We start from the raw sequence: 72,089 nt of genomic DNA on the forward strand, positions 1-72,089 counted from the left end.
AATCTACACACATACGCCAGGTACCATTCTGCTTCTTGACAAGGACAACATTTGCTACCAAATCCGGGTAGTAGCATTGCCGAATGAACACAGCATCGAGGAGCTTTTTAACCTCGGCGGCTGCCGCCTGAGACCTCTCCTTGCCATGATCCCTCTTCTTTTGCCTAAATGGATTTATTTTGGGATCAACAACTAACTTGTGGACAGCTAGATCCGAGCTGACGCCTGACATCTCTTCCACTTCAAAGGCAAAAATGTCTTTGAATTCTCTCAAAAGTTGGAGAAGGTTTGCCCCCAACTTTTCAAAAGCTACCGTCCCAACCTTGATTGTTTTGTTAGGACGGCTGTTGTCCAGGACGACGTTAATGCTCTCACTAGCCGGCTAGGGTCGGGAGTCCTCCGGCCTTTTCCCGGCTAGTGATTGCTATTTTGTTTTTCTGGCGGGGGCCAATTGGTCCGCCTTTTGCTTTTTGCCGGCTGCCTTGGGGGCAGGAGCGGCTTTTGAGTCCACGAGGTCAGCAGGTTCCTCGTTATGACCAGCTGTAGTAACAGTCGGCCTGATGTCTGAGAGGTAACACTCCCTAGCCATCTTCTGGTCCCCGCTTAGGGCACCCACTGATCCGTCATCCCTTTGAAACTTGATCATCATAAGAGAGGGGATGATGAAAGCCTTGTACTCATTGAGGGTGGGGCGGCCCAGAATAAGATTGTAGGCGGTTAATTCTTCGACCACCAAAAATTTTACAACCATGTGCCGCCCTTGCCCTTTGTCTCCTAGCCGGATGGGTAGGTCAATCCTTCCCACCGGATGCACTACCCCTCCCCCAAAGCCAACTAGGGGGTGGGGAGCCTTGTGCATGCTGGTAGGCTTGTACTTGAGCTTTGTCAAGCACTGGTAGCTGATCAGGTCAGACGAGCTCCTGGTATCGATTAAGATCCGGCCAACTCGTTGGTTGGCAACTTTTCATTCGATGACGATGGGGTCATCATGGGGCCGCCTGACCATGCCCCTATCCTTCTCAGAGATGAAGACCTCAGGGAAGGTGTCTTTCGACGCCTGACCCTCATCCTCTTGGCTGGATAATTTTCGGATGTTATCCTAGGTGCCCTGGATGGTGGGACCTCTGCTTGCAAAGCCGCCTACTATGGTGAAGATATGCTCTTCACCAGATAGGACTCCAGAGCCCCCTCATCAGCCAGACGGTCCAACAGCCGCCTGAGACTATAGCAACCATTGGTGTCATGGCCAACGTCCTCATGGAACTGGCAATACTTGCTTTTGTCTCTGTTCTTGACAAAGCTTTTCATTGCAGCCGGTTTTTCAATTGTCAACCGGTCCTTTATGTCCATGAGGATGGAGGAGCAGTCTTTTTTGAACTCGTACTTGGAGACGTACGGTTCTAACTTCTTTTGCTTCTTCTGGGACGGCTGACCTGGGCGGTCTGCTGCCTAGACTTCTTTTCTTTTCTTTTCTTCTTTTCGGCCGACTGGGTAGGCCGGCTATCTCTCCTATCGGACTACTTGGGTTCCGACGGATGCTTGATGGTGCAGAGCTCAGTTTCCTGTATATAGGCCTCCGCCTCCATCAGCGCCTCTTGGAGGGTAGCTACCCTCTTGCGGACCAAGTCAAATTTGAAAGTTGACCCATCCTTCAGACCCTTGAAGAAGTCTGTGTATGCAACTTCGTCAGATAGCCCCTGAATCTGAATTCTCATCAGATTGAACCGCCTGACATAGGACCGAAGTCCCTCCTTGTCACCCTGCTGTATAGCCCCTAGGTCGAGACTAGTCTTTTTGGCAGGGATGTTCATGGAGAAGTTGGACGCAAACAGATATGCAAGCGTTTTGAAGTTGTTGATACACCCAGCCGGCAGGTTGCCGAACCATCGCTGGGCAATGCCCTTCAATGTAGCCGGGAAGCATCTGCACTAGGCGGCTTCCATCCAACCCCTGTAGGTACATGAGGTTGGTGTATGCCATAAGGTGGTCTTCCGGATTGGTGATGTCGTCGTAGGCACCAACCAACACATTTTTAACCTTGGCCGGCTGTGCCGCCTCGGTTAATTCTCGGGAGAAAGCCAAAGATTGTTCCCCAAGGTTTAGCAGCCGAAGCTGCCAGTCCTTAGGCTGGACCTGGTATGCCGCCTGACCCCCAAAGGGAGCCGACTGCATGAAGGGAGATCCATACGGGACGTATGGTTGTTGGGGCACATACAAAGCCTGCTGGATCACATGAGGACCAGTACATGCGGACACGCCGCGTGACTGGCTACCTTGCTGCGTCTCCGAGTGCTTCATTGATGCATTACGAAAACTGTCTGGGTAGGTCAACGTCGAAGCCGACTGAGACATGCTCTGACTTCTCTTCTCCTAGATGAACATCCGGGCGTCAGAGAAAGTCTTCTTTGACCCATCCGGCTATGTATGCCGGATGGCCTTCCTTTGCCCTGATTCAGGGAAACGAAGTTTGGAGAGGTCGATCGAGGGCCCATCCGTCCCCTTGGGTTTGGGATGCATAGTAGGCACCTGGTCTTTGATTTGCATCTTCCTGAAGGGAGAAGGCTTCTTTGCCGACTGACCCTTGTTTGAGCCAGTTGACTTCTTGAGACAATCTTTGTCTTGGCCCTGTTCCTTCTTTTCCTTGGAACGGGTGCGCCTAAAGCGGAATGACCCGTTTGGGGCCATGTAGGTTTCGACATTGTAGTCGTCACCACTGCCACTTTCATGGTCCGTATGGACCTCAGGGTCAGCCGTAGGCCGGCTGCCCTCTGCATTCGGTACAGCATCAGATGACATCTCTGTAGTACTCTCCCCATAGACGGCGCCAAATGTTTCGGGTGTTTTTAGTCCCTCGGGAGAGTTACAATACTGAGTATGAGCGCCTGACTTTTGTACCTGCAAAACCACGAAACTCTAGTTGGGTGGAGTTTTGCCTCCGAAGATCAAGTTAGTAGAATTCCGGATGAGTAAGCGTGCGGAAAGTAAAATGGGTATTTCTCTCTGATTCAGGGAGATTCCGCGATTAATATTGCTCGGTATTTATGAATGCCAATAAATGAGGATGATTACTCTATTTATAGCAGATGAGAATCTGCTCCCCCATTGAGGGTTCAATGCCACGTGGCATCCTCTCATTGGATCCCTTGGGTCCTGTATGAGGGTGACACGTGTCAGGCCCTCATTGGGCAACGTGGTAGGGGTAATTTTTACCCTAATCAAAACTGATCGAGTAACCCCTGTAATACTACGGAGTAATTGAGTAACCTCTAACACTGACTAAGTAACCCCTATAAAACTGATCGAGTAACCCCTGTAATACTACGGAGTAATTGAGTAACCTCTAACACTGACTAAGTAACCCCTATCTATAACACGGATTGAGTAACCACTATAACACTGACCAAGTAGCCACTATAACACTAACGAAGTTACTCTTGTAATAGTTGATGACACGGTTTAGCCAACTACATATAAAAGTTTGTGATTAAATATATTATAAATGGATCTTATTTTAAAGAACTTTTTAAAACGAATTTGTTGATGCAAATAGAATTGAGTTATAGGATATTTATAAATAAAAATTATGATTAATTTTGTATATATGAAATATTAGAATTTTATCGATAATAAAACTCAATACAACAATTTTATCTCAAAACATCTATCTAAAAAGCGCTTAGATAGCACACATGTGTCACAATAATACCTATTTATCTCCTACGTGGCGCAACACTTGGCGAAAAATTGGAATGCCAAGTGTCGCTATGTCGTGGCCTGGTTGCGAGACCGGCTTTATTTATTAGTGATATGATATTAGATTTGTAAAAAATTATCATAATGTTGGTTCCCTTAATCACCCAAATAAATTATTTAATTTTATTCATGATAACTTTTTGTCGCTCTGATAATTTTATAGTTTTTTTTTATTATAATCCTACGTAGCGTTTTTTTTTAAAAAAAAAAAAAATTCGTGGCATAATCGTATTGTAGAGTTTTAAAAATATTAATTCGACGTGGCGCTTTTTTATTAAAATCCTACGTAGCGCTTTAAAAAAACTAATCTTACCTGGCATAATCCTATTGTAGCATTTTGAAAATACTAATCCTATGTGGCGCTCTAATAATTTTTTAAAATTAAAATCGTATGTGGCACTCTAAAATCTCGGGAAAAAAATTATGCTTTATATATATACTAGTTTTATGCCCGGGCGATGCCCAGATGGTTAATAAAAGATTAGGGTAAACTTTTTGGATTGAATGTTAAATACGATCATATAACCCCTTTTGATAATACAGGATATTTAGACATTCTGAATTGAAATTATATTTTATTGAACTAAAATTATTTTTACGGAACTGAAAGTATTTTTACCAAAACTAAAATAATTTTTCCTGATTAAAACTTATTTTCACTTATTATCAATTATTTTTGTAAATAAATAAAATATATTATAAATGAAACTTATTTTAAATAACTTTTTAAAATGAATTTTATGATGGAAGTAGTACCGAGTTATAAGATATTTATTGTTATGATTAATTTTGTATATATAAAATATTAGAAGTATATTAATATTAAAACTCTATACAAAATTTTTATCTTTAAAATTATATCTAAACTTAAGACCTATTTATTGCCTACGTGGCGTGACACTTGGCGAAAAACTGGAATGCCAAGTGTCGTCGTCTTGTGGCCTGACTGCAAGACCGGTTTTATATATTAGTGATATGATATGATGGCGATGCCCAGGTGGATGATAAAATTTTAGAATATATAAACTTTTTGGCTTGAATGTTATTCAGAAGCGGCTGCAATGAAGAAACGGGCTGCAAGCTTTGGGATTCATAAGGGGGAACTTTTCAAGAAAGGCTACCTACAGCCGTTATTGAAATGTGTCACCCCGAAAAAGGGGAACGAAGTTCTACAGGATTTGCCCTCAGGCTTTTGTGCATCACATATAGGCGGCAGGACTCTAGCAAAAAGGGTCAGGCGGCAAGGCTACTTTTGGCCCACCCTTGAGGCAGATGCCATGGAAATGGTGAAGAAGTCTGACAAGTGTCAAAAATTCGGCAAACTCATACACCGTCCAGCTACCGATCTGACGGCTATTTATAGCCTAGTGCCATTCGCCAAATGGGGCATGGACATTCTAGGTCCATATAAGCCTGCTACAAGCAAACGGAGGTATATCTTGGTTGCTGTTGATTACTTCACCAAATGGGTGGAAGCAGAGGCGGTCAAAGGCATAAAGACAAAGGATGTCATCTCCTTCATTTTGAGTAATATTATCACCCGGTTTGGGGTACCTATGTCTATAGTCTTCGATAATGGCCCCTAGTTTGAAACTCCTACCCTCAAAGATTGGTTGGGAGATCAAGGTATCTGACATTGCTTTGCATCAGTCGGCCGGCCCCAAGCAAACGGCCAGGTTGAAGCCTTCAACAAGTTAATCTCAGACGGCATAAAGAAGAAAGTAGGAAGTGTTGGCGGTCTATGGGCAGATTAGTTGCCTCATGTCTTATGGGCCATCAGAACAACTAAAAAAGGGGCAACCGGTGAAACCCCCTTTCTCATGACATACGGTACAGAAGTCGTCCTTCCTATTGAGCATTATGAACCAACTCTTAGAATCATGCTCTATGATGAAGAGGCAAATTGGGAGGCCATGCGGCTAGAATTGGACTCACTCCCTGAGCGCAGGGGCAATGCCGCCTTGCGTCATGAGATTTATCGTCTGAAAATGATAAGAGCCTACAAAAAAAAGTACACAAACGACCCTTAAAAGTAGGGGACTTTGTGCTACGAAAAATGGAGGCAAGTGGTAGGGCCAATGAGCAGGGGAAGTTGACTCCCAATTAGGAAGGGCCCTACCAGATGAAGAAGTAAGAGGCGGCACCTACCGCTTGGAAACTCCAGGCGGCAGGCAGCTAGCAAGAACTTGGAACGTAGACAACTTAAAAAAAATACTACTTCTAAGACTTGTAAATTTTTTGTTGTAAATATAGTTTATCAATAAAAAGGTGCTTTATTTTTACATACTTATTGCTTTTTGCACCGCCTTTATAATGTACAAACGGACCTGTAAAATTTTACGTCTACTCCAACATGAGTGGATGTAATCTAAGTCCAAAAACTTAGCAGCTATTTATGAGGCCAATGGCCAGATAACCTTAAAACCAAGTCCTACTCCAACATGAGCTGGCAACCGGCAACACCCATTCGGATGAATTCGTTGAAGAGAGCATCTCCCATTTGGGTGGTACAGTGTTCTATAAACTTAAAAACATTTGAGACCCGGATAACCTAGAATACCGCCTATTTTATACCAGACGGTATCTGGAATCTTGGTTGGATTATATCTGTCATTGCTCCATAGCATTACAGACGTTTTTAGTTGAAGAACTAAGCTAAGCTAAGGCGTTAACAGCTAAAGCGTTTTTCACTTAAAACAACCACACACGGCCAAAGGCCGCCTGTTACTCAATGGTTAACAATGGCTAAGTATTCCAAGGATAATTACCAACCGATTGACTTGAATGAACTAAATTGGAATTCGGACGCCTGTCTTTCCAACTTAGGATTAAATCCTGAAAATTGATGCAGATGCGGTCAATGACCGTTTGACGTTTAAACCGGATGCCTAGTGGACGACTGCCCGCTTGGGTCGGGATCAACACCAAGTGCACATTTGTCCAGGGGCAAATTAGCCTGATGCAACCGGTTAGCCGCACGCATTGTTAATTGAAGCAAAATTTGACAAATACCGACAAAGTCAGTAGAACATATCATTAAAAAACCGACCAAGAGGCGGGGAGAGTAATTGTTAATCGGATCCACATCCAGTGAAAAGAGACATAAAAATACACAGCACGCAGGCCGGAAATACAAGCAGCTGAATTACTGAGCCGGGGGTGAAGGCGCATCCTTTGCAGACGGGACTCGGGCAGAGGTCTCCTGGACTTCCTCAAGATCCTCCTCTTCTCCTTTAGAGTCCGCCTCCTCCTTGACGGCTGCGGTTTCCTTCTTGACCTAGTCCTAGAATGCCTCTAATTGGTTTTCCTCCTTTGCCAAGATAGCAAGAGCTACATATTTGTAGGCAAGCTCCCAGGTGTTGTAATCCGCTTCTGGACTCAGGAGGGACCAGGCCATCCTCATGCGGTTCTCGCAGTCGTGCTCATTCTCCTCAATGAGCTGGCTCTGCTCAGCCTCCAGCGTGGCCCTGACGAAAATTTTCTCAGAGGTGGTGATGTATGAGTTTTATACCATGATTTATCCCGGTTTTACAATGTATATTTGCATGGTTTTAGGCTCTTTGGAACCATTTCCCGCTAACGATCTCTTCTCTAATGTGTTCGATGTATTTTTATTGAGTTTTATAGGAATACGGAGTTTCTTGTACGAATCCGACGTGTTTTGGATGATTATAGAAGAGGTTGGTGTATGAAGATGAAGGTCTCCCCCATGCCCTATTGACCCTAGCTTGCCCGATCAGACAGGGCAAAGAAGGATGAGCTAGCAACGAACTATATGATGTAGATCCTATGTGCCCGGTTGGGCATGGCTTGCCCGGTGAGACCGGGCACTAAAGAACAAGCAGTCAAGCATTGAAGAACAAGTAGGCTGCAATAGAAATGTAGAACGCCTTGCGCGCCCAATCGGGCGTGACCTGCCCGGTGGCACCGGGCGCAAGGAGGAAGTAGAATAACGAAGAAGAAGAGGCGCCGTATCCCAGCCGCTCGATCGGGCACTTCTCGCCCGGTTGGACCGGGGACTACTTTGCGGAAGCCGATTTGCTTATTTTCGCAATTCTATCTTTTTGGTATAAATACCCTTTGTAATCACAATTAAAACACACATTATTATATCCTCTAATTTTAGTTTTCTCTAAGAACCCTAGTTTTACTTTATTTAAGCATTTTAATTCCTCTCTTAGTTTGATTATGTTCATCAACAACTGAAGTTCTTTCAATTGAAGCAATTTTGGTATTCATCTATTTCACTTCTCTTTCATTTATTATTGTTTATTGATTATGTTTTCTCTATTAATTCTTGTTATTGGTTTTGCTATTATGTGTGAGTAGTTTCATAATCCGGGATCTTACAAAGCCCGGATATGATTAATGCTTAGATTTAATCTTTAAATTCTCCAATAATATTTTCCAATTGCCATGCTTAATTGATTGTGTTTATGCCAATACTAGATTAGGAATAATTGGTATTGTTATCATCCCTTTGTTTTTATTGCAACGGAAGTTGAATATTAACGGGATTTGGGTATTTCAATTAAGGGTTTTAAGGTCATCACGGAAGTAGATGATTGAATGATTAGGAAGTTAAGTATTGTGTTTAATGTCCCTTATTTGCTTGATTCCATGGAAATAGGCTTGATAGTTTATTTGGGAAACCATTGATAACTCGGGAGAGACCTTTGGTATTGATTAGGGAATGCTTTTCCTCTTGTCGATTGAATTATTATTGGGGGTAGATTTATTTATGCATTAATTATATTCGTGGTAATGCTTGATCTTGGATGCTTTAGTTCATTGATTTATCACATTCTTTAGGTTAATTGAGTCCTTTATTTATTGGTTCTTAGAATTTCATCACCATTGATGTGTTACTTGCTTAGTGATTACTTGAGTCTATTTAATTAAGTGAACCTTAGTCTCTTGGGATTCGATCCTTACTTGCCCGTCTACATAGTAGTGGTCTCGTTTGGTTTATTTTTGTTGGGTACGTGACACGCCTATCAGGTGGGCCTTTCTTTCAACAGGCGGTCATTGTCTGATTTCAAAGAGGCGTTTTCCTTGTTGGTGTCCTCTAAGGACTTGAGAGCATCCTCTTTCTTTTTGAGCTCGAGCTCACAATTCTCGACTGTCGCCTGTAGATTGAAGATTTTTGTGTTGGCCTCATTGAGGGATTTTTGAAGCCGCTTGATAGATTCCGCCTGTTGCAAAAGCTCAGACTTAGTCTCGAGGTCATGAATAATCATTTGGTACTAAGCAACATCACACATGTCAAGAGCGGCTCTTCTTTCCCGCCATACCTCTTCCTGTTTCCGGGCATACGGCTTTTTCAGCCCCTCCACCCGCAGCATCGTCTGTGCATTAAAAGTGTTAGATTGCAACCGACAAGTACTAAGAAGTTAGTAAAACTAGAAGTGAAACACTCATACCTCAAACAACATGGCCAGGATGCGGTTAACATTGAACGCATGTATCCCCGGGATGGCCTCCTTGTCTTCCTTGGAGACGGCCTTCAGCATGGCCCGGGAAAATTGTTATACATCCTGTAACACCCCCAATTTACTAGCTAATAATAAATAATAAATAAAGAAAAAATAAACAACCTTTGAATAAAAACTGAGGAAGCATACGCCTAAATCGGAGGTATTACCGCCACACTCAACAACTTGTCAAGTGCTAAGGCTTACAAAATCCCAATAATTACAACCTAATTAGGGGATTTCCCCCGCCCAATCAGTGTACGCCACGTGGACCAATGTGCCAAGTGTCCCCCATTTGGATCTATCAGGGTCTGCCACGTGGCACACATCCATTTGTCCACCATGGACCAGTCATGTCACGCCATGTGGCCTACTGAACGCCAACTTGGAAGGAGGCCACCTAGGCCCACTTCCCGAGAAAAGCCTAGTCAGATCTAGGGTTTACCAAAAACCTTAGAATTAGGCACGCATCCCTAGGCTATAAATATAGTAAGTAATTAAGCCTCCATTTAAGACTATTCAGAAATAATTACTCTCACCTAGAGAAGCCAAAAAACACATGCTTTCGGATTGCTAGACTTGACTTAGCAATTAATTGCACTTCCAGATCACCCTCTTTACTTTCCGCACCTTTTTACTCCACATACAAGTACTAACTTGATCGTCGGAGGCGGAGCTCCCACCACCCGGAGTCTCCGTTGTTTTACAGGTATAGGCGCAAGGATACCAGTCCCGGAATTGTAACTCTCCCGCAGGACATCAAAAAACCCCGAAACATTTTGGCGCCGTCTGTGGGGAGAGTACTTTCGAGATGGAATCACAGTCTGTACCAAATCAAAATGAGAAGCGTCCCATGGACGACCCTCAGGTCTACTCAGACCAGGATACGGACAATGAAACTGAGGTCGAGACTCGCATGGCCCCTGACGGGACCCTCAGAGCTCGACGCACTCATCCCACCGAAAGGAGGGAACGAGAGGACTGCCTGGCTGGATCTAGTCAACTAGCCGGCCAGCTGCTTGATCAACAACAGGCGATCGAGGGATCTGCCCCCATCACTAGAAGCGAACTCATGACCTTCATGAATAGCTTCAAAGGGGAGATCTAGGAGCTTATCAACAAGAGGACGACTGTTCCACCAAAGCAACAGTTGGCCCAAAGACCCTCCCAGTATCGGAGGAAGAAGCCTGTAAAAGGTCGGGAGGCGACTCCTTACCCTAAGCCTAGGGAGTAGGAGCCACCAATGATCAATCTAACTAAGTACCGCTTCCCCTCTCCGGGGAAGAGAAAGCCCATCCGTCATGTTCAGCCGGACGGGTCGAAGAAAACGTATTATGATGCCCGAATGTTGCTAGAGCAAAAGAAGAATGACCGACTATCAGAGTCGGCCACTACGTCTTAATTTCAAGACAGTCTCCATACTACCTCCTTGAGGTATTCAAAATCAAATTATGAGAGCCAGACAGGCGGTACCTCCTACCAGTCCGGCTCCCAGAAAAATCAAGCGGCCCCGTATGAGCCACCCCAGCCATACGTACCGCAACCTCAATATTTTATGCAGCCTACTCTGTTTGGAGGACAGGCGGCAAAAAATGTCCAACCTTTGGATTGGCAACTTAGGTTGCTTAGACTTGGAGAACAGCCATCCGCCTTCTCCAAGGAGATAATTGAGGCCACCTAGCCGGCCAAAGTGAAGAATGTGTTGGTAGGAGCCTATGATGGCACTACCAACCCTAAAGATCATCTGATGGCGTTCACCAACCTAATGTATCTTCAAGGGTTGGATGATCTCACATGGTGTAAATGTTTCCCAGCCACATTGAAGGGCGTTGCCCAACAATGGTTCGGCAACTTGCCGACCGGTTGTGTTAACAATTTCAAGACTCTCGCTTACTTGTTCACCTCAAATTTTGCGATGAACATCCCTGCTAAGAAGACCAACCTTGATCTAGGGACTATACAGCAGGGAGAGAAGGAGGGGTTGCGTTCCTACATCAAGCGGTTTAACCTGATGAGGATTCAAATACAGGGGTTGCAAGATGAGGTAGCCTACACTGATTTTTTCAGAGGAATTAAGGACGGGTCGAACTTCAAATTCGACCTTGTCAGGAAGAGGGTCACCATCCTCCAAGAAGCCATGTTGGAGGCGGATGCCTATATTCAGGCAACCGACCTCTGTAATGTTGGAAAGCAGTCGGACGGCAAGAGGTACGACAAAAGAGAGAGCCGACCAAAGCAGTTGGCAAATAAAGAAGATAAAAAGAGAAAAGAAATCTGGGTGGCCGACTCCTCTGAATAGCCGTCCCCAGAAAAAGAAGAAGGAATATAAACCATACTTCCCCAAGTATGATTTCAACAAGGATATCCATGCTATCCTTAATGAAATCAAGGGCCGGATCACAATTGAGAAGCCGGCCGCCATGAAGGGTTCTGTCAGCAATCGGAACCAAATTAAATACTGCCATTATCATGAGGACATTGGTCACGTAACCAATGAATGTATCAGTCTCAAACGCCTTCTGGACCGCCTGGCAGACAAAGGGGATCTTGACTCCTATGTCAAGAAGTCCAAGGGGAATGCACCCCCAAACAGAAAAAGGCGGCTAAGAAGAAGAACCAGTCGGCAGACAGTTCTGACACTGATGACGCCGTCGTCTATACCATAGCAGGCGGCTTTGCAGGAGGCGGCCCCACAATTAGGGGAAATAAAGACAACATCAGGCGGTTAGAGGTTAATTCCGTCAAACAAGGACGGACCTCCAAGAGTTCATTCCCAGAAATTGTCATCACAGAAGAAGATTTTGGAGGAGTTAGGGGACCGCATGACGACCCCATTGTAATTGAATGCAAAGTGGCCAACCAGAGAGTTGGCCGGATCCTCATAGATACCGGCAGTTCCTCTGATCTAATCAGCAACAAGTGCTTGGCTAAGCTTAAGTACAAACCTGACAGCATACATCCGGTATCTCACCCATTAGTGGGATTTGGAGGAAGCGTCGTACACCCAGTGGGTCGGGTGGATCAGCCTGTCCGCCTCGGCAAGAAGGGTGAGGGCCGTCACATGGTGGTCCGGTTCTTAGTAGTTGAGGAGATCTCGGCCTACAACATGATCTTGGGGCGACCCACCCTGAACAATTCCAAAGCTGTCATCATTCCATCTCTCATGCTACTCAAGTTCGAGAAGGATGATGGAATAGTCAGCTCCCTAAGGGGAGACCAGAAGATGGCAAGAGAGTGTTATCTCTCATATATCAAATCCACTGTGGCGACTGCTGGTCCCAGTGGAGAGAAAAATGACCATGAGAAAATCAAGGTTGAGGCGCTTGCTCAACTAGTAGGCGACAAGAAGAGAAAGGCCGCCCAACTGGGGCCGAAAGAAAAGAAAAATGATAGCAATCACTGGCCGAGGAGCGGTCAGACGAGTTCCGCCCTCAGGCAGCTGGTGAGCATGTGGACATCGTCCTTGACGACTCACGTCCTGACCGAATAGTTAAGGTTGGGACGACTGCTCTTGCTTTGCTTAGTGATGACTTTCACCAACTATTGAAGGAATTCAAGGATATCTTCGCATTTGAAGTACATGAGATGCCAGGTATAAGTTCAAACTTGGTAGTGCATAAGTTAGCTGTGGATCCGAAAAAGAAGCCGGTCAGGCAAAAGAAGCGGAACCATGGCGAAGAAAGAAGTCAGGCGGTCACCGCCGAGGTTAAAAAACTACTTGATGTAGGGTTCATTCGGAAGTGTTATTTCCCTGACTGGGTTGCAAACGTTGTACTTGTGAAAAAGCCGAATGGTACCTGGCGCATGTGTGTGGACTACGCAGACTTGAATAAGGCGTGCCCCAAAAATAGTTATCCATTGCCCAAGATCGACAGTTTAGTCGACTCTACAGTCGGCCACGCCTTAATGAGCTTTATGGACGCATACTCTTGCTTCCATCAGATTCCCCTGTGGAAGAAAGATCAGGAGAAGACGGCCTTCGTCACTGATCAAGGGTTGTATTGTTACAGAGTCATGCCGTTTGGTTTGAAGAACGCCCCGGCAACCTTCCAGAGAATGATAAACACTGTTTTCTCTGACCGAATTGGGAGGAACGTCGAGGCATACATAGATGATATGATTGTGAAGCCTAAACTCAAGACGGACCATTTGGTCGACCTCCGAGAAACATTCACCACACTCAGGCGGCACCATGTCATGCTTAATCCCAAGAAGTGTGTTTTTGGAGTTGAGTCTGGGAAGTTTCTCGAATTTCTTATCAATCAAAGGGGCATAGAGGCTAACCCCGAAAAAGTGCAGGCGGTCATAGACATGCAGTCGCCCCGCACTGTCCGAGAGGTCCAGAGGTTAACAGGTTATCTGGCGGCTCTATGGAGATTTCTCAGTCGGGCAGGCAACAAATGCCTCTACTTCTTTCAGGCAATCCAAAAGAAATCTATGTTTGAGTGGGGGCCAGATGCTGAGGTGGCCTTCCAAAAGCTGAAAGAACATTTGCACTCCTTACCACGGCTGGTCAGCCCTTTGTCAAAAGAAGTACTCTATATGTATCTAGCAATGTCTGACCATGCTCTAAGTGTTGTCCTCCTTTTGAGAGGGACGGCTGCCAGCTCCCGGTCTATTTTGTCAGTCACGTTTTGAAGAATGCCGAGTTAAGATACCCCCTGGTTGAAAATTTTGGCCTTGCCCTCTTCATGGCAGTTAGAAAGTTGAAGCCCTATTTTTTGGCGCATCCGGTCATGGTATATACAGACCAGCCGGTCAAGCGGCCCTTGACAACCATGGAGTTGTCAGGCCGAATGATAAAATGGGCGATAGAGATACAGAGCCTTGAAATCACATTCGAGCCAAAAAAAGTAGTGAAGGGGCAAGCATTTGCTGACTTCATAGTAGAAATGACTCGGCCTTCTGATTCTACAATTCCAGACAAAGTCTGAAAGGTCTATGTGGACGGGAGCTCCACTATAAATGGATGTGGTGCAGGCGTCATATGCTAGTCGCCTGAAGGTGACAGGTATGAGTATGCACTACGATTCAACTTCCAAGCCTCGAACAACGAGGCAGAATATGAAGTCCTACTGGCCGGTATCCGCATGTGCAAGGCGGCCGGGGCAAGGAAAATAGACGTCTGTTCAGACTCACAGTTGATAGTGAGCCAAAACAATGGTGATTATGAAGCCACCCATCCGGCCATGATTAAATATTTACAAGCGGTAAGACAGGCGGCTGGGTCACTTGAGGAATTTCATCTAACTCAAGTACCCAGGTCCGAGAATAATCAGGCGGACGCCCTCCCTAAACTAGCATCCTCGGCCTCCTGTTACACACCAAGGACCGTTTTCTGGGAAATTATGGAGAAACGAAGCATTGAGGAAGAACCTATTGGAATCCTTGATAGAAGCTTAACTTGGATGGATGACATCCGAGCCTATTTAACCGCCGGCACTTTGCCGAGTGATTACTCCCAGGCGGCCTTACTGAAAAAACAGGCGTCCAACTTTGAGATGTGTAAAGGGGAACTTTTCAAGAAAGGGTATCTTCAGCCCCTCCTGAAATGTGTTACCCCAGAAAAAGGACGAGAGGTCTTAAAAGATCTACATTCAGGGTACTGCGCTTCTCACGTAGGCGGCAGTTCGCTTGCTCAAAGAACCAGGCGGCAAGGTTACTTCTGGCTTACCTTGGAAGCTGATGCCATGGAAATGGTTAAGAAATGTGACAAGTGCCAAAGGTTTGGCAAGCTAATCCATCGTCCGCCCACAGACCTCATGGCCATCCATAGTCCTATACCATTCGCAAAGTGGGGCATGGATATCCTAGGTCCCTATACGCCTGCAACAGGCGGCAGGCGGTACATACTAGTTGCAGTCGACTATTTCACTAAGTGGGTGGAGGCATAAGCAGTTAAGGGTATCAAGACTAAAGACGTGATCTCCTTCATATGGAAAAATGTCATCACTTGATTTGGGGCACCCATGTCCATGGTTTTTGATAACGGTCCCCAATTTGAGACGCATGTTCTCAAAAGATGGTTGGGAGACCAAGGTATCTCTCACTGCTATGCATCAGTCGACCAACCACAAGCAAACGGCCAAGTGGAAGCTTTCAATAAAGTCATCTCAAACGGTATCAAAAAGAAGATTGAACGAGCAGGCGGCCTATGGGAAGACGAACTACCACATGTTCTCTGGGACATAAGTTAGGACAAACTCCATTCCTCCTAACTAATGGGGCAGAAGTTGTTCTACCAATTGAACACTACGAGCCGACTCTTCGTATAATGTTGTATGACGAAGAAACAAATTGGGAGTCCATGCGCCTGGCATTGGATTCACTCCCAGAACGTAGGGGCAATGCAGCCCTACGCCATAAAATCTACCGCCTGACAATGACAAGGGCATATAACAAAAGGGTACACAGGCGTCCACTCAAAGTGGGAGACTTGTACTACGAAAGATGGAAGCAGTCGGTAGAGCCAATGAGTTGGGCATATTAACTCCCAACTGGGAAGGACCCTACCAAATCTATGAAGAGGTCAGGGACGGCACCTACCGCCTGGAAACACCAGACGGCCAACCCTTGCCTCGAACCTGAATGTAGATAATCTAAAGAAGTATTATTTTTGAATGATGTAAATAGCCGAGAGCTACTAATAAAACTTGTTATTCTTCTTCATTTATATTTGTAAACAGAGGGGCATACCGCTTGCTTCATTAGCAGTCGGCTACTCTCCATTTTCATCAATTGAGGGGCATGCCAACTGGTAACACAGTCGGCTACTCTCCGTCTTTCTCCAATTTGTACTGAATAAAGAAGGGCACGCCGCCTGTAACTATACAGCCGGCTACTCTCCATTAAATGTGATCGTTTGAACCAAAACAGACGACTACTCTTTTATACTTGAGGTCTAAGGCAACTTAGCACCTTTGTTCGCCATGAACTAAATAAGGCCTATGGCCGGATGATCAGTCCAGGCGCCAAGCCAACTAATCCAATCTTTAAACTAATACGACCTGTCCCAACATCATAGCAAGCGTCCGGTGACATCCCTCATGATGAGATTCGTCGCACAGAGCAGCTCCCTTTTGGGTGGAATATTGCTCTTTAAACTAAATACACGGCACCTAGACGACTGTCCCTAAGGGCAACCACGTAGCCGTTTTGAGACAAGGATAACTCTAACACTAACCAAACAAGTGCTAGCAGATAACATCCGCGTCGGATGACCGCCTGTATTACTTGGGATAAGTACAGGCGGTACCTTTTGAGTAAATAGCCAACCAAAATTGACAAATCAAGGGGATCAGTCGGCCTCCGCCGCCTGGTACCTCTACTACTCAAGCATGAAAATGACGAATGGGTAATCTCAAAGATAGCTCATAGTCACTCTCTCATACTTAGTGTGGATCCAAAAAGGTATGATAAGTCCGCCTGGCTAAAGGCAATCAAGAACTCTCGCACCACTACTCCTACTAGGTTGATATCATTTGAAACTAAACATATTTGTTAGTCTTTTGATCGAAAGTCAACTGTTTTTTGGCAGACAGCGGCTCAAGAACACTATTTCTACTTAACCAAACAGGCGGCCCGATTACAAGCGGCCTGTTCCCTTCTAACTTGAAAAAGTTAAACAGACCTAACGTGTTTCTTAAATGTGTTGGGGAACCGACTGGATACATGGCTGACAAGTCGCCAATCTGGAGCCAAGACAACAAGTCGTCCAGGGGCATAGGCAGTCGGTACTTGATAAACTTTTCTTGCAAAATTCTAAGCAAAATACTAAAATTGCAAAATTCTAAAAAACATACAAACCGAAACATTCAGTATATCATTCAAGCACATGTCAAGGACCCTCTATATCTGGCAAAAAAAAGCATAAACAAGATTTAGTGATCAAAAGACAACTAAAAAGTGGTCGCCAGGTTCTTATATAAAACAGCCGGCCATGAAGACCAGCAAAATATTCATAACCCCGACCCCTTGGTCGGGTAAAGATACAAGGAAACAAACGGCACGCAGGCCGGAGAAAAGTTTGAAAAATAAAAGCTTTAAGCATTGGGAGGGGCTTTGGAGTTAACTATCGCCTGATCGAGCTCAATTACGGGCGCCGGATCCTTCAAGGCATCCTCTTTGTTTGGCTCGTTTTCAGGGGCAGCATCCTTTGATGCATCCACCTCCGTTGGCTGGTCGACCATCTCCTCGTCCTCGCTTGAGCTGGAGCTGGCCGCCTCCTCCTCCCTATTTTCATCCTCTTCAGCCGCCTGCTGCATGATTCTGAAAGGAATGGTGTCCTTACAACAAGTGTATTCTTCTGATAGAGGGTTCAGAATTATTACAGAGCTCATTCTTTAGTAAGGTCAAGTGATCGGAATGCCTAGGTGGAGGCCGCTTCCGATCAGTAATATCGAGGTACAATTGATATTACAGCTTGATCTTAACTGAACCCTTTGGGTCGAACCCAATCGAATCACCGATCCGAGACGACAAATTAATCCGAAAGGATTTAATGAGTCGACAGAGTTTTACGAACACAAACGTCGGAAATCGAGCCTAGGGCGTCGAGACCGAGCGTCGCAAAATCACAAGCAACAAGTATGAGCGTAGCCGTAGCTAGGCTAGGCTAGCTCATCGCGAGCCTAGGTGAACCATGTGTGTGCTAGGCAGTATCGTAGCTTAGGCGTGCCCTGGCAACCCATCGCAAGCTAGCAGCATGCTAGCATGGGTGCCTGGGTGCGCATGGCAGCTATCGCAAGCCTCACAAGCACCAGGCAGCCCATCGCAGCTAGCAGCGTGCTAGCCTGGGTGCCTGGGTGCTCATGGGGACTATCGTCGCCCTATCGCACCAAGCACAGCACCCAAGTGCATGTGCGTAAGTGCGAGCACCATCGCAGCCCCCTAGCACCACGCACAACACCATCGTTGTGCTAGGCACATGCGTGTGTGCGTGTGCACCATAGCAAAGCAAGATGGTAAGGCAGTGCTGGCCTTGCGTGAGTGCTAGGCACCATCGCAGGCCACGCACCAAGCACAGCTAGCTGGCAGGCAGCGATGGCCTTGCGTGTGTGCTAGGCACCATCGCAGGCCACGCACCAAGCACAGCGCTAGTGCGTGCTAGCCTGGATGCACGTAGTTGTGCGAGCATGGGAGAGTAGTGCTGGCGTGCTAGGTGCCATGCGTATGCTGGTGCGTATGTGCGTGCCTTGACCAAGCATAGCAGTGCTAGGCACTAGCTGATGCGTGTGCGAGGGATGCATGGTGCGCAACGTGGATGGTGCGAAGGAAGGGGCCAGCATGCATGGCTCGCTAGCAGCACGCATGCTGGCTGTGCTAGCAATAGGATGCGAGAGAAATGCGTGTGCGTACGGTAGGCAGTGCTGGGAAGCCAGCAACACCAGCGCCTAGCACTGGCCAGTACTAGCGCCTAGCACAGCCTAACACCAGGCATGCGAGGCTGCTTAGCAGGCACATGCTAGCTGGCTGGGCTGGCCAGCACCATGCTAGCTGGCAGCAGCCCAGCACCCCTCTTAGGTGAGGCGGTTTTGTGAGGGTGGGGACCAAGTCAATGGTCCCCCCCCACCCCTCCATGGTTGTCACCTAACCTTATCTCTCCATTTGACACTTGTTGCATTGTGATTAAATTTATTTATTAATTTTTTTTAGAAATAAATTAATTAGAAATTATACATTCTCCCACATTGGTTGGGGAATGAAAATCAAGGGATCTTTTCCCTATAAATACCAATCTTGGTATTGGGAATTGAAACAACCTTGAGTGGAATTAAAAAGGTAACTCTAGAAAACAGTAAACCTTTGATTCGTAAAACTCATAGTTATTTTGTCTGGGTCTTGACTAACCTTCAAGACTTAGGACGCTCGGGTCGGGTCGAGGGTACGATCCGTCGGAGATCTCGTCTTTTCGGGATTTTGAAGTAAGAGCTCTTTGGGAGCGAAGCATGCGTCAAAGGTATAATTCTTGTCCTTAATCTTGTTTGATTAAGTTTATTATGCTTGTTTAATTGCTTTAATTAAGGGGCGGGTCTTGGTGGGTTTCCTTCTGCGTAGTGTCGGGTCACTATGAAACCCTACAGCGGTATCGGAGCCACGATCCTTTTAATTTTTACAATTATTTTTTAATTAAGTTGTTTTAAAAGAATTTATTTTCTGGTTCATGTTCATCTAATTAGATTAGATGCTCGTTTTAATTATTTTTTTAAAACTCGACTTTATTTTCGATTTGGCTGTCGAACCTAGATTTTGGCTTAAAATAGTGATTTTTGGGTGGAATCGACATTCTGGAACTGTTTCAACCCTTTAGGGTTTTCCAGAAACCCAATTTTTCTGGGGTTTTTCGTTTTTTAACGAAAATTTTAATTCTTTTTAAGCCTTGATTAATGCAAGCATTACAAGGTTAGATTAAATGCACATTTGCATCACTAATATACTGGTTTTAAAATATCCTTGAGCATAATAATGGAGTGTTTATTAGTGCTTAAGTTGATATACCAATTTATCACATAAACTTGTTTTTCACAAATTTGCAAATAAATTGCAATAAGGTGTGAAAACTTGTTGTGATTTTGTATTTTAAGTTCCTAAATAATGTTAAAGTTCTAATCTTTAAAGGTTTAAATGATTGGAACCCTAACCCTAAATTCCATGTTGAACAAAGTTTGGATTTTTTTCATGTTTTTGTTGATTAAAAGCCATTAAGTTCAATTACTTGTGAGTAAAATTTGATTAATCTTCATATTGGAAGATGTAATCTTGGTGTTTTACACAAGTATGCGAGTTGGAAAATTTTATCATTGGATGATTAATTTATTTTTCCAACTCCCTTTTGTCAAATCCATTATTAATTTGCATATTAGCAAGATTAATTTTGGACATAGCTCATTTTATTTTAAGCATAAAGTTTGACCTAATTTTGTTCAAAATGGACATTTTGGATAAATTTAGGCTTGTGCACCAATAAAATAAATTTGTTTAAGTTAGACTTAATTTTGTTTTATTTTATTTTCCCTCAAAATTAATTCTAAAATGTAATTTAGAATTGATTATTGTCACACACAAATCAGAATTAAATTCCGAGTAAAATGCACGCAAAACGATGAAAAACCGCAAGCGTCACCAAGGCTAGCCGGGCTGCCTAGCAGCCCACATGTAGGCTGCCTGTGGTGCGCATATGGTTGTGCATCGTTTGGTGCGTGGCTGTGTGGGAGGGAAGCTACGGCTGGGCTTGGGCAGTGGCCTTGGCTGCTGGATGCTTGGAGGCACTATTGGGCAGCGTGGTAGCAAGCACCAGCCAGCCCCCACTTGCTGCCAAGCGCCAGCAGGCGTGCAAGCATGCGTGGTGCTGGCCAGCGTAGTGTGATGTGCTGGGCGTAGCATGCTAGCACCAAGCGCCAGCCCAGCCATCCAAAGTTGTTGTTGCGTGTGTAGCATGAGCTGCTGGTTGGCTTGTGCTGCTGCTGGGCAGCGAGGCAGCAAGCCCCAGCCAGCACACACTGCCTTAGCAGCCATGGTGCGCCATGCATCATAGGCTAAGGCCATGATGCGCACCCACCAAGAGTTGTGTTGGGTGATTTTGCTTAATATTTGAGCTATAATTTTGCGATTATCCCGTTTTAAAATATTTTGGTAATTATTTTAACGAGGCTAAAAACCTCGATTTTTGATTTTGCAAAATTTTGACAAATTATGGGTTATGCCGACTTAATTAATCGGATTAATTAAGTACGGATGCGGAATTTAGTGGGAGCTTAATTAAGCGCGTAAGCATTTTGCGTTTAGAAATAATGGATTAAACCACTTTGACTAGTTTTAATTAGGCGCGTTAATTGGATTAACGACCTAAGTTAGTTACTAGTTTTGCGTGTTTAATTATGTATTTCGTAAAATTGCATGGGCCGTTCACAAATAGTGAACGGGTGAATGGAAGATTGCTTTCAAAACAGGTTCTTTTAAAACGGCAACTAGTGGGGCCCGACTAGGATAGAAAATATGGACTGCATTCCGTTATGTATTTTTGTAAATCTAAATACGGTCTGCGAACCATTAAGTATTTTTGTACTATTAGATTAACCTTAGTCGTTCTAGCTAGCTTCTTTTATTTCATTTTGGCCAAGATGTCTCAAGACGGCGTTTCGACGAAGACGAGCCAAGATGAAGACCCGTGGAAATTGAAGATTTCAAGGGGTCATGCTAGTTGCCAAATGCATCTATTTTATGCCTTATATATATTGTTATTATATATGATTTCTAGATGAATGTCTAGGATTTCTATTATGTTGCGACGATTAGTTAAGTTCACTTAAATCAACCAATATAGAAACCCTAGGTCCCTTAATAATATTGAGCTAAAATTTTCCGTTCCAAGAACAACACTTACCGAACTTATGCGCGTATGTGATGGATTACGCCAAAGCGAGGCATCACTACTTCCCTAGGAACGTAAGGTATACTAGGTTTACAAGTTGTCTTGGTTAAGCTCAACGATATCAGTAAGGAGTCCTTAGATGTCGTGGCAAAAGAGATAAAATGTCAAGTATGCATTAGATGCGACATTTTATCAAACCGAGAGTAGCTTGGAGCTATTAGCAATTGGATTGCTTACCTTAAGATATTTAATGGCTAAGACAAGCCAAAGCATGCTTAACCATTTCTTGATCTTTGGGATCTCGGAATCATTTTATTCTCTCCCATAAGGGACAATCTTAAAAATGCGTAGATAAAATGTTCAATAAGTTTGAATATGTGCATAAACACTTTAAATTTCAACTTATTGATGTATGAATGGTTTTTTCACTTCAAATTCTTTCAATTGTAGAAATCATGTCTGCAAGTAACTCAAACAACAACCAATTCTCTTTGCGCTCAATTCTCGACAAGGAGAAGTTGAGCGGGCCAAACTTTCTTGATTGGCAAAGAAATCTCCGCATTGTACTAATGCAGGAGCAAAAGGAATACGTCCTTGATTAGGAAATTCCCGACGCTCCCAATGAGGAGGTCACTCAGGCTGCCCTTAACCGATGGCAAAGTGTCAGTCGGGATGTCAAATGCATCTTGTTGGCTACAATGTCTCCAGATCTTCAAAATACTTTCTTTGAAAAGGAGACAGCTTTTGAGATCATTTCTGAGCTTTAGAATATGTTCCAAGAGCAGGCCCGAACTGAAAGGTTTGAAACCCACAGGCAGATCCTTGAGAGCAAGCTCAAGAAAGGAGAGCCAGTCAGCCCGCATGTTCTCAAAATGATTGGATTATTTGAAAACATGGAAAGGCTTGATGCTCGGTATTCAACCGAAATGGCAATTGACATCATTCTCCACTCCCTTCACAAAGGCTATGATCAGTTCAAGATGAACTATAACATGCATAGTATGGAGAAAACCCTCACCGAGCTTCATGGTATGTTGAAGCAAGCTGAGCAAACCCTCAAGGATGAGGGCAAGCATGACATGCTCATGGTGAGGAAGGGCAAGTCGTTCAAACGTGCGGGCAAAAAGAAGAGCTTTAAAGGGAAAAAGAAGAAATTCCCGCCTAAGTCAAAGTCTGCCAAGGGCAACAAGGACAAGAAGGCAGCTTCTTCTAAATCTGATTCTGAATGTTTCTGCTGCAAGAAGAAGGGACATTGGAAACGGGACTGCCTCAAATTCAAGGAAGATAAGAAGAATGGCAACGTTGCTTCTTCATCAGGTATTTTCGTTATAGACTTAAACTTCGCTAGCAAAACATCATGGGTATTAGATACCGGATGTGGCTCACACCTTTGTTCCAATGCTTAGGGACTAAGGATAAGTAGGAGGCTAGAGAAGGGAGAGGTCGAGCTTCGGGTCGGCAATAGAGCAAGGATGTCTGCCGTCTCTGTTGGAACTCTCAGTTTGTCTTTTCCCACTAGGCTTGTTCTAGAACTTGAAAACTGTTATCATGTTCCTAGAGTGACCAAAAACATTATTTCAATATCGGCGTTGGACGCCAAAGGATTCGAATTTCGAATCAAAAACAGTAGTTGTTTTATATATTTTGATAATGTTTTATATGGAAAGGCACATTCAGAAAATTGTCTTTATGTGCTGTCACTAGACAAACAGGTCTATAACATCGAGAATACTGCCAAAAGGGCTCAGACCATCGAGTCGAATCAAACTTACTTGTGGCATTGTCGTCTTGGCCACATTAACATCAAACGCATCAAGAAACTTCTTCAAGAAGGTGTTCTTGACTCATTCGACTTAGAGTCGTTTGAAAATTGCGAAGGATGCTTATTAGGCAAGATGATAAAACAGCCATTCTACAAGTTTGGAGAAAGGGCAAGTGACTTATTAGGTCTAATACACACGGATGTATGTGGACCCATGAGCATACCCGCAAGGCAAGGTTACCGATATTTTATCACTTTCACCGACGATTATAGTAGATATGGCTATATCTACTTAATGTCGAATAAATCTGAATCCTTTGAGAAATTCAAAGAATTTCAGAAAGAAGTTGAAAATCAACTTGGCAAGAAAATTAAAGCACTTCGATCGGATCGAGGTGGCGAATATTTGAGCCATGAATTCGACGATCACTTGAAAGAAAATGGCATTCTTTCATAGTTGACACCTCCCAGAACTCCTCAATGGAAAGGAGTGTCTAAACAGAGGAATCGGACCTTGTTAGACATGGTTCGATCAATGATGGGTCTTAGTGAACTCCCTATCTCGTTCTGGGAACATGCGCTACAAACAACAGCACTAACACTGAATAGAGCTCCGTTAAAAGCTGTTGAAAAGACTCCATATGAATTATGGACTAAGGAACCTCCTAGGTTGTCTTTTCTCAAGATTTGGGGATGCGAAGCATATGTCAAGCAATTAATTTCGGACAAACTTCACCCCAAATCGGATATGTGTTTCTTTGTGGGATATCCAAAAGAAACCAAAGGGTATTACTTCTACAATAAATCCGAGAACAAAGTGTTTGTTGCTCGCGATGGTGTCTTTTTGGAGAAGGATCACCTTTCCAAAATGACAAGTGGGAGGAAAATCGAACTCGGCGAAGTTCGAGAGGACGAGCAACAATGTCAACCTGACAAAACTGACAATCTAGATACTTTGGAAGCATCTAAGAAGATTGGTCAGAGTCAAACAGACAATGTAAAAGCTCAACCGATTACCCTACATAGGTCGCAACGGCAAAGATCTCAACCAGACAGATACCTCGGTATCGTCTTAACCGATGATCAGGACTCCTAGTCATGGATGATGATGAGCCGGCGACATACAAGCAAGCTATAACGAGCCCTGACTCTGCAAAATGGCAAGAGGCCATGAAATCCGAGATGGACTCCATGTCTGAAAATCAAGTCTGGGACTTGGTGAATTTGCCCGAGGGTTATACACCCATTGGTTACAAATGGATCTTCAAACTGAAGACATACAAGGATGGAAATGTATCGATATACAAAGCTAGACTGGTGGCAAAAGATTATAGACAAGTCCACGGGATTAACTATGACGAAACTTTTTCACCAGTTGCAATGCTAAAATCCGTCCGGATCATCATAGCGATTGCTGCATATTACGATTACGAAATATGGCAAATGGATGTCAAAACCGCCTTCCTTAATGGGATTTTGGAGGAAACTGTGTATATGACACAGACAGAAGGTTTTGTCGATCCAGGCAACGCTGGAAAGGTTTGCAAGCTGAAGAAGTCCATTTATGGACTAAAGCAAGCCAGCAGAAGTTGGAATCTGCGATTTGATGAAGCCATCAGCAAGTTTGGTTTTATCAAGAATCCAGATGAGTCTTGTGTATACAAGAAGGTCAGTGGGAGTGATATTGCATTCCTAGTCCTGTATGTCGATGACATACTTCTCATTGGAAATAGCACAAAATTATTGGAGTCCGTAAAGGGCTGGTTGGGAAAGTGCTTTTCAATGAAGGACTTAGGAGAGGCACAGTACATACTGGGCATCAAGATCTACAAGGATAGATCTAAGAGGATGATTGGATTAAGCTAGAGTACATACATTGATAAGGTACTGGCTCGATTCAACATGGAAAATGCCAAAAGAGGGCATTTACCCATGTCCCATGGCATAACTCTCAGCAAGAAACAGTGTCCACAGACACCTGTTGAGCGAGAAAGAATGAATTAGATCCCATATGCTTCGTTAATCGGATCGATCATGTATGCCATGATATGTACAAGGCCAGATGTATCGTATGCCCTAAGTGCAACGAGTCGATACCAATCGAACCCAGGAGAGGCGCATTGGACTGCGGCCAAGAACATCCTTAAGTACCTAAAAAGGAACAAGGATAAATTCCTGGTGTATGGAGGCCACAAAGAACTGGTTGTTGAAGGTTACACTGACGCTAGCTTCCAGACTGACAGAGACGACTTCAAGTCACAGTCGGGGTACATATTCTGTCTGAATGGAGGAGCGTTTAGATGGAAGAGTGCCAAGCAGAGCACCACTGCAGACTCTACAACTGAAGCCGAGTACTTGGCCGCTTCGGAAGCTGCCAAGGAAGATGTTTGGATTCGCAAGTTCATTAGCGAACTTGGTGTTGTACCCTCAATCAAGGGGCCGATAGACCTCTATTGTGATAACAACGGAGCTATCGCTCAGGCCAGGGAGCCGAGAGAACACCAGAAGGTCAAACACGTGCAAAGGCGATTTCACATGATAAGGGAATGGAAATCCGAAGGTGAAATCAGAATTTGTAAGATCGGCACGGATGATAATGTAGCCGATCCTTTGACTAAACCTTTGCCTCAAGTGAAACACAACAAGCACATTGAGGCAATGGGAATCAAGCATGTTGTATACTGGCTTTGAAATTCCCTGTACATGTGTTTTAATTAAATAGGATATTTAATGTAAAACACTGTATTAAAACCATTCATTAATGGAGTAATTAATTTTATGCAAAATTATCATTCACTCCATTACTATTTAATTGTGGTTTAGAATTAAATAATGAGTCCATTCGATTTATGGAAATATTTAAAACAGGGTATCAAGACCATGTCTTGGATAAAGAAACAACTGTTAAGTGAACATTGAATATTAAATCGAAAAGTGTCCCTAATCCAGGTCATCTAACAGATGGACGATTGATGACCGCCATAGATTAGTGTGTAGTATGATTTACAGCACTGTTTCTTATGCTGCGAGGACGTGACGGTCATAAATCATTTGCACAGGTATAGTTTGGAACTGTACTGTATAAGACCTATGAGAGTATTTTAAGAAAATTTAAATTTTGTCATAAGTACATTTCTCATTATGACTATCGGAACTTGTTTCCTCCGACCATGAGTACTGTGAAGTTTTCTTGTTTGAGTACTAGACTCTTTGATGTTTCCAAACGTCTGCCGTAACTGGGGATCATAACGGGAACACTCGGGAGACTATGTCCTCTTAGTAAGAAGAACTTACAATACAAGACTGGGATTTTCCCCCTATGAACAATAGGGAAAATGTTTTGTTGTTTACAAGGCCGCTCAAAGAGTGAGACTGTGAAAATGCATGGCCGTGCTCAGATGGATTTTAGAAATCATCTGCTTATTGACTGTCGAACTTGGAGATCGAGAAACACTTCTGAACGTAATAAGGATGACAAAGAATCTTACCTTATAGTTCACGAAGAAACATTAAGTGACATAGGAAATGAGCTATACACTGTATGCACACTTGTCCGGAAGGACAAGTGGGAGATTGAAAGGAATGGTGTCCTTCCAACAAGTGTATTCTTCCGATAGAGGGTTCAGAATTATTACAGAGCTAATTCTTCAGTAAGGTCAAGTGATCGGAATGCCTAGGCGGAGGCCGCTTCCGATCAGTAATATCGAGGTACAATTGATATTACAGCTTGATCTTAACTAAACCCTTCAGGTCGAACCCAATCGAATCACCGATCCGAGACAACGAATTAATCTGAAAGGATTTAATGAGTCGACATAGTTTTACGAATACAGACGTCGGAAATGAGCCTAGGGCGTCGAGACCGAGCGTCGCAAAATCACAAGAACAAGTATGAGCGTAACCGTAGCTAGGCTAGGCTAGCTCATCGCAAGCCTAGGTGCACCATGTGTGTGCTAGGCGCACCATGGTGTGCTAGTCACTATCGCAGCCTAGGCGTGCCCTGGCAACCCATCGCAAGCTAGCAGCATGCTAGCATGGGTGCCTAGGTGCGAATGGCAGCTATCGCAAGCCTCACAAGCACCAGGCAGCCCATCGCAGCTAGCAGCATGCTAGCCTGGGTGCCTGAGTGCTCAGTGGGACTATCGCCGCCCTATCGCACCAAGCACAGCACCCAAGTGCATGTGCGTAAGTGCGAGCACCATCGCAATCCCCTAGCACCACGCACAACACCATCGCTGTGCTAGGCACATGCGTGTGTGCGTGTGCACCATAGCAAAGCAAGCTGGCAAGGCAGTGCTGGCCTTGCGTGAGTGCTAGGCACCATCGCAGGCCACGCACCAAGCACAGATAGCTGGCAGGCAGCGATGGCCTTGCGTGTGTGCTAGGCACCATCGCAGGCCACGCATCAAGCACAGCGCTAGTGCGTGCTAGCCTGGATGCACGTAGATGTGCGAGCATGGGCGAGTAGTGCTGGCGTGCTAGGTGCCATGCGTATGCTGGTGTGTATGTGCGTGCCTCACACCAAGCATAGCAGTGCTAGGCCCTGGCTGATGCGTGTGCGAGGGATGCATGGTGCGCAGCGTGGATGGTGCGAAGGAAGGGGCCAGCGTGCGTGGCTCGCTAGCAGCACGCATGATGGTTGTGCTAGCAATAGGATGCGAGAGAGATGCGTGTGCGTGCGGTAGGCAGTGCTAGGCAGCCAGCAGCACCAGCGCCTAGCACAGGCCAGCACCAGCGCCTAGCACAGCCTAGCACCAAGCATGCGAGGCTGCTGGGCAGGCACATGCTAGGAGGCTGGGCTGGCAAGCACCATGCTAAATGGAGGCAGCCCAGCACCCCTCTTAGGTGAGGCGGGTTTGTGAGGGTGGGGACCAAGGCTTTAGGAAAGCCTTGGGGAGCAAGGCAATGGTCCCCCCCACCCCTCCATGGTCCTCACCTAACCTTATCTCTCCATTTAACACTTGTTGCATTGTGATTAAATTTATTTATTAATTTATTTTAGAAATAAATTATTTAGCAAATTATACATTCTCCCACATTGGTTGGGGAATGAAAATCAAGGGATCTTTTCCCTATAAATACCAAGCTTGGTATTGGGAATTGAAACAACCTTGAGTGGAATTAAAAAGGCAACTCTAGAAAACAGTAAACCTTTGATTCTTAAAACTCATAGTTATTTTGTCCGGGTCTTGACTAACCTTCAAGACTTAGGACGCTCTGGTCGGGTCGAGGGTACGATCTGTCGGAGATCTCGTCTTTTCAGGATTTTGAAGTAAGAGCTCTTTGGGAGCGAAGCACGCGTCAAAGGTATAATTCTTGTCCTTAATCTTGTTTGATTAAGTTTATTATGCTTGTTTAATTGCTTTAATTAAGGGGCGGGTCTTGGTGGGTTTCCTTCCGTGTAGTGTCGGGTCACTACGAAACCCTACAGATTCTTCTATTGTACTCTTCAGTACAGGCGGTGAACTTGGAATCCCATGCAGCATAGTCAGCTTTTGGGAAAAGGGTCGACCAGGTCATCTTCATTATATTGGCCGAATCTTCCATCATTGCCTGAGCTAAAGCCATCTTCTCGGTCTCAGCCTTAGCCTTGAGCTCTTTAGTGATGACCGCCTCCTGCTTCACCAAGCGGTCCTTGATAGCATCGAAAGACTTCTGAAGGCTCTGAGCATGATGGGCAATATGTTTAAGTGGCCGCAACTCGTCTTGGAGGCTTTTGACCGTCTTCTCCAGCTCTTGGTTCTTTTTATTGGCTGCCTCCCACTTATCTTTAATCTCCGATGTGGCAGCGGTCTGATAATAAAGAATATCAGTTGTCAAAGTTTCATTTTGGGCAATTTGACACATTGCCTTGTCAAAGTCAGAGGCGGCCATGGCTTTCGCAGCTTTTACCTCTTTGTTTTTGGCACTAATCGGCCTACGTAGGCCGTGTACACGGAGCATGGTCTGACAAAGAAGCATCAGGCGTCAGATTTGCAAAAACAGGCGGCAGGCAAAGTCATTCGATATTACAAAAATGCTAAGTATACCTCGGAGAGGAGACCCATGATTCCGTCGAGGTCAAGGGTGCCGACTCCCTTGACCGCATCCCTCTCCTCTAGAGGGATGGCTTTTACCATAGACTTGGCCATTTGGACCAAGTCTGGTTCTTGAGGGCCGCCTAAATTCAAAGACAGGTTATTAGAACAAGAGAAAGAATATCAAAGGAAGAAAAATTAAACAAGGGCCGAAGGAGCCGGTTATACCTCTTGGAGGCCGGTTGTCCCTAGGGACTTGTGTTTGTTTCCCCCCACTTTAGGGGGTGCGCGGCTGTTTTTCAGCCGGCTGTTTTCTGGCAGAGCCAGGCGTACTCCCAGCTATCTGTTTCCAAACCTTTGAGTCCGATTGCTAAGAGGAAGAGGGTTTAGACGAGCCCCCCTGCAAAGGCACAGAAAGTTAATACTGGCTAAAAGAGAATTTCAAAGGAAAACTCGAAAGATCAGAACTCACTTTGGGCATCTCCTTGGCAGGAGAATCAGATGATGGCCGCTTGAGGCTCATAATAGAGGTCCGAAGAAGGGCGGCCGCCTTCTTTGATGTAGAGATTTGATCCATAGCTTCGACTGAAAACAGGCGACAAAGAGTTGGTAAAACTTGAAAAAATAAATCAAATGATGCATATACAAGCATAAGAGGCTGGCTACCTCTAGAGGTCCGACAGCTCAGGCCACAGGCGGCCAAAAAATATTCATCATACAGCCATTGAAATTTGGGGACGCAATTCAAAGGCACCTGCTCCCGTAACCCAGTGGTAGAGTCGGCCCTAATCTCTACTTTGAAGAGTCCTCGGTCAAGGATCTCTTCCCTTGCCTGACGAGGAACAGGCGGCATGCTAGGGCCGCCTGCAAGAAGAGGCGGATCCCTATTCCACCTATTGTACCGCTTGTTTAGGAGCTTGTCAGGACTAGAGACTAGGAGGAAAGTATTTCTTCAATATTTCCACTTATTTTCTTTCCCCCTAGTCATCAAATAGCCTTTGTGGCTTGTTATTTGGTACCAGTCGGTACCTCTTTCTTTGGGGGTTCGTCTTAAATAGTTCATATGGGTGAACGCCTCAAAATTCGGCTCTACCCCATGCTTCTCACACCCGGCTACGTAGCCAAGGATGTTGAACCAAGAATTAGGGGCTAACTGCCATAGCCCCACCTCATACCCATCGAGGATTTGTTGAAATGCCGAATGCAGGAGAAATCGAAGGCCGGCCTTAATGGCCGCCTCGTAGCAGCCAAAACAAGCGTCCCTGTAACTAGACCCTGCGAGCCAGACGGGTGCATCTTCGGCATCCGGCACAAATAATTTAAAATCCGGACCCATCACATGGTTCGACAGAAAAGTCTCTATTCGCTCATTCATGGCCTTGATCCGGCCTTTTGGGACGTGACAGTAATAAGGGGTGTTCAACTCCCTATGGGAGGAGGATGGTTCTGACCAGTCGAACCCCTTTTTCGACTAAGTGAGATAGTCTCGCCTCATCTAAGAGAGAATGCCTCTCTTCCAAACTTTGAGAAAGGCGGCTTGAAGAGTTGGAATCGGACTCACTATCAAAAGAGTTTGATTCCCCTCTCCCCGAGAGGCCAACCCCTCTTCTTCAGAAGGGGCCGACTGCTGACCAGCTAAGTCAACTACAAAATGGGAAGGGGTCACCTTGACCCCCCCCCCCCTCAGAACTCCCGGCGGCAGAGCCACCTTGGGTACCCTCAGCATCAGGCGTCTTATCTGCCAACTCGCTCACCGTCACTTGGTAGGTAGAGCCGTCTGAGCTGGTGTACCTGGCTGTCCTCTTAGTCCGGGCCATTGTGTTATGCACAGACACAGAGATAGTTGGGCTATGTATAAAGGGCGAAGAGTGGTCCAGAAAGGGGCAGGCGACACTCCTAGTCCTAGATTCAGTCGTCCCCGATGACCGACTGATCACTAACCTAGGTCGTGCCGGGTGCTTTCGAGGTACCATATTTCACAGAAAAAGAAAAGAAAACTCAAGAGAACAGACGGTTACCTGAGTACTAAGAATTTTTGAAGAAGGAAAAGCAGTCGTCCGAAAAACCAGTCGGCTTGTCAGAATCAATCAGCTAGTCAAAAATTTTCCAAAGTGTCAGAACTCAAGTTCAGGGGTCCGAGTGTTCGCTTTTAGAAAGTTTGCAAAGTGTGAACGAATGACATTCGGTCAAGGCCCTTATATAGGGTAAAATGAGAATACGAAGGGTCACTTCTAAATTCAAAAAATAAGCGGGAAAAACCCTCGGCCAATCTCAGGACGACACTTGTAACAGGTCGTCGCCTGTTACAGGCCGCCACGTGCCACCTGTAAGGGGCAAATGATTAGGGGATTTCCCCAGCCCAATGAGTGTACGCCACGGGGACCAATCAGGTCCTGCCAAGTGTCCCCCATTTGGATCTATCAGGGCCTTCCACGTGGCACACAACCATTTGTCCACCATGGACCAGTCATGCCACGCCATGTGGCCTACTGATCGCCAACTTGGAAGGAGGCCACCTAAGCCCACTTCCCGAGAGAAGCCCAATCAGATCTAGGGTTTACCAAAAACCCTAGAACTAGGCACGCATCCCGAGGCTATAAATACAGTAATTAAGCCTCCATTTAAGACTATTCAGAAATAATTACTCTCACTTAGAGAAGCCAAAACACATGTGCTTTCGGATTGCTAGACTTGACTTAGCAATTAATTGCACTTCCAGATCACCCTCTTTACTTTTCGCACCTTTTTACTCCACATACAAGTACTAACTTGATCGTCGGAGGCGGAGCTCCCACCACCCGGAGTCTCCGTAGTTTTGCAGGTACAGGCGCAAGGATACCAGTCCCAGAATTGTAACTCTCCCGCAGGACATCAAAAAAAACCCCGAAACACAACCCAATAAACTAGGTGAGTTATTTATACATCTTTACAAACTTGTTATAAAATACTAATCAAAACACTTGAGCTCCTTTAGCTACGATCACTTGATTAACCTGCTTAGACAAACTTGACTGCTCATCATTAAGGACAAATTCTAAAATAGATCGTCGCAGGGCCACCATAAGAAAAAGACATGGCCGCAAACACAAGTAGCACTACAAAACAAAACACACGCGTCAGCAAAAAGCTGAGTAATCACCAGATATCATAATATAAAGAATAATGGAATAATTAGCATCACTAACTCAATTAAACAATGTAGTTCTAAACTACAATACACATTTACTCTTAAAATAACCTTTGTCAACTCAACCTTGAATAATAACACGAACCTTTACTCAATTAACTCCTCTAACCAATAAGTGTGTCATGCTCATTGTTCTATACCTAGCCTTGGACATGGGTAATTCGTATAAATAAACCAACAAGTAAAAAAACTTGAATACTCTCAATAACCTGAAAACACCTCTAACTAGACCACATACGGGCCAAATCCCATTATAGGGGACCATAGAAAAATATATAGATTGTACCTCATTATTAACTCATGATTATCATCTCCTTACCAACATGCCAAGGACAAAGGTGTATAACGCCGAGTCTCAAACCAAGAACAAAATAATAATTCTCAACCTTTTGATCTCATACATCGATCATATAACCATTCAAAAATTAATGAAATAGTATGTTAATAATGGCACGGGTTCCCAAATAATGTAACACGACATTTTCGGTTTATAAAATATCTCAACTTTTATAGGCCAATAAAACTAGCTCCCAAATATAATTAACTCACAACCCAAAAACAATATGAGTAACCCTAAAACCATAATATAACAATACTCCCTATAGCAACAACATGAAAAACCCTAGATATAATAACACAATCAATCAATACAACAATTAAATCATATAATACAGCACACTAATCACATATATAAAAATCGATCCTATAAATAACAAATTATAAAATTTTATACACTATAATATGAAGTACAATCAATACTAACAATCTATAATCAAACAACTCCAATAATTAAAATTGTGTGATTACCTTCCGAAAACTTGAGATCGCACATTAACACATATAGTGTACTAGCATAAGAAAAGGTTGATTTTTGTAAAGTAAGAGGATCATTATATGGTGGGAGTTTAATGTGTCAGAGCTCTTTTTAACAATAATTTGCCGAACGATAAACAAGTGCTAGCAGGGAATGATCACAGGTGTTGTATATATAAGGAATTGAGAGGTTGAATTTGATGATTGAGACTCGTACAAAAATTGTCTTGCGACATAGTTCTTCACCCACGGCGGCACATATGGCCATATATATATATATATATATATATATATATATATATATATATATATATATATATATATATATATATATATATATATATAGGGTTTAAGATAATTTAAAAAGGATAACAAAAATAGAGTATAAGAATTTATAAAATAATTTAAAATATCTTATTTTAGCCATAAAATATATCTTATAAAATCTTAAAATATTCGGGTATTACAATCTACCCTTCTTAAAACAAGTTTCGTCCCCGAAACTTAAAATAGAAAAATTACGGATATTACAATCTACCCTCCTTAAAACAAGTTTCGTCCCCGAAACTTAAAAATAGAAAAATTTAGGGTATTACAATCTGCTTAAAACAAGTTTCGACCCGAAACTTTAAAAAAATAACTTACTCGGAAATTTAAGAGAAAGTAAAACCAAACAAAACTTTTCTTTATAACATATATGTAGATATAGTATAGAATTATTAGGGGTATTACACATCCGGCCACGGGGAGACAGATCTGCACTAGAAAGAGATGGTGAGAAAGCAACATACGCGCCTCCAATAGATTGCCGGCTGCCAGAGGAACCTTCTGACTAAAGACGAGAATGTGACTTGACCCGCATGGGCCAGCCAAGCTCAAGGGAGTTGAAGGTTTCAGCGGTACCTTGGAGAGGTGGCTGAAGGTTCAAAGTGCCTGCACCTCTGGGAGCCGGGACACCCGACAGCGCCGCAACAGCATCCGGCTAGGAGGAAAGGTCAACGCATAATTGTAGACTCTTTCCTTGTTTAGGGTAAAATTACCCATGACAATTAGACCAATCCGGACCTGCCACGTGTCCACCACATGGGCCAATCAGTGTCCTCTACTTGTCACCCTAAGAGGTCCAACATGGACTAATCAGGCCATGCCATGTGGCCCATTATCCGCCAACCTGGAAAACAGCCACCTAGGCCCAATTTCCAAGGGAAGCCCGGTCAGCCCTAGGTTAACCTAAACCTAGTGTTTGATACGTTTCCCAAGGTTATAAATACTCTAATTAATCCTCATTAAAGGGGATTCAGCAATTAATTACTCTCACCTAAAGAACCTAAACACACTGATCACTCCTCCCCTAGAGGAACCCGATCTCCCAACCTTTACTTTTTCTGCATTTATTACTCCTCAAACAAGTACTAACTTGACCGTTGGAGGCGGAGCTCCCACCACCCAGAGTCTACGTTGTCTTGCAGGTACAGGCGCAAGGATACCAGTCCCGGAATTGTAACTCTCCCGTAGGACATCAGAAAACCCCGAAACATTTTGGCGCCGTCTGCGGGGAGAGTACTTTCGAAATGGTATCACAGTCTGTACCGATTCTAAGTGAGAAGCGTCCATGGACGACCCCCTGGTCCAGTCAGACCAGGATACCGACGAAGAATATGAAGCGAGACTCACACGGCCCCTGACGGGTCCCTTAGAGCTCGACGCACCCGTCCCATCGAAAGGAGGGAACGGGGAGACTGCCTGGCTGAATCTAGTAAACCAGCCGGCCCGCCGCCTGATCATCAACAGGTGGCCGAGGGATCTGCCCCTATCACCAGGAATGAACTCATGACCCCCATGAGTAGTTTCAAAGGAGTGATCCAAGACATGATCAATAGAAGGGTGCCTGTTCCTGCAAAGGAACAGTCGGCCAAAAGACCCTCCCAATCTGGGAGGAAGAAACCAGTAAAGGATCGGGAGGCGACTCCTCACCCTAGACCTAGGGGGAGAAAGGCGCCAGTGATCAACCTAACAAAGTACCGCTTCCCTTCTTTAGGGAAGAGGAAGCCCATCCGCCTTGTTCAACTAGATGGATCAAGGAAAACATATGACGTTTTGACAGCAAACTAATCGTCATTTAAAGAAGCTCCACTTAAGAGCCTTAGGTGGCAACCCATTAAAATTTATGCTACCCACTTGTTATTCTCATGTGAGAAAATAATAAGACTTCCTCCAAAAGCATGCGGCATGGTTAGTGATTAGGGGATTTTTATCCACCAATCACCGTCTGACAAGTGGGCCAACCAGGTTCCGCCACGTGTCCTTCACGTAGGCCAATAGGAGCCTGCCACGTGTCAATCACAGATACGTCCTCTACGGACCAATTGAGACACGCCACGTGTCCACCCATGCCAAATGGGAAAACCGGCCAACAAGGCCCAATCCTGTTTAGAGGCCCGGTCAGCCCTAGGTTTACCCTAAACCTAGAGAGTGGCACGCTTCTCAAGACTATAAATACTTAATTAATCCTCATTAAAAGAGAATCAAGCAATTAATCTCATCTGAAGAACAGAACAGAAACGTTACGGAACACACTAATAACCGGCTGATCTCGCTAACAAAGCAGATTACCAACATTAAACTCTCTCACCTAGAGAGACCTTATTACTTTAATTTCTGCATTAATTACTCCTTAATCAGGTACTAACTTGACCGTTGGAGGCGGAGCTCTCAGGAGTCTCCGTTATTTTGCAGGTACAGGCGTCCGGTTCCAGTCTCGGAATTGTAACTCTCCCGCAGGACATCAGAAAACCCCGAAACAGTTAGTATGAGCATTGTTCATCAATCGGCATTATTATGATTACCATAGGCGGCATTCGCAACAACAAGCATGGACTGGAAGTATAGCATCAAGTATAAGGTGTTTGACAGCACGGTCGCAAAACCGCCAGCCCAATCCGAGCCATCAAACAGCCGGTGATTAATAAGGGTAGTCTAAAGAAAGCTGAATGAATTTGAAGAGATGGCGTTTGTGTAACACTCCTAAAGCCGACTGCGGTGCTAACAAACAAGTCCTTGTAACCATGAAAGCAACCGGCATGCTCCACATGTAAGCTCAAGCTAAGTATCATGAGCAAACGGCAGTATAACAAACGGCACTCCAAAAACAAGCAACTCTAAATGCTGAGTCGAATGAGTTCGTGTGTATGTACAAAGTAGGCGGCTAGGCGGCTGTATGAATGTAGGGGAAGCAAGAGCGTGAGTGTTCGTTATGCATAGCTGAATACGCAAGAATAGGCGGCCCTCTTGCCATCCCAAACCAGGTTATACGGCAATTAAAACAGCCGGCATTTGTTGAATGACCATCTGCTAATAATTGGCAAGAACGTTACGGAACAGCCGGCACACCACGGAAAGACCAGTTGGCCTTATCACCAATGGTATTACTTGCCGAGCTTACTAAATTGCTAAGAACAGACGGCCATGGGCTACAAGCCGACTTATCAGATTGTATCACCAGCTAGGCACCCTCATAATCAAACATTACACTCGGCATACAATGAGTGTGTATGGCTAGAGTTTTACCATATATATATATATATATATATATATATATATATATATATATATATATATATATATATATATATATATATATATATATATATATATATATATATATATATATATATATATATACGGTTAATGCCAGCTCACGAAACCGATGCGGCACCTTCCTTGGCTCCTGGTAGGCGTCTATAATTCCAGCCCTTATTAGGTGGAAGCAGCCAGCGCAAGGACGCAAGAGGAAGCGGCCAAGAGGGGCGGCAAGGCGAGGCTTGCTTCGAACCTTGAAAGCAAGAGCTGAAATGACGATTACTTCGAATAGCCGCATGGTTTTGGCTCAAGTATACTTTGATGCAAATGAGTTTGGTCCTAGCTTACATTATCCAAGGGTCAGCCAACATAATCACACAATTCTCACGGCCTGCCGAAAGGAGTAGCGCATGGTCCGGCACCCTTATAAAAACAGTCGGACATTACCTTGGTTTGGCTGTGAGATAAACAAGGCCAACCTTTGAACAGTCGGCACTCAATAGTGACCAGCAAAAAATACACAATCGGCATAAGTCCGGATGGTTGAAGCATTTGAGAGCAGGCGGCATGTCTTGCTCATGTTTGAGATTGGTGGCATGATTGGCTAAACTTGCTCATCTTCTCCCACCCACAGTGAGTCTCAAAGGCTCCTTAAACCCACAAACACAGCCGACATGGGAGAGGCGGCCACATTTGGCCTGGTAGGTTCTACAAACCGGCTGTGGGTGTGTGTACCAACAAGATGCCCAGCTAGCACCATCACAGCCAACTACGATCATTGTTCAAACCATCAATAATCAGTATGATAATTATTGCAAGCGGCCTCCTAAAGGGATAGCGTCTTCGAGGACAGTCGGCACATCATGGGGCAAAACCAACTGGCCTTATCACCAACTGTACTACTTGCCTAGCATACCAACTCCACCAATGGAAACATGCGGCCTATAGCCCATCTCCCAGCCATATTGTGTTGAACAATGACTATCATATGCTGCCAGCAAAAACCGAGCATGGTTGCTATTGGCAGTAGCCGCCTATTGCAAGCAAGGCCGGGATCATCAAGCAAATCATCATGATCACGCATCGTGGTTTCGAAGCTGAAAGGGTTGGATGTCTTGCCAAACAAGCTGCATACCGAATGTATGGTGGTATGATTATCATGGTTTCATAGCTTTGCCTTAGGCTACCACTATCATTATTTAAAAAAAAAAAAAAAAAAAAAAAAAAAAAAAAAAAAAAAAAGAGAAGAAATTTTTGGGAAAGCCGCCTACACGCATGATCACTTAAGACTAAGTGTGAGCTTCCCTCAGAAATATTGCCTAAGGTTAGTAAAACAGGTTGTTTAGACAGCACCCTATTGAAGACTATCTTCCTTCGTGGATTACCTCCACTTATTTGTACGGCAATTTATCAATCAAGAGTCAGGCGGCATGAATAGTCGTCGGCCCTTTATACAACGAAGTCTTGTAGCTTGAGCACCAATTAAGATCTTCAATCATCATCATCGTTGTTAAAGTTCAAGCAGCACCCTGATCTGGTCGGCCGAGTGTTAATAGCTTAAGTACTCAACCACATGTATATGGGGCAAAGCAACCTTCTAAAATGACATGAGTAAATACAAAGTAGGGCTGGATGGAAATAGACGACAAGGTCACTAACCACATAAAAACAAGTCTAGCATGATCACGTGGGCCAATCAGTGTCCGCCACTTGTCACCCTAAGAGGTCCAACATGGACTAATCAGGCCACGCCATGTGGCCCATTATCCGCCAACCTGGAAAACAGCCACCTAGGCCCAATTTCCAAGGGAAGCCCGGTCAGCCCTAGGTTAACCTAAACCTAGTGTTTGACACGTTTCCCAAGGTTATAAATACTCTAATTAATCCTCATTAAAGGGGATTTAGCATTTAATTACTCTCACCTAGAGAACCTAAACACAATGATCACTCCTCCCCTAGAGGAACCCGATCTCCCAACCTTTACTTTTTCCGCATTTATATTCCTCAAACAAGTACTAACTTGACCGTCGGAGGCGGAGCTCCCACCACCCGGAGTCTCCGTTATTTTGCAGGTACAGGCGCAAGGATACCAGTCCCGGAATTGTAACTCTCCCGCAGGACATCAGAAAACCCCGAAACACTCCTCACCAGACCTTGGTCTGATGACCTTGGAGAGGGACCTAGGAGCCTTGTCTCCCTCCTGAAAAACAAGCCAGAAATTAAGCATAAAGCTTGGACCAGGCACAAACTATACAAACGGTTTATCACCTTCTCTACATATAAAATCAAAGCAATAAATTGAAAGTTGGTTCAGGTGGTTAATACCTTGCTTTTAGCCGCCAGTGCGACTCTCTTCTTCTCCGAATTCTCCTTGCGGATGTCTGCGGCGGATTTAGCAGGCGTTTTGTCGAGAGGAAGCATGTTTAATGCGGTTTCTGCAAAAAAGAACTTTCTATTAGATCATCAAGCAAGAAAAAACACAAATTACAAATGATAGAGACGACAAAACATAGCCGGAAGAATAATCTACATACGTCTGTCAAATTGGGTACTCAACCCACAGGCGGACAAAAACGCCTATCCCTCAAAAACTCATGTTTAGGTACCCAATTTTTGGGTACATTAATTAATTCCCCGGTTGAGAGAGCGGTGGTTGTAAGTTCAAAAAACCCCGCCTCTATTATTTTTTCATAATCCTCATCCAAGATTTGAGGTAACTTGCACTTCTGCCCCAGCAGATATGGTTTCCGATTGTATGTGCTGAGTTCAAATTTTTCTCGCTTAGTGGGGGCAAAAACCAGGTAGAAGCGGTTTTTCCAGTCTGACCACTTAGACTGTTTGTCTAGGGTCATCAGGTATTTTGGGTAGGTAATTAAGGTATACCATGCCCTCCACCCGCCTGGACTTCGGCTCAAATAGTGCATCTTAGCAAAGGCCTCCCAGCCGTGATGGAGACCTTGCATCTCGCAGGCGGCTATGTAGCCCAAGATGTTAACCCAGGAGTTTGGGGTTAACTGCCACATGCCTAGGCCATATCCTCTAAGGATAGCTTTTATTGCATTGTGAAGGGGGAAGCGGAGCCCAGCCGAAAATGCCGCCTCATAGCAGCCGAAATATTTATTGGCGTTGGGATGATCGTCTTTCCAGGTTATGGTCCCCAGCTCAGGCGGCACCCGGATGGTATATCCTTCCCCTAGAGGACGCTTGAGTTTAACAGTCTCCAGGTGCCTCTCCAGATTTGCCCTGTCTCTGGCTGAGATATGGATTTGAAGTGGATCGCTTTTATTATTCCATGTTGGCCTCTCCTCTTCCTCATTATCCACATCCGGAGATAGAGAGCTGCTGCTTTCTCAGAGTTAGACCAAGAGGCGGATCCACTCCCGTCTCTCTCAAGGGCAATCACATCTGCCTCCTCTTGACCAGATATGAAGGCGGCCTCTCCTCCGTCTCCATTTTCGGACTCTAGAATCCCATCACTGGGAGTGTTGGGTGTGCCCATGGGGGATCCTCTTGCAAGCTCAGCCTGTTCTACCTCAAGCGGCATTTCTTCGGTGTTCTCCTCCTTATACTCCGGATCTACAGCCGTCTTCCTAGTCCTAGCCATAGTGTCCTGCACAGACACGGAGACGGTCGGATTGGGAGATGAGCAAGAGTGATCCAAGCACACAGAGGCGGCTCCCCCAGTCCTCGACTCAGGCGTTCCAGGGGACCAGCCGCCCACTAAACTATAGCATGACGTGTGTGCTATTGGTGAATCCATTGATGGAGTAAAATGTACACAAACGGAAATATATGAAAGAGTTGAGAAGAGGTGAAACGGTACCTGATTAGGGGATTTTGCTCCCTCCAATCGGAATGTGCCACGTGGGCCAATCAGGTCCTGCCAAGTGTTCCCCAGTTGGACCTCTCAGGGCTTGCCACGTAGCACACGCTTATTCGTCCGCCTTGGACCTATTATGTCATGACACGGGGCATACTTCATGCCTAATGGAGAAGTCGGCCACCCAGGCCCAACTTCCGAGGGAAGCCCAATCAGCCCAAGGTTAACCTAAACCTAGATTGGCACGTTTCCCGAGGTTATAAATACCTCCCTTAATCCTCATTAAGGGAGATTACGCAGATTACACACATTAAACTCTCTCACCTAGAGAGACCTAATCACTTTAATTTCCGCATTAATTACTCCTTAATCAAGTACTAACTTGACCGTCGGAGGCGGATCTCCAATCATCCGGAGCATCCGTTTGTTTTGCAGGTACAGGCGTCCGGTTCCAGTCTCGGAATTGTAACTCTCCCGCAGGACATCAGAAAACCCCGAAACAGTACCTATGAGATAAGCTGCAAAGTAGTCAAACGGTGGCCGGCTGAACTGACAGGCAGGAACTGAACAATTGCTTGCTAGAAGACTCAGACGGGCAACCGATTGTACCCACTTGAAATGCCAAAGCTTGCTTGAAGGGTACGCAGGCGGTTCTATAGAAGATAATCGGATGTACCTCTTGAAAAAAGAATAACTGTTTGCAAACTATCCAGACAGTGACTCGACAGTGCTTGTATTGAGATATTATGCAGTTCTGGCAAATGCTCAGGCGAGTACCGGCTATAAGTAGTGAAATTAAAGCAATTGCTTGCAAGGTATACAGGCGGTTGGCAGAGCGTATCTCTCTAAAACAAGGTAGTCTCTTTCTTAATTTTGGAAATGTCAAAAAACGGAAGGGTAAAATCTATTAATAGAAAGGGGCATCCCCGTAATTTCCTTGGAAGACGAATGGTTAAAAAGTCATTCTCCGATTACCACCTAACAGGTGTCACGGGTGCCACGTGGCATGCCACGTCACACATGTGAAGGGCAAATGTTTTGGGTATTTTTACCCATGATGCGTGGTCCATTGGGAAGGTGACACGTGCCACTTCAGGAGAGGTTTCCAGATAACCAATCCCCTGCTGACACGTGGCATCTCTAATGATTGGAAAAATGGCGGCCTTTCTGGCCCAATTCCCGAGGTAGCCCACCATTCCTAGGTTTCCGTAACCTAGAATGACGACACGCATTCGAGAACCTATAAATAGGGAGATGATTCCATCATGGAGGATATTCACAAATATTCCCGAAAATCTGAGCAATCATTAATTGCAAATACTCTCTTGGAATCCGAGAGAGGCTTTACTTTCCGTATTTTACATGCTCCATACACGTTCTAACTTGATCGTCGGAGGCGGAACTCCACTCAACTGGAGTCTCCGTTGTTTTGCAGGTACAGGCGCTCGGAGTCCAGTCTTGGTATTGTAACTCTCCCGTAAGATATCCGAAAAAAACCCCGAAACAGATTTTATTTTAAAGAACTTTTTAAAATGAATTTTATGATAGAAATATAACCGACTTATTAGATTTTTATTAAAAGATAGGATTAATTTTGTATATATGAAATATTAAAAGTATATCGATAATAAAACTCTATACAACAATCTTATCTTAAAAAATCTATCCAAAATTCGCTTACTTAGCATCATATGTGTCACAATAATACCTAGTTTTCGCCTATGTAGCTCGACAATTGGCGAATAAATGGAATGTCAAATCTCGCTATCTCGTGACCTGGCTGTGAGACCGGCTTTATTTATTAGTGATATGATATGATATTAGATTGTATTTTCTTATGGAACTCTAAGCATTGTTTTTTTTGTTTAACGATTGTACTGTATTAAGTTTCTCATAAAACTCTAAGCATTGTTTAGTATAAGTAAAATTTTCAATTTATTCTAATAAAGCTTATGGATTTAGGCAATATAGATTATAGCCTAAATGAACATGATATATGTCTTTTTTTTTTTCCTGTCCACAAATACCAGCTTCTTTTTTAAAAAACGAAAGAAAAGTTATTGGCATGCTAATAGAATGTTATTTAGAATACATGCAGCTATGATCACTCAAGGTTGATTACTTCATGTTTAAGGATTGCAAAAATCACCAACTTTAAATAACGCTGAGGTTCATTTTTTCACTGCTCAATACTGTGCAGTTCATTATCTCCTAGATAATGACGAGCTGAAGACAATTCACCTCATCAATTCATCACAAAGTTCTTAAATTGCTTCTACCTAAACAGGTTACCCGCGCTAATTACAATTTTTAGGGACTCTATGAATGGGTATAGATTAGATATTCATGCAGCCAGATCCAGAACTGGGTTTGACATGATATTGTCAGACTCAGCATTTCTTCTCAACAGCTTCTTTGAGTTTCCTACCCAATGCAAAAGCCAAGGGTGGTGGAACTGCATTACCAATTTGCCGGTGCCTATGTTGGATGTTGCCAGCAAATTTATAGCTGTCTGGAAAACCCTGCAGTTGTAAATCATATATGTTAAAAGACTTTTTAACTCACCAATAATTCGATAAAATATGAACATTCACAAAATTTATTCGTTAACCTTGAACATAGCTTCTATATTGATCAAAATAATACGACTAGAAATGTGCTTTTAAGATGGTATGATGGTCTGATCAAAGACATGGGACTCCCTCCTATAAGAGACTAAGAGGGTATTGGAATTATGGCCTGTAAAAGCATCACGATAATCAAAAGGCTGCAATAACTTACTTGAGATCGAGCACATTCACGAACTGTGACTATCCTATCTTGATCAGGATGAAAGCACATCCCAACCTTGCCCATGGGCTGTGGATCAGTAATAGAGGTCGGAAAGTTTCCTTCCCAATCCAATCTTCCAAATAGACCTTTCCACTGGTTGTGCCTTTCTGCAGTGTTTGGCAGGCACCAAGGAACTAAATCAACCATCTGTCCAGTAGACAGCTTGACCTGCAGACAGATATATGTTTGTCAGGACATAAAGTTACACTAGTTGGGCCTTTCGGAGGCCAGAAAACACACAAATGTGACAAAATCATAACTAACAATGACTACAGAATTCAGTTACAAACAGTTCAATGAAAAACATTCAAAGAAAGACATCAGCTATGTAAAAATTTAGCAATTAGCTCACTAATTAGGAAGGTCTCTTGGGAAAAGTACCTTCTCATCTGGCAGTTCTCGCCAGTCAGCACCAGGACGTTTGGGAATTCTTTGGCAGCGAATTACATTTAACTCGTTCATTTCTTTTGATATATGATCAGTTAAAGCCACCATATCACCTCGGATCATCTTTTGAAACCAAGATATAGGCTCATTTTTATACTGTGAAATAAAATAAACAAATAAATTGTAAGGTGAATTTTCAAATTAGGGAAACTGCTATGGGGCAGAAAATGAATGTCAAGCAAGGCGTCTTACCTCCATAGTTGCTAGAGAAGCCCCATTTTCTACAGCAGGGAGATCTCCAATACTGTCTCTAACAGTAATCGAACGAAAGGGGGCACCAGTTGCTGTACTCCGCACTGCAGCATACTGGGTATTGCTATCTAGGGTGACCTTGAGCTCTGGACCAGCAAAAACATGCATTGGCTCAGGCCAATCAGGCAGTGTCTCCTCAGGAGATGCAGCCCAAATAAATGCACGTTTACGGGATTGGGAAACACCACAAGCTCCAGCTTCCAGAATACCAAATCTTACCTGACAAATTGTTCCACCATAATTTCAGAAGTAACACGGGAAGAATATGGGCTATGAATTGACCTTCTAAAAGAAAATTTACATATCCTGAGAAACACATTCTAATTTCTGCCAGTCATAAGTATGCTATTTCAGAGCAAATCTTCAAGGATGCAACCTAATACCAAAAAACAAATATAGAAAATTGACAATACCGCCTACCTGGTAGCCCATCTCAAGAAGAGAAGCCAGGGTCAAACGAAATGTCTGGCCTTTGTTGAATGACACGAAATTCCTCACATTCTCCAAAAGAAAATATTTAGGACGGAAATAATCAGCAAATGATAGGAAAGCTAGGATCATTTCACACTGAACCTTACTCCAGGCACTTTTGTTAAACCTATTCATTCCAGAAAACCCCTGCAACATAGTAATATTAAGATAATTAGTATTTCTCAATACATCGGAAACTGAAAGTAGGGTTGAGATAAAGGAGACATGTGCATATACCTGACATGGTGGCCCTCCATTTATAAAATCTACTTGCCCAGGTCTAGGTAAAGCATTTATTTCCTTCTCATCAAGCTTCTTTGCCTCCTCTGATGCTTCAGGAGTCGTCAAACAATCAGCTTCATCCCCACAAGCTGACATGATTGCACTGTACAAAACCATTGAGATAAGTACTGATAGAATATATATACAAACACAGAAGCCTAAAAGAAAGCATACCTAAGGATCACATTGCAATTGTTTATAAACACGGAAGCCTCTGGATGATTGAGCTTAAATGCTTCACCAGCAGGCTCTTCATACTCAATAGCCCATTTGGTCTGTGATACACCTGTGAGCAATAACCAGTAAAATTTATTAAGCAATAATAAACATAATCTAATCTTCTGTAAGGAGACACATAGTAAGATTCACATGTGCACTCAAGCAAGTATGTATAAGCAATGACAGAAAACTGTGCATTCAAGCTACCTGATTTCTCTAAACCTTCAGACAGACCACCACAACCAGCAAAGATATCAAGAGTGGCCAACCGCTTCTTTGAAGATTCATCTTTTTGTTTAACAGGTTCATCATCCTCAGTTTCTATAGCCTTTCCCTTCTTCCTTCTCGACATGGATTCATCAACCATTGAGTTAAGCCTGACATTGCTAGGCAGCTGTAATAGACAAATAAAAAGTTAGAAGGATGCTTGTTGTATATAGCCTTATAAAATATGTCGACACTAAGATTGATGAATTTATTACTTCGTTTTATGTTCCAAAATTAATGCACTAAATAATTTTATCTAGTTAAAGTATGTAGATTGCACCTGTTTAATAGCTCCGCTAACAGGATCATAAAGATGTTCGCAGAAGAAGACATGCTCATAAACAGCAGGGTAGTTAACTGATGACAGATCATTCTTTCTTCTGACTTGACACTTCCCTTGAACAGCAGCTACTGCCAACGATTGTATTTGCTCACTGAAGTAAACCTCACGAATGTCAGAACGATAGGCTTTCTCTGCTGAAATGTCTTCAGGTCTGAAATATCTCCTGACTTTAATTTTAACGGACTCGGGATCAACTTTTCGAGAAGCCTTAGGCATCACAATCTCTAAGAGCTGACAAATCACATAGGGTTTCAAACCCACATTCCTGCTACTCTTAAAAGTTTCGCTGTCTTTCTCATCTTCAGCAAAATATCGTGGGGCTACATAGAAAAAGTCCTCAACATTGAACTCAGCTCCTTCGTAAACAAAGCAAGTTTTAGACGAATTAACCTTAAGGGATTTCTGCTCCTTCTCAGCCTCTTTAGTTTTGCAAGCAAAGCAGACACCAGTTCCACTTCCCATTGTGTCTTTTGGGAGACAAATAAATGCACCTTTATCCGGCTGATAATAGCTTTTGCAGTAATATTCCAATGGCAATCCTTTGCACTTTCTCTCCTCTGCATTTGTCTGGTCAATCTTATCATTTATAGCATTATCCTTCCGCTGTTGATATCCCCATGGCACCTGGCGAAACTCAATCTGCACACTTTGTTTAACATCCCCCAACTCAAAGTCTAAGCAGTTTTCAGTCAAGAACACCTCTCTCTCATTAGCAGCAATCCCAAGAACTGTTTGAGATCCTCTCAGCATCAGTCGTCCATGGACCATTTTCTTGCCACCTGATTTCTCAAACATATATTCAACAAAATACATAGGAGGCAGCTCTACTGATTCATCTGCTTCAATAAGGACACAACCCCCAACGACAACTAAATCTCCAAACACCTTAGCCTGTTTGTAGAAGGTCTCCCTGGCACTGGTTTTCGGAAGTGGCTCTCCTTCCCATTTAATGTCCTGAGATGAACAATCGAGCTTTCTATTCCCCCTTGCTTTATGTGTTTTGTCAGGTTTCTCAACAGAGACACTCTCTTCTTGGTCCTCAACAATTTCTTCCGATTCTTCTTCCTCCTCAAGAACTTCTTCCTCTTTCAGTTCAACAACTTCTTCCTTGGACTCCTCTGGTGAATAATTTGAATAGAATTCTCCCCATATTCTGTTGATCAATCTAGTGGTTGTGGCTGGCATTAATTTCCTTTTTGCAACAGGAACCATTTTAGCCACTGGATTCAAGTTTGCACCTCTCCTGGTCACGATCTTTTTCTTCACAATCCATTTTGTGTGATGCCTTGTAACCATTTTATCATAAAGTCCAGTTACAAAAGGACAGTTCCGGATGGTATTATCAGGATACTCTACAAACTGTTGTAGTAATATCTGGCCATGGACCACCACATACCTTTCTACCATGCCTGTATTAGATGATATAAAGGCAGGGTGGTCCTTTCCAAATTCTGCCACTCTTTTGATAATTTCAGCAAAGGATAGACGTGCCACACGACTCTGCTCCTTTAATAGTGTAATGATGCTAACAGTAAGCCTTGCTGTTTTCATAACTGTTTCATACCATGGAGCATATAGCGGTGATGGCTTTCCAAGCCTATACCTGTAAAGACAAGTTACGAAACTCATAAGCACTATATTGACTCACAGCAGAAGTGGAGAGTTGCATAAAAACATCACTGAATAACTCTTTAAGGCAGGGCCAATATGAACCAATTTTTTTTACCATATTAGAAAATTTCATCCAAATAAATGCAACATTAAATTACCAGTGGTATTCAAGTAAATCTGACTAAGTAAGGTAACAAACTAAGATAAGAGAAATTTGTTAAGACAAACAAAGATTGGTTTGTAGATGTGAAACCACGATAAACTGAAATTTATATTCAATGCTGGGAGAAGTTTTTCATCAAGCAATGACAGCATCCCAGTGAACATGAATATGTTAGCCTTAACTATCATAAAACTGGGCCTGGAAACATGATGCTAAGACAAATGAAAGGTAATAACACATCAATTATAGGATTTATAGCAATGAAAGCCTTAAGTCTCAACATTTAAAAATTTTTAAGCTAAATTCAAATAAGAAAAGAGGTATACCAGGCCATATCTGTTCTGATAGATATGAAGACCATGGAAGCTCCAATCTCAATCATCCATTCCTTTATCGAGCTCAAATAGATAGGAATCCCACCTACATCCTGAGCCTCAGAAGAAGCTGATGAAGATTGATCGTCAGCATCAAGACAAAAACCACTCCCATCATCATCTGTGACAATCCCTGACCCAAATATGGTAACATCAATGTCGTCACATGGCTTCATTGGAAGAAGTTCCAAAGAAACTAATCTTGAGTCAGAGTTATAAAGTGACCAGTTATGAAGCATGCTTCTAGGTAGCTGATCTGGATCAGTGACATCCATGTCATTGTCAAAGATGATGTACTCATCAGTCTCTTCATTGTTAGGTTTGTAGTAAGCAGGGAGGGGGTAGTCAATTGCAATCTCATCTTCATTAATCTTGATATAGTACTTGTTTGAACCAGTTTGGCGTCTTCCCTTCCTTTGATTCATAGACTTCCATTCCTCTTCTTCCTGTAACAATCTAGCCAATTTTGCATCCTCGTCCTCTTCAGAATCAGGCTTTTCAGACTCATTTTTCTTCTCTACATCCCCAATCTTCAAACTCCCAACAGAAGACAGGTTTACAGGAATCGTGGTTTCTTGTGCATATGCCATATGCTTTTTACACTCATCACGAAGGGTGAGAAGCACAGGTAGATCAGAAAACTTCTGATCTTTCTTGTTGGATGTAATGTCTAATCCAATTAGCTGGTTGTAAATGAACTCACCCCGTGAAATAATGAATTCTTTGATGGAAGCACCTGGGGGAAAATTTTTACTGCCACTCATTGAGCGAACTAATGAAGCAATCAATTCATCAAGAGCTATATCTGGGTTACCCCCTAGAGACTTGGACAGTTTCTTGTAGACTTCAATGCATGCACGTGCCTTCTCATAAAAGAGTCCATATATTTTCTTGTAGGAGGCAGCTGGCTTTCCACAATCATAATCACCTAACTCTGTGGATATCCAGATGGTTGGTTCACCATCTTCATAGCCAGAGATATCCCAAGTTTCAATTCGACCAAAGCCTTCACATCTTACTCCCTTGCCTTTACTAGGGTCACCACTAGGCTCTAGTGGCAAGATTACACCAGTAATAAACAAGTCCGTAACTTCAAGAATCTCCACTGGTTGTGCTTTCCCATCCTCATCATGAAAAATGAAGTCTATGAGACGACGATTGGGTCTAGGATCATCATGGCCAGTGGTCAAGCCAATAGCAGCAATTTCATTTTCAACAATCGGCACCCTTTTTGTATCCACGAGGTGATCTTTCTCAGATAGACGAAGATTTTTTTCTTTAAAGTCGGAACATGCTGCAGCACGCTTTGGCATTCTCCGAGAAGCCAATGCATTGGTCTCATTTCTATCTCTTTTTTTCTGTTTTCCTTTTGAGGTTTTAATACTAGGCTCATTTTCTTTAGAATTATCAAAGGCCACATCTCCGACACTTGCAATCTCTTTCATCCCCATTCCTGGATATGTAAAGAAAGTAAATCATTTGATGAGAAACTAACTGAGATGATACCTTTACAGGCTACAATCTTTGACAAAAATGGGACCAAGCACATTCTCAAAACTACTAATTAAATAAAGGTAACATTGAACGCATGATAGTACAATCAACTTTTGAATCCATGTAGTTTTGCTGATGCATCCATTTGATATAAATGCATCGTGCTTGAAAAAATATGAATAAACAACTCTAATATAGCAAACCAATTGCATGAGGTAAAAACATAACAAAAAAAACATTACACATAACAGTTTAGGTTGCTTCACTATTGGCGGTCTCTTTGTTACGTAAGTTACATGCATGATTCATCACAACTCTTAACATTATACCAAATTCATTGACCGTTAGAGAATGGAAACACGCACATGTATGTACACAAGAAAGATTGACAAACAAGAAAATTAGAAATGAGTGTTAATACAAGATCATACATACCAAATAGGAAAAAAAAAAATTGTTCAGCTAACAACTCAAATTACAAAACTCCGCCACTGGGTTTCCTGGAGCCAGTCCCAAGCCTGGATAAAGGAGGAGGGTTTCGGTAGGCTAGTAACAGCCAGTGTAAAACTTTGTCACATCCCATAACATGAGCCAAACTGATATTTTCGATTACTACACGGGATAATCAAATTTGGTTCATGTTAGCCGACCCACTTATGGGATTAAGGCTTTGATTGATTGATAACAACTCAAATTACAAGCAATTTCTTCATCTTCTACGTTCTAGCATTTCTCATATCACAATACTAAGTTAACAACCATCACTTTCATAGAATCACCCCTTTTATTTGTATTTTAGGAATCCATTATGATGAAAGGTGAATGCTTTTCACACCATGAAACCAAAATTCATAACAACCAAATAGCCAAATAGGTAAACCCCACTACACAATCATGAAGCCAATACTAACATCACCCATCGCGTCGAAACTCTATAGTCCATACACTAAGACACAATCAAGTTACCACACCCATTGAATTAAAACTCATTAAACCCTTTATTTTAACCCAAAAACTCATCTCACTACCACTTGAACCAGACCCGTCCCTGAGGCAGGGCAGGAGGGGCGGCCGCCCTAGGCCCAGGGAAAAGAGATTTGATTTCATATTGAATTATCTCGAAAAATACATAATTTTAGGGATATTTGATTCAATAATCAAATTACGCTCATAATTTTCTTTCTATTGGATATGATGTTTCATAATCTAAGAATTTACGAACCCTAAACTTAAAGCACTGATAATTAAATTAGATTAAATCAAATATAAACCCTAGATTGTGAAATTGATATGATGATAACAACAAACTACTTACCTTAGAAGCTGCTTCAATGGGGGATACAAGAATTAGAATCAACGGAGAACGCTTCAATGGAGAACGTTGAGTGCACTTCAATGAAATAACTCAGAGAGGCAGGAAATAGGAATGGAAGCCTTTAAAAGCCATGACCCGCCATAGTTATAAATAAATGGTCTGGTAAATAAATGGGGCAGGTCTTAATAGAATGGTCTAATTAAGAGATATGTGGGCTTTATAAAAGTTGTATGTAAACATGTTTTAAATATTTTTATATACCAAAGCTTGTATCAATTCTTCGTAAGTTTTTAAGAATTTTTTTAAAACAAAAACAGCTGATTACATTAATTAAACTGAGTTTACAACAAATAAAAGGACAGTAAGTAACATAAGTTATTATTGGCATAAGAAGCCCTTATACAATATCAATTAAGGTCATTAACGATATTTACCTTTTAGCTATTACAACGAGTGAGGACAACGCATATAAGGCTTACCAATATACATTTAAACATGCGATGGGACTATTGATAGAACGAGGGAAGTTGGTGATGATGTTTCGTGTTGTGCAAGGTATTTTCTAACATACAATTAAAAGTCTATGAATGTTGCTGAAATGACGGAGACAACCCAAAATCAGTATGTCTTACCCTAAGGGACCCCAATAATTCAAATGGATAAAATCCTCTTGAGATCTATGCTTCATACATGTCAATCACATTTCTTTGTGATCTGACAAAATCACATCTTATACTTCCTTCGTCCCATAATATAGTTCCTATTGTGTTTTTTTCACGACATTTAAGAAATGAGAGGAGAAGTGGAAAAAAACTAGACAAAAGTTAGACAAAAGTATAGGGCAAGTGGATAATTTAAGGGGGAAAAAGTGAAAAGTACAATTATAGACAAAAGTTAGAGAGAGAAAGTGAAAAAAGTACAATGCAAGTGGATAAGTTAAGGGTAAATTAGGAAGTTCAATAAATAAAGTAAAAAATAAGGGTATAATGGTCTTTACATACTATTCAAAAATAGAAACAGGAACAACATTTTGGGTCTCTAAAATAGGAAAACAGAAACTATATTGTGGTACAAAGGGAGTATATATTCTCATACAAGGTCATGATATTATAATGACTTTTACCGATATCACATACAAATGGGTTTAACAACACCTACTACGGGTTTATATAAATCTGAAATTGAAATTTTGCTACATCTCCCAACAAACATAAGTAACACCACTTCCATTAGAGGCACACATTTTTATTAAAACTAAAGTGATTAAAAAGGGCAATTCCAAGAGTCAAACAACTTCATTTCATCCTCCAATTAACCTTGAATTCGACTTGTCTTCGCTTTTCGATCTATTATATTGGGTGCTTCCAAAATCTAAGTTTTATTTTATAGAAAAATTCACTTTAATTTATTAATCCGAACTTTCAGCGATTTACTCTCAATAATCCCAACTAACATTTATTAGGGAGCACTATGAACTTTTGGGTTGATTTTCTTCCACTAGGCCGATTTACCACTTGATTAGGGGATTTTGCTCCCACCAATAGGAATGCGCCACGTGGGCCAATCAGGTCCTGCCAAGTGTCCCCCAGTTAGACCTCTCAGGGCTTGCCACGTGGCGCACACTTATTCGTCCACCCTGGACCTATTATGTCATAACACGTGGCATACTCCATGCCTAATGGAGAAGTCAGTCACCTAGGCCCAACTTTCAAGGGAAGCCCAATCAGCCCAAGGTTAACCTAAACCTAGGATTGGCACGTTTCCCGAGGTTATAAATACCTCCCTTAATCCTCATTAAGGGGGATGACGCAGATTACACCCATTAAACACTCTCACCTAGAGAGACCCAATCACTTTAATTTCCGCATTAATTACTCCTTAATCAAGTACTAACTTGACCATCGGAGGCGGATCTCCACTCATCCGGAGCATCCGTTTGTTTTGCAGGTACAGGCGTCCGGTTCCAGTCTCGGAATTGTAACTCTCCCGCAGGACATCAGAAAACCCCGAAACATTTCGGCGCCGTCTGTGGGGAGAGTACTTCTGAGATGGCATCCACGTTTGTACCGGCTCCTGAAGAGAGACGTCCCCTAGACGACCCTCTAGTTCAGACGGACCACGATACTGAGAATGAATTTGAAGTTGAAGCTCACACAGCTTCAGACGGGACCCTAAGGGCCCGACGTACCCGTCATACCGAAAGGAGGGAACGGGAACATCTTCAAACTGGAAGTGAGCCAGCAGACGCACCGCTTGTTCGGCAGCAGCCGACTGATGGTTCTGCTCCCATCACAAGGAACGAACTCATGACCTTCATGAGGGACTTCAAGGGAGAAATTCAAGAGTTGATCAACAAGAAGCCGCCTGCTCTAGACAAGGAGCAGTCGGCTAAGAAACCCTCCACTTCACGGAAGAGGAAGCCAGTTCAAGGGCGAGAGGCGACCCCTCATCCTAAATCTAGGAAGTGGGAGCCGCCTGCCCTTGATTTCACAAAATACCGTTTTCCTACTCCAGGAAAGAGGAAACCTATTCGTCATATTCAGGCGGACGGGTCGAGGAAAACATACACAGATGCTCGGCTACTGCTAGAGCAGAAGAAGAGTGACCGATTGTCAGAGTCGGCCTCTACTTCAAACTTCCAAGACAGTCTGCGAAATACCTCGATGAGGCATACTCAGTCGTATCATGAGAGTCAGTCAGGCGGCACCTCCCGTCAGTCCGGATTTCATAGCGACCAGGCGGTACCAAACTTACCGTTTATACCGCAACAACAGTATTTTTTGCAGCCACCTCCGTTTGGTGGACATGCAGCAAAAAATGTCCAACCTATGGGCTGGCAGCTACGGTTGCTTAGACTTGGCGAACAGCCGTCGGCCTTCTCCAAGGAAATTACTGAAGCCGCTCAGCCGACCAAAGTGAAAAATGTATTAGTAGGCGCCTATGATGGCACTACTAACCCAGAAGACCATCTGATGGCATTCACCAACCTGATGTACCTTCAAGGGTTAGATGATCCCACTTGGTGCAAGTGTTTCCCAGCGACTCTCAAAGGAATCGCACAACAATGGTTCGACAACCTGCCGACTGGTTGTGTAAATAACTTCAGGACGCTTGCTTACTTATTCACCTCCAACTTTGCCATGAACATCCTTGCGAAGAAGACGACCCTTGATTTAGGAACGATTCAGCAGGGCGAGAAGGAGGGGCTTCGTTCTTACATCAGGCGGCTTAACCTGATGAGAATACAGATTCAAGGGTTACCGAATGAAGTAGCCTATACTGACTTTTTCAGAGGTCTCAAAGACGGGTCGACCTTCAAATTTGATTTGGTTCGAAAGAGGGTGGCGACTCTTCAAGAGGCCTTGATTGAAGCGGAAACCTATATACAGGCGACTGATCTTTGTAGTACGGTAAAACAGTCAGACGGGAAAAGGTCCGACAAAAGAGAAGGACGACAGAAACAGTCGTCAAACAAAGATGAGAAGAGAAAAGAGGTTTGGGCGGCTGATTCCTCTAAACAGCCGGCCCAGAACAAGAAAAAAGAATTCAAACCATACTCCCCAAAGTATGCGTTCAACAAGGATAGCCAATTTATCCTAAAGGAAATCAAGGGACATATCTCAATTGAGAAGCCGGTCCCCATGAAGGGTTCTACAAACAACCGGAACCAAGAAAAATTATGTGATTATCATGAAGATGTTGGTCATCACACCAATGAGTGCATCAGTCTCATGCGATATCTGGACCGCCTGGCTGAGCAAGGTGATCTTGACACTTATGTCAAGAAATCTACGGGGAACACTTCCTCGAAAAAACAGTCGGCCAAAAAGAATCAACAGGCCGAAAGCTCCGATACAGATGATGCAGTCGTCTACACCATTGCAGGCGGCTTCTCAGGAGGCGGCCCCACTATTAGGGGCAACAAAGACAATATCAGACGGCTAGATGTAAATTCCGTTCACCGAGAACGGCCCTCCAAATATTCATTTCTTGAGATTGTCATCACTGAAGAAGATCTAGGAGGGGTAAGAGGGCCGCATGACGACCCTATCGTTATTGAATGTAAAGTGGCCAACCAGAGAGTTGGCCGAATCCTCATAGATACCGGAAGCTCCTCATATCTCATCAGTAGCAAATGTCTGTCGAAACTAAAATATCAGACTGATTGCATACATCCGACATCCCACCCTTTAGTAGGGTTTGGAGGAGGAGTCGTCCACCCAGTGGGACAAGTGGATTTACCCATCCGTCTGGGTGAAAAAGGGGAAGGACGACACATGGTAGTCCGGTTCCTGGTAGTAGAAGAACTCTCGGCCTACAACATGATTCTGGGACGACCAACCCTGAATAATTCCAAGGCTGTTATAATCCCATCTCTTATGTTGCTCAAGTTTGAGAGGGATAATGGAACAGTCGGGTCCCTAAGGGGAGATCAGAGGATGGCCCGAGAGTGCTATCTCTCGGATGTCAAGCCCACTGTTATGGCCACTGGGTCGAGTGGTGGAAAAATAGACCTTGACAATGTCAAGGAGAGTGCGCCTATTCAAGAAGCAGGCGGCAAGAAGAGAAAGGCATCCCAAACGGGGGCCGCAAGAAAAGACAGAAAATAGCAATCATTGGCAGAGGAGCGGTCGGATAAATTTCGCCCTCAGCCGGCTGGTGAGCATACGGACCTGATCTTAGACGACTCGCGTCCTGACAGAACAGTCAAAGTTGGGACGACTGCTCTAAGGGTCCTGGGTGACGACTTTCACAAACTATTGAAAGAATACAAGTACATCTTTGCATTCGAAGTCCATGAAATGCCAGGCATCAGTCCTGATCTGGCGGTACATAAACTGGCCGTGGATCCGAAAAAGAAGCCGGTAAGGCAGAAGAAGCGGAACCATGGCGAAGAAAGAAGTCAGGCGGCAGCCGCCGAAGTTAAAAAATTACTTGATGCAGGGTTCATCCGACAATGTTACTTCCCAGACTGGGTTGCAAATGTGGTGCTTGTTAAAAAGCCGAATGGCACCTGGCGAATGTGTGTAGACTACACAGACTTAAACAAGGCGTGCCCCAAAGACAACTACCCTCTGCCTAAAATTGATAACCTGGTCGACTCAACAGCCGGCCATGCTTTGATGAGCTTTATGGACGCTTACTCTGGTTTCCATCAAATTCCTTTATGGAAGAAAGATCAGGAGAAGACGGCCTTCGTCACTAATCAAGGGTTATACTGTTACACGGTCATGCCGTTTGGTCTTAAGAATGCCCCGGCCACTTTCCAGCGAATGATAAACACTGTGTTCTTTGATCAGATTGGGAGAAATGTCGAGGCATATATTGATGATATGATTGTCAAGTCTAAACTTCAGAAAGATCATCTGTCGGACCTCCGAGAAACTTTCGCCACACTCAGGCGGCACCATGTCATGCTCAATCCCAAGAAATGTATCTTTGGAGTTGAGTCTGGGAAATTTCTTGGATTCCTTATCAATCAGAGAGGAATAGAGGCGAACCCTGAGAAGGTGCAGGCGGTCATCGACATGCAGTCGCCTCGTACCATCCGAGAGGTTCAGAAGTTAACAGGTTGTCTGGCGGCCTTGGGAAGATTTCTAAGCCGATCAGGCGACAAATGCCTATACTTTTTCCAGGCAATTAAGAAGAAGGCAAGGTTTGAATGGGGGCCGGATGCTGAGGCGGCCTTCCAGAAATTGAAAGTTCACTTGCATTCCTTGCCGAGGCTGGTCAGCCCTTTACCCAAAGAAGTACTTTACATGTACCTGACCGTCTCTGATCATGCGTTAAGCGCTGTTCTTCTTGCTGAAAGAGACGGTTGTCAGCTCCCGGTCTACTTTGTCAGTTATGTACTGAAAAATGCCGAGTTGAGGTATCCCTTAGTGGAGAAATTTGGTCTTGCACTCTTCATGGCTGTTAAAAAATTGAAGCCCTACTTTTTGGCACATGCAGTCGTCGTGTATACAGATCAACCTATCAAGCGGCCACTGACCACCATGGAGTCGTCAGGCCGAATGATCAAATGGGCCATAGAAATACAGAGCCTCGAAGTTACTTTCGAGCCTAGAAAAGCAGTGAAGGGGCAAGCCTTTGCTGACTTTATTGTTGAGATGACTCGTCCCCCTGATTCTCGAGACCCAGACCAAGTCTGGAAGGTATATGTGGATGGAAGCTCTACATCAAATGGTTGTGGAGCAGGCGTCATATGTCAGTCGCCAGAGGGCGACAGGTACGACTATGCTCTACGCTTCAGTTTTCAGGCCTCAAACAATGAGGCAGAATATGAAGCTTTACTAGCTGGAATCTGCATGTGCAAGGCGGCAGGGGCACGAAAGATAGACGCCTGTTCCGATTCACAATTGATAGTGAGTCAGTATAATGGCGAATACGAAGCAACCCATCCGGCCATGATCAAGTATTTACAGGCGGTACGACAGGCGGTCGGATCCCTTGAAGACTTTCGTCTGACTCAAGTGCCGAGATCAGAAAACAACCAGGCGGATGCACTTTCAAAATTAGCATCATCCGCTTCTTGTGATACCCCTCGAACTATTTTTTGGGAATTAATGGAGAAGAGAAGCATCGAGGAAGACCCTATTGGAATCCTAGACAGAAGCTCAACCTGGATGGATCCAATTAGGGCATATCTGAGAAACGGTACCCTGCCGGATGATCATCAACAGGCGGAAGCACTGAAAAAACGAGCAACCAGTTTTGAAATGATAAAGGGAGAACTTCACAAAAGGGGGTACCTTCAACCCTTCTTGAAGTGTGTTACTCCAGAAAAGGGGCGAGAGATACTAGACGATCTTCACTCTGGTTACTATGCTTCCCATATAGGCGGTAGGACGCTTGCTCAACGGGCAAGGCGGCAGGGCTACTTTTGGCCTACTTTAGAAGCAGATGCAATGGAGATGGTGAAAAAATGTGACAAGTGCCAAAGGTTTGGCAAACTAATTCACCGTCCGGCTACTGACCTCACTACCATTCATAGCCCACTACCGTTTGCTAAGTGAGGCATGGATATTCTGGGTCCATATACGCCTGCTACAGGCGGAAGGAGGTACATACTTGTTGCAGTCGACTACTTCACTAAATGGGTAGAAGCGGAGGCTGTAAAGGGAATCAAGACGAAGGATGTAATTTCATTCATTTGGAAAAATGTCATCACTGGGAAGCCATGCGCCTGGCATTAGACTCACTCCCTGAAAGGAGGGGCAATGCTGTCTTGCGCCATGAAATTTACCGCCTGAGAATGACTAGATCATACAACAAAAAAGTACATAGGCGTCCACTCAAAGTGGGGGATTTGTACTTAGAAAAATGGAAGCAGTTGGTAGGGCTAATGAGTCTGGCAAACTAACTCCCAACTGGGAAGGACCCTACCGAATCTGTGAAGAGGTCAGGGACGGTACCTACCGTCTAGAAACACCAGACGGCCAACCGTTGCCTCGAACTTGGAATGTAGATAATCTTAAGAAATATTTCTTTTGAATGATGTAAATAGTCAAGGGCTACTTAATAAAAGTTTGTTGTTTCATTCAATTTTGTACTAAGAGGGGCACGCCTACTAACAAACAGTCGGCTACTCTCCATATTTAGTTTTCATTTTTACTTAAGAGGGGCATGCCTACTGACAAACAATCGGCTACTCTCCATGTTTAATTTTTATTCTTACTTAAGAGGGGCACGCCGCTTGTTTCACTCAACCGGCTACTCTCCCATAATACAGTTCACCAAGAACTATCAAAGGCTCATGGCTAAAATGATCAGACCAGGCGTTAAGCCAACTGATCAAAATATAAAAATTCAATTCGACCTGTCCCAACGTTATAGCAGGCGTCCGACGGCATCCATCCGGATGAAATTCGTCGCAGAGAGCAGCTCCCTTTTGGGTGGAACATTGTTCTATAAAATCATTACACGACACCTATATGTGTTTCCCGGACAAGGATACCTCTCACTTAACTGACTAATCAGGTCAAACAAGTGTTCGCAGTAACCATCCGTGTCAACCAACCGACTGGACTACTTGGGATAAGAACAGTCAGTATCTTATGAGTTGATAGCCAATAAACATTGGCGAATAAAGGGGAGCAACCGGTACCCACCGCTTGAAACCTCTACTACTCAGTCACTCGGTGACTGGGTAACAATCATGTTTACTTGGTCACTCCTTAAAAATTTAGTATGAAACTAAAAAGGTGTTCATACAACACCTGTTCACACTAGATTAAATGTGGCGGGGAACAGTCGGCCTAGATTGCCTAAAGTCTCTAGCCTAAAAACATGACAGGTAGGAAACCACTTTCCTACTTGGTTAATTTTACAAATGACAGGACCGCCTGCCTAAAGGGGATCCAGTCTTTAAAATGGGTCGAATACCGATTGGATAAATGGCCGACTGATCGCCTAGCCTGAAAATAGACAAACAGTCGTCCAGGGGCATAGGCGGCGTGACTAACTATCCGTACCTGTCTGCAAATGTCGGCCATGTAAAACAGTCGGTATAGTGTGCAATTGGATATCAGAATATTCAATACTTAAACAAATTTGAAGCAAAACAAAAATATTCATTAAAAGGAAGCCGGTCATTAAAGACCGGCCAAATATTCAGAGCCCCGGCCCCCTGGCCGGGTAAATACAAACAAACGGCACGCAGGCCGTGGAAAGAAGACATAAAGCTTAAGAAGGAGGCAGATCTTCAATATTAGCAGCTGCCGCCTGGTCAGCACCTTTTTTTCTAGACTCGGCTTCAGCTGCATCCTTCTTCGATGCATTACCCCCAAGAGGCACAAGAGCCACTACCGGCTGCTCCTCCTCCTCCAACGCCTTTTCCTCAGCAGCCGCTAGGATCTCTTGATTATATCTATCAGAACACTAGCGGTACGTTTTTTCCCAGGAGGCAAAGTTGGCATTGGGGAAGAGGCGCCCCCAAGTCATGCGCTGGATTTGAGCAGAGTCTTCGATCATCTCCCGGACCAGCTCTTTCTTTTCTTGCTCGGCCTTTTCCGAGAGCTCCTGAGTAAGACTCTTCTCCTGGGTCACCAGGCGTTCCTTAACAGCCGCCAAGGATTTCTCCAAGGTGTCGTATGAGGACATCTTTTGGCGAAGAGGTCTCAGCTCGGCCTTGAGATTGTTGATGGTCGCCTCCAGCTCGCTATTCCTCTTCTGGGCCGCCTCTAACTGAGCCCGGATAGCGGCGGTAGCCTGCGCCTGATAATAAAGAATATCAATTGTCAGAACCTCATTTTGGGCAATTTGAAACATTGCCTTATCACAGTCAGAGGCGGCCATAGCTTTTGTAGCCTTTACCTCTTTGTTCTTCCTGTCAAGCGGCTTACGGAGGCCGTTTACTCGGAGTAGGGCCTAAGTAAAAAGGGGAACAGGCGTCAGTTTCCAAAAAAAAAAAAAAAAAAAGAGGCGTCCTGAAATTCAAATACTCAAAAATATGTTAAGTATACCTCAGCAAGGACTCCTGCAATCCCGTCTAGGTCAAGGGTGCCGACACCCCTGACCGTCTCCCTTTCAGCTGGAGGAACGGCCTTGATCATAGACTTGGCCACCTCGACCAAGTCAGGCTCCTGAGGGCCGGCTACATTAAGCATTGACAAACCGATTAGACCTAGTAAAGAAGGGAGCAAGTCTAAAATTTACAAGGACAACTTCATACTTCTAGGCGGCCCAATTGGAGTTTTGGAAGGAGTGGCCGGCTGTTTCTCAGCCGCCGCTTGTTTCCTGGCAGAACCAGGAGAGCTCACAACAGTCGTCCTCCGGGCCTTGGAGTCCGGCTGTTGGGAAGAAGAAGCTTTTGGAGCACCCGTCTAAAAAAGAAGAAAAGAGTCAGTATATGCATAAACACAACTCCAAAAAGAGAGTGAAAGGTTCGAAGCCCACCAAGGGTGCCCCCTTGTTGGGGGAGTCGGTTGAAGACTGTTGCATGATGGAGGCCCGCAACATGGCCGCCGCAATCTTGGAGGCGGTAATTTTGCTCATGGCGTCCGCTGCAAAAACAAATAGCAAAGTTAATAAAAGTCATAACAGAAATGCATGGAACAACAGAGTATTCGACAGGCCGGCTACCTCTTGAGCACCGACTGCTGAGGCCACAGGCGGCCAAAAAGTACTCGTCGTAGAGCCATTTGAAGCTCGGGACGCAGTGCAGGGGTACTTGCTCTCGTACCCATGAAGTAGAGTTCACCTTCGACTCTACTTTGAAGAGTCCTTTATCTAGGATCTCTTTCTTAGCCTTGGGGGGAACAGGCGGCATGCTGCGGCCGCCTGCAAGAAGGGGCGGATTCCTGTTCCACCAGTTGAAGCGCTTGTTCAACTCTGTGTCTGAACTCTCAATGATAAGGAAGGTGCTCCGCCAGTCCTTCCATTTGTTTGCTTTACCTCTTGTCATGAGGTAGCCCCTGTGGCTCGTCAATTGATACCAGCCGGTACCGCCTGCCTTAGGGGTCCGACTGAGGTAGTTCATGTGGGCGAAAGCCTCGAAGTTCGGCTCCACCCCGTGCAGTTCGCACCCGGTCACATAGCCGAGTACGTTGACCCAGGAGTTCGGGGCTAACTGCCATAACCCCAACTCATACCCATCCAAGATCCGCTGAACAGCCGGATGTAGTGGGAAGCGCAGCCCAGCCTTGATGGCCGCCTCGTAGCAGCCAAAGCAGGCGCCATCATAACTAGTACCAGCCGGCCAGACGACTGTGTCTTCTGGATCCGGCACGAACACTAAAAAGCCGGGGCCCATTATGTGGTTTGCGATAAAGCTCCCCACTTTTTCTTGCATGACCGTGATCCGGCCCCAAGGTACCGTGCAGTAGTAGGGGGTATTTTGCTCTCGGTGAGAGGCGGATGGCTCCGCCCAATTGTCCCCCTTCTCAACTGCGTGAGAAAGCCTCGCCTCTTGTAGGCGACTGTTTTTCTCTTCTGTGTCCAGAGAAGCATGGCCAGAAGAGCTAGACTCGGATTCGTCCTCTAACGAGTCCGAAGAGGACGACTCCTCCCCTCTCCCAGAGGGGCCCACCTCCTCTCCTTTTAAAGGAGCAGGAGAGAATGTAGAATTGTCAACTGAAAAATGGGAAGGGGTCACTTTGACTCCTCCCTCAGAACTGCCGGCTTTCAAGCCGCTTTGTTTCACTTCCACATCTGGCGCCTGGTCAGATGTTTCACTAATCGGCACCCGGTGGGAGGAGCCGTCTGAGTTCGAGATCCTAGCCGTCTTTTTTGTTCTGGCCATCATGTTTAGCATAGACACAGATATAGTCGGACTTTCTATAAAGGGCAAAGATGGGTCCAGAAAAGGGCAGGCGGCACTCTGAGTCCTAGATTCAGCCGTCCCCGGTGACCGGCTGATCGCTAACCTAGGTCGTGTCGTGTGCTTTCGTGGTGCCATTTCAAAAAAGAATAAAGTAAAGAGAAAATTAAGAGTAAGAGAACCGACGGTTACCTGAACGAGTGACGATTGATGAAGTTCTGAAAATCCTTTGCAGTCGGCTTGTCGAAGCAGGCGGTAGGCAGAAAGGGTCCAAAATATCAGAGCAAGTTCACGGGTCCGAATGTTCTCTCACAAAGTTCTCAAGTGTGAAAATGACCGAATGCAACACTCCCTTATATAGGCAAAGTGAGAAGGCGAAGGGTCACTTCCGGAATTTAAAATTTGGGCGGGAGAATCTCTCGGCCTTTCGCCGAGTGACACCTGTAGCAGGTCGTCGCCTATAACAGGGCGACACCTGTCACAGGTAACACGTGACCAGTCACGTGCCACCTGTGAGGGGAAAATGATTAGGGGATTTTGCTCCCACCAATAGGAATTCGCCACGTGGGCCAATCAGGTCCTGCCAAGTGTCCCCCAGTTGGACCTCTTAGGGCTTGCCACGTGGCGCACGCTTATTCGTCCACCCTGGACCTATTATGTCATGACACGTGGCATACTCCATGCCTAATGGAGAAGTCGGTCACCTAGGCCCAACTTCCGAGGGAAGCCCAATCAGCCCAAGGTTAACCTAAACCTAGGATTGGCACGTTTCCCGAGGTTATAAATACCTCCCTTAATCCTCATTAAGGGGGATGACGCAGATTACACCCATTAAACACTCTCACCTAGAGAGACCAAATCACTTTAATTTCCGCATTAATTACTCCTTAATCAAGTACTAACTTGACCATCGGAGGCGGATCTCCAATCATCCGGAGCATCCGTTTGTTTTGCAGGTACAGGCGTCCGGTTCCAGTCTCGGAATTGTAACTCTCCCGCAGGACATCAGAAAACCCCGAAACACCACTGACTTAAAGAAAGGGTGATTTTTATTTTGTAAAAGCCATGTGTGATGTGTCGCAACATAATTGGTCCAAATTTTTTTTGTAAAAAAAGAAAAAAAAATTAAAAACCCTTCCTAGCCAGCCACCATCCTTCCTTCCCTTAGCCCCAACCCCCAGCCTGACCGAAATTCGATCGCCCGCCTCCCCTAGCAACCGATAACAGTCGGTCGGCCCTTCCCTACCCCTAAAAACACTCGGGCGACCCACCTACACCATCAAAACCACCGCCCTTCCCCCATCCCCAAAATAGCCCCTCCCTTCTCAGGTCGATGAAACCGCCCCTCCTCCCTTCCCTCGTCGTTGAAACGACCGATTTTTTTGCTCCATCAATTGGAGATTATTGCCAAGAAATTAAGTGTAATTGTGTTACTCAAGGTTTTTGTGGTAGATTTTTTTAGATTTATTTTTACAAAAAAAATAAATAAATAAATGGTAGTTAGTTGTTCTCAAAGTAGTCATTATAATGGTAGTTGTTGGTAAAATTTTCTTAAATTTTCACAAAATTACCCTATATCTAAAGTATAATACTCCCTTCTTCACTTTTTATTGGATACGTTTTGACTTTTACACGTTTGTCAATACACCTATTTGATATATTATTCATTACATACTTTTTAAAATTATAACGATTGAATATTAATAGAGTATTCGTTGAGACGAATCAAACATGGTCTCACATGACTCTTTTTCTTTTGTGAGTAAATTTGAAGATTATCTAATACTCCCTCTATCCTAGAATACATGACACAGTCAACATTGCACACATGTCAATGCACTACCTTGAATTTATTTGTATATAATTAAATATTATGAAAATTATTTTTAAAATCATATTTTGAAACTTTATATATATACCTATTTAACAACATATTTTATGATAAATATGTTTTTATTATGTTAGTAAAAAATTATGATCAAAACTAATACATGAATAGTGAAAAAAGTCCAACTACTCATATATTTTGGGACGGAGGGAGTATTATAAATAATGTTTAAAATCTAAACATAACCGATAAAAAGAAACGGAGGAAGTATTATGAATAATATTTAAAATCTGATAATAACCAATAAAAAGAAAACGGAGGGGTACCCCACAAAATTAATCATCCTAAAGTTTTTGTCAAAAAAAAAAATCATCCTAAAGTAATTAAAATACTTTATTATACATTTTGTTGATACATAACATTATTTTACCTTTAATAATTTTGATCGTATATTTATTATAATTAGTTGATACTATGAAATTTTATACAATGTATCAATTTTTTTGTGCATATTATTTATAGAATTCAAGTCAATCTCCTAAAAAATTATGCCGATTAAAGTGATGCGCACTTTAAAAAATGGAGGGATTATTTTTCTTGCATTAAATGTCTGAATTTATTATAAAATGATTTATTATAATTGTAGTTAAATAAAGATATCTTAATGAATGTTATTTTTTTATAGTAATAATTTATTTCAAAGTTATCAAAATCGAGATTCCACTTTGAAGGGATTTAGATGTGTATGTGTTACTGATGATAGTAGTCGTTTTAGAAGTTTTCCTACAAGTTTTTATTTCTCACATGAGAAGGTTTTTTCTTGTTTTAGGCTTAGAATATTTTAATTATGCAATTTTATTTTGACAATAATTATTTTTACGATATAGAGAATTCGAGTGAGATGATTTTTAGTGGTTGTGACTATTCACAATAATTTAATTTGGTATGTATGCATGTATGAATTTTTTAATATTCGCATAGTATCATATTAGGTATTTTATATACTTTGAAAATTGAAGTGACATCATTATAAGAAAATTATGATTCTTGGATTGTTTGATAAATTTTATTTAATGACTTGTTTACAAGCATGATAAGAAGTGATAATTTAATTATGACATGATACATTTATTAAAAGTGAACTGAATTATGTAATTATATAATTATAAGTAACAAGAAAAAATTAATGTAACCTTAATTCTATTTTATAAGAAAGAGCTACATCTATTATTTATGAAACATGATTATAATTTATGTCTCACTCATATTTATAGATTGGGACAAGTAAGTAAATTTAATACTCTTTCATAGAATGAGTCGAGTCAAAAAAGGATTCCAATGTAGAAGTATAATTATGCACATTTTGTGTGTGTGTCATAACCATGTAATTAATTGATTAATCACAAAATTAAGGGGCGAATGCAATAAATTATTAGATATAACTATTTAAAAATATGATATTTAAAAATATAATATTCTAACGAATAAATCAAAAAAGAAATTCAAAAGAGGTGTGTGAATAGTGGAAAAGTGTAAATAATGCAATTAAAATAACGGATAAAATAATTAACAAATTACATAAAATTATTTATCAATTAACAAATTACATAAATATTTATAATTATAAAAACAAATGATTTATTCAACAAAAGAATTATCATTTTGCCCCGGGCCACCACAATATTAGAAACGGTTATGACTTGAACAAAACGAAAAACTCAACTTTGAATAAATTAAAATAAATGGCTTATTAAAATTCATCTAAAAATCAATTAGAACAACCCCAATTCTCCATCCGTTCCCTCTCAAATTCCTCCCGTTATTCAAATGAAATACTCCAAATCAAAAGTAATACAACCACATAATTACAAAAACAAAACAACCCCACATTTTCATAACACAATCACAAAACAATCAATTCACCACACATTTTTACAAATTAGATCAAAATAAGAAAAACCCATAATAAAAAAAAAACAATCCAAATTAAAATAAAGATTTAAAAATAAAATCCAATCAATAAATAACAACAACAATCGAAGCTTAATCCCTAATTGGATTGGCTACACACACCAAGATTTTATCTCTTGTACTCGGCTACCATGATTCCAGCTAAAATGAAAATAAAGATCCTAACTTTTTTTTTCACATGAATAATTGAAATGAATTCTAGGTTATTGAAGAAAAGGGTAAGACTACCTTATCATAAACAAAAACCCTAGCAAATTGGACAGTGATAAATGTACGGTGATGGTGGCGACGGTAGGCTAAAGACCCACCAAGAAATGCCGGTGTGCGGCGGCGGCAGTGACGATTGCTAGGTCACAGAAGATTGAGTTTGTTGATTCGTCAGATAATTTGGAATTTTGGATAGGATTGCTGAGTGAGAAATGATGTATATATATAGTGAAGTAACGCTTTCCCTAAATTTTAAAATTGCCGCCATTTATTTAGGGTGTTTGTGAAAAGAGTTAATTTTCAAAATGGAGGGAAAGTTCCATTTTTAAGAATTATTGGTGTTTTTTCTTACAGAGATTGCTTTAACTATGGATGGCTAGGTAATAAAAATAACCATGAAGCTTGTTTTAAGCTTAAATAATTAGGGTTTTCATAATTATGACGTAAAAGTAAGATAAGGTATGTAAACATATATACTACACTATTGTGAATTTATGATAAATACGTACCTATAACAGATACGAGGTAATAATCTAATTTAGGAAAAATTCAGTTGTCATAATAACTACAGTATTTTTGTTTTGTGTTAAAATATTTTCAGAGTGCGAGTGTGATCGTAATAAATTATACTGTAAAATTTATCATTAGATATATTTTTATATTAAAGGTGATCAACTATGGTCTGGCTCACTACCTAGACTTGGCTAATTCTGAAAAAAGTGTGGAGTTTTGGACGATCTTAAAAACATTTTTTTAGGATTTATTTGGCATTGTATTTGTTTTCATTTTTTAACAAAAACCAAAAATAGGAAAACCAAAAATAGGAAAAAAAAATGTTTCTACTTTTCTGTTGTCAGTTTTCAAAATTATCATTTTTTTAATAAGTTTGACTAATATATGTCATATGATTTTAAAAAAAAAACCACAACAATACCAATCGAACCTGTTTCGGGGTTTTTGGAGTCCCTCGGGGGAGTTACAATTCCAAGAATGCGCGTCGATCGTCTGTACCTGCAAAACCACGGAAACTCTGGTTGGGTGGAGTTCCGCCTTCGACGATCAAGTTAGAACGTGTCCGGATGTATAAAAGTGCGGAATGTAAAGGTTTTTCTCTCGGATTTCAAGAGAATTCTGCAATTAATATTGCTCGGATTTTGTGTGTATATTTATGAATATGCAATAAATGAGGATTTTCCTCTATTTATAGTGAAAGGGGATCAGTTCCCCTTTCATAGGTTAAAGTGCCACGTGTCACCAGAGGATTGGTTCTCTCAGATTCCCTCTGATGCTGACACCTGTCAGCACACGATTGGTCCACGTGGACAGGGGTATTTTTACCCTAAACATTTGCCCCTCACAGGTGTCATGCTCTGAGAAGGTGACGTTTCGTCTCCTTCACTCTCTCTCTTTCTTTTTTTTTTTGAATTTGAATTTGAATTGGGAAGGTGACGGTTCGTCTCCTTCTAGGGTTCTCTATAAGTAGAGATGCCCCCCCCCCCTTATTTTCAACACTTTGCCATTTTTTGAGAAATTTTCCTAAGAAAGAGAGAAAGCTCTGATACCGGCTTCTATTTCTTGCACAACTGTCTTTCTTTTCTTCAGTCAACCTGCTTCTGTCTGAGTGCTCATCACCCAAAACACATTAAAACCGCCTGGGGCTCCTTTGATTGATTCAAATTACTTTCAATACACCCACAGCAGTCCACCGTCTAGGGTATCTTCAAGCAAAGCTTCTGAGGAACGGCTGGGTTGTTCAACAATCTTCAATTGCTCTTCAAGAGGGTACATTCAGGCAACCGTCTGGGTTAACTAGCAAGCAACAAAAAGATTTCCGGCTGCTGATCCAGATAGCCAACTTTCCCCAATCAAAGCATCTTCAAGGTACCGTCTCTACTCCTTGCAACTTTTTTGAGTTTTTCCGGTTGTATAGGTTGTAAAGAATAATGGAATCACCCAACACATACACGGAATGACCTAGGATAGTTGTCAGCCGGTCACCGAATACGGCTGCGTCTAGGACTGGGGATGTCGTCAGGGGGTGTTTGGACCACCCTTACTCTTCTGCGAATTCGACTGTCTCTGTTCATATGCAGGACAGAATGGCTCGGACGAGACGGACGGCTGTAGACCCCGAATACCAATCAGACGGCTCAGTCGAAGCTCCGGCTGACATTGTACATTATGACCATTCGAGTGTACCTAGCACGCCCAATGATGATATCTTGGAAGAGTCCGAGGATATAGGCGGTGAAGAGACCGTCCAACAATTAGACTCTTCAAAGTCTACTATGGAACCGGATGCCCCCCAAGGGGATGAGGAGGCGTATAAATGGCCCTCAATCAATAACCAACAGAGTTGCACATGACCGCCAGGGATGTGGTCACTCTAAATGCCACCTTACCCGGATTTTTACAGAAGCGCTCGGTTGGGGTAGGAGGGGAAATTGTTGTGCCGCCTATAGAGGCAACCGTCGTTTGGGATGACGACCTTGATCATGCCGACAACTATTTCGGCTAATATGAGGCGGCATTCAAAGCCGGCCTCCGGTTCCTCCTGCATGATACAATAAAAGCCATTCTAAGGGGCTACGACCTTGGCGTTTGGCAGTTAACACCCAATTTTTGGGTGAATATATTAGGATACATTGCCGCCTGCAAGATGCATAACATAACGCCTAGTTGGGAGGTGTTTGCACATATGCACTACCTCAGCCGTGCCCCAGGCGGCTGGAATGCTTGGTATACATTAACCACGCATCCGGAATACATGATGACGCTTGACAAGCCGTCAAAATGGAGCAGCTGGAAGAGCAAGTTTTACTTGGTTTCTTCACCATCGCTGCATCTAAACCACCGCCTGCGTCACTAAAATACGCACCTGGCTCTCCTTGGGAAGAAATGCGCCCTTCCTAGAGTACCAGAAGAGGCCGGATGTAAATAATGGAGACGGGGCTTATAAAAAAGACCTCCTTGCCTTTGGATGATGGGACTGAAGTCACTTTCCCCAAGAACTGGGTCCCTCATCCGAACTGGCTAAAGGACGAGGCGTTCCTTTCCGCCTGTGGCCTTAGCACGATGTTTAGCAGACGTATGTTGACTGATAACCGGCACTTTATGCCGCCTGTATCATTCTTGAATGGCATTTGACTTTTTGATTTTCTTCTTTGTAGAGAAAGGATTATAGATGGTGCCTCTAGAGAAGACACCCACTAAATCGGCTGCTCAGATCCAAAAGGATCAGTTGGAGAAGAAGAGGGCCCAGCTGGCGGCCAAGGATGATGGGGTAAGTGCCGGTTGAGCTCTTTTACCGTTTGTATGGTTTGATGTCAACTCTGTTATTAACCGGCTGTTTTGTTTTCTTTTTCAGACGGGGAGCAAGAACGTTCCTCGCTCTTTAACGAAGATGTTAAAGAGACCGAGCAAGGAGCCCTCCCAGCCTGCTTCCAAATCCAGGAGGGTACCGGCAGCCCCTTCACCTTCTAGAAGGCCGCCTGTGCCTGATAGGCCCAAATCAACAGGCAAGAGCCTGAAGGACCTTGGCCTAACAACAGGACCGACTGAGGTTGAGATGAGGGAGCCTGAAACTCCCTCGAGCCAGCTGCTTGATGTAGCGATCGGTTCCAATGCGGCTGGGGGTGGGATGACCCCTCAGCCTGAAAATGAAGGTATGACTCTCACCTTTGATCCCCCCTGGCCGCTTGGGCCTATGCGAGTCAAGTCCCAAGCTACCCAATCAGGGGATTCTTCAGGCAGCCGGCAGAATGTAGGTGCCACCTATGCTCAATACTTAACAAATAAATCTGTTGATGCAGATGCCTCTTCTTGTTGGCCTGACCTCCAACAGTATGTTAAGAGGATGCTGAGGACCCTCACCCGGTCCGAAAAAGAGGCGGTGCCGGGTGTGCACCAGGTCAACATTGACCGCATCAACTCGCTACTTGCTGAGGTAATTGGCCGGTTGGGGTGCTTTGCCGGTTGCCGGTTGTACCATAAATGAGAGATTAACCCTTTTTCCGGCTGACTTTGTTGGTGATGCTAAGGGTAGACGGCCTCAAGGCTCCCTTGAGGAAGAAGCAAGAGGAGGTAAGAGACGCCAATAGGCGGGCGACTGACCTTATTGATGTTACTCAATACAACACCCTAATGTATGAAATTCAAACTAAAAGCCGGGAGATGAAACAGGAGGAGAAAATCAAGGAGCTCACGGCTGCTGTTGAGACAGCCAACAAGAAGGCAACTGATTTTAAGCTGCTAGTTAAAAACCTCCAGGCGGACGTCAAAGCGCTGGGGGATGCCAACAAGGAGAACACCCAACTAAGGGCAGACGTCTACCGGCTGAAGAATGAGCTGGCCCAGACACAGGTCGATCACAAAGCCAAGCTAGAAGCCGAGCAGGACCGGCTGGTTGCTGAGAACGAGCGGGATTGTGAGGCCCGCATGAAAATGGCTTGGACCCTCATCCACCCGGACACCGAATGGAAGTTTCGACTTGAGGTACAAGTACGCCACCGAGGTGTACGACGCTCAAACCCTTGGGCTTGAGAAGCCGGCTCCCTTCGAGGAATAGGCTGGCATTGTCGAGGAAGAAGAGGAGGAGCAAGCGGAAGAACGAGCGCCAGGTGAGGCTAATGAAGCTTAACCCCAGCAAACTCAAGACACTTCTCCATCCGGCTAGGGCCAGACGTCTCAGTCTCGCCAGCAGCAGTGACTTGATTGTTTCTTTTTCTATCTCCGATCGGCGAGCCGAGTATTTCATGTACTTCTTTTCCCCGGACGCAGTTCGGGCTAACAATGATTTGATTAATATAATTTGCCAACTAAGTCGGTTTTGCCTTTGATATAATTTGCTTCAATCTTTGCAATTTTTCTAGTATGCTCGTACAAATCTTTTTCTTTTTGCAATTTGACTCAGCACATGCGGTATGCCGAATGCATTGGCTTTACCTGCCCCTGGACGGTTGTTTGCTTAATATTGCCCAACCCTAAGGAGGCAGCCGTCCAAACAAGCATCCAGACGGATAGACAGGCGGTCATTGACCGTATTTGAAGAAGAATTATTCCAAGTTGGATTAGCAGGCCAACCTAAATTACTCGTTTAACCGGCCGCGAGTTACCCTTTGGGTAACCTGCCATCGCCGTTTGTTAGGATGCAGGCGGCCATTGGCCGAGTGTCTGCATCATAACCAAGTTATGAACTAACTGCCAAGGTTTTGACCTTGCTTAATTTGGGTTTGTAACCGGCTGTAGTGCCTTTGGGCAAAGACCGGTTATATTTGACTAAGATATCAGTTACTGTTTGTGTTGTTTTGAAGCAAAGACCGGTTGTATCTAGGTTTCAATTGATTATTCAAACGGTCGTGAGTTATCTTTAACCTAGACAGTCGGTTAAAGCCTCTTGAGTTATGATTTATAGAACAATGTACCAACCAAATGGGAGATCCTCTCTTCGACGAATTCACCTAAATGGGCGTCGCCGGTTGCCTGTTCATGTTGGAGTAGGCGGTTTTGAAAACTATCCGGCCATTGGCCTTATAAACAGCTGCTAAGTTTGATACTTAACTTATATCTACTCAGTTTAGAGCAGATGTTTTCTCGGTTGTGCATTGGCACTGACGGGACTTTGTACAAGAAACAATGAAAATAAAGCATTCTTTCATTAATATACTCTATTTACAAAGATTTACAAGTCTTTAGATGTAGTACTTTTTCAAGTTATCTACATTCCAAGTTCTGGTTAGCTGCCTTCCGTCTAGAGTTTCCAGGCGGTAGGTCCCGCCTCTAACTTCTTCAAAAATCCGGTAGGGGCCTTCCCAATTAGGGGTTAACTTTCCTTGTTCATTGGCCCTACCGGTTGCCTCCATTTTTCATAACACAAAGTCCCCCACCTTTAAGGGCCGTTTGTGCACTCTTCTATTGTAGGCTCTTGTCATTCTCAGACGGTATATCTCATGATGCAAGGCAGCATTGCCCCTGCGCTC

General features: G+C 43.5%; 1 protein-coding gene across 1 annotated transcript; it reads right to left on the minus strand.

Moving 5' to 3' along the window:
• Positions 1-42,874: 42,874 nt before the first annotated feature.
• Positions 42,875-50,996, minus strand: LOC110698336 (DNA (cytosine-5)-methyltransferase 1A-like). The gene is made up of 11 exons (XM_021875748.1): positions 50,846-50,996; positions 47,989-49,489; positions 45,826-47,491; positions 45,486-45,672; positions 45,234-45,345; positions 45,015-45,162; positions 44,727-44,924; positions 44,247-44,525; positions 43,989-44,150; positions 43,557-43,775; positions 42,875-43,297 (listed from the first exon to the last, which is right to left on the minus strand). The coding sequence occupies exons 2-11, from the start codon at positions 49,485-49,487 to the stop codon at positions 43,166-43,168; spliced, it is 4,602 nt and encodes a 1,533-aa protein (XP_021731440.1). The 5' UTR covers positions 49,488-49,489; positions 50,846-50,996; the 3' UTR covers positions 42,875-43,165.
• Between the last annotated feature and the right edge of the window lie 21,093 nt (positions 50,997-72,089).

Source organism: Chenopodium quinoa, unplaced genomic scaffold, assembly GCF_001683475.1.
Source record: "Chenopodium quinoa cultivar QQ74 unplaced genomic scaffold, ASM168347v1, whole genome shotgun sequence".
Taxonomy (NCBI): Eukaryota; Viridiplantae; Streptophyta; class Magnoliopsida; order Caryophyllales; family Amaranthaceae; genus Chenopodium; species Chenopodium quinoa.

Coding starts and splice junctions, on each gene's coding strand:
- LOC110698336 (XM_021875748.1), bottom strand. CDS start 49,487: ATGGGGATGAAAGAGATTGCAAGTGTCGGAGATGTGGCCTTTGATAAT. Junction 45,163..45,233: donor AATTGCAATGTGATCCTTAG/GTATGCTTTCTT, acceptor GGTTTTGTACAG/TGCAATCATGTCAGCTTGTG. Junction 44,151..44,246: donor CTTCTCTAGCAACTATGGAG/GTAAGACGCCTT, acceptor TTTATTTCACAG/TATAAAAATGAGCCTATATC.